General features: G+C 38.1%; 1 protein-coding gene across 1 annotated transcript; it reads right to left on the bottom strand.

Moving 5' to 3' along the window:
• Positions 1 to 20996: 20996 nt before the first annotated feature.
• On the bottom strand, positions 20997 to 29233 carry LOC144348107 (uncharacterized). Its single transcript, XM_085501825.1, has 12 exons — positions 28447 to 29233; positions 28168 to 28308; positions 27379 to 27528; positions 27111 to 27173; positions 26472 to 26639; positions 24926 to 25093; positions 24341 to 24590; positions 23191 to 23316; positions 22904 to 23065; positions 22138 to 22184; positions 21734 to 22027; positions 20997 to 21142 (listed from the first exon to the last, which is right to left on the bottom strand). Exons 1-12 carry the CDS (start codon positions 29231 to 29233, stop codon positions 21096 to 21098), a joined length of 2403 nt encoding a protein of 800 aa, XP_085357951.1. The 3' UTR covers positions 20997 to 21095.
• Between the last annotated feature and the right edge of the window lie 32430 nt (positions 29234 to 61663).

Consider the following 61663-nt stretch of genomic DNA (forward strand, 5'->3'; position numbering starts at 1 on the left):
TCATATCTTGGTGGACATACCAAACTGTTGCCAATCAATCACTCGTACCTCGGTGGACATACCAAACTGTGGCCAATCATTCACTCATACCTAAATGGACATACATCCACGTGGCCAATCACTTACTCATACCTAAGTGTACATACATCCACGTGGCCAATCACTTACTAATACCTAAGTGGACATACATCCATGTGGCCAATCACTTACTCATACCTAAGTGGACATACATCCATGTGGCCAATCACTTACTCATACCTAGGTGGACATACCAAACTGTGGCCAATCACTCACTCATACCTAGTTGGACATACCAAACTGTTGCCAATCATTCATTCATACCTAGGTGGACATAACAAACTGTTGCCAAACAGTCACTCATACCAAGTGGACATACCAAACTGTGGCCAATCACTTACTCAAACCTAAGTGGACATACATCCATGAGGCCAATCACTTACTCATACCTAAGTGGACATACATCCATGTGGCCAATCACTCACTCATACCTAGGTGGACATACATCCATGTGGCCAATCACTTTCTCATACCTAAGTGGACATACATCCATGTGGCCAATCACTTACTCATACCTAAGTGGACATACATCCATGTGGCCAATCACTTACTCATACCTAAGTGGACATATATCCATGTGGCCAATCACTTACTCATACCTAAGTGGACATACATCATGTGGTCAATCACTTACCAATACCTAGGTGGATATACATCCATGTGGCCAATCACTTAATCATACCTAATTGGACATACCAAACTGTTGCCAACCACTCACTCATACCTAGGTGGACATACCAAACTGTTGCCAATCACTTACTCATACATTAGTAGACATACCACCATGTGGCCAATCACTCACTCGTACCTAAGTCGACATTCCAAACTGGGCAAATTACTCATTCATTCCTAGTGGACATACCAATCTGAGGCCAATCACTCACTCATACCTTTTGGACATACCATCATGTGGCCAATCACTCACTCGTACCTAAGTCGACATTCCAAACTGGGCAAATTACTCACTCATTCCTAGTGGACATACCAATCTGAGGCCAATCACTCACCCATACCTAAGTGGACATACCAAACTGTGGCCAATCACTCACTCATACCTAGGTGGACATTCAAAACTGTTGCCAAACAATCAGTCATACCAAGTGGACATTCAAAACTGTGGCCAATCATTCACTCATACCGAGCTAGACATACCAAAATGTTGCCAGTCACTCTCTCATACTTAGTGGACATTCGAAACTATGGCCAATCACTCACTCATACCTAGTGGTCATACCAAACTGTTGCCAACCACTCACTCGTACCTAGGTGGATATACCAAACTGTGGCCAACCATTCACTCATACCTAAGTGGACATACATCCATGTGGCCAATCACTTACTCATACCTAAGTGGACATACATCCATGTGGTCAATCACTTACCAATACCTAGGTGGACATACATCCATGTGGCCAATCACTTAATCATACCTAAGTGGACATACCAAACTGTTGCCAACCACTCACTCATACCTAGGTGGACATACCAAACTGTTGCCAATCACTTACTCATACATTAGTAGACATACAACCATGTGGCCAATCACTCACTCATACCTAAGTCGACATTCCAAACTGGGCAAATTACTCATTCATTCCTAGTGGACATACCAATCTGAGGCCAATCACTCACTCATACCTTTTGGACATACCATCATGTGGCCAATCACTCACTCGTACCTAAGTCGACATTCCAAACTGGGCAAATTACTCACTCATTCCTGGTGGACATACCAATCTGAGGCCAATCACTCACCCATACCTAAGTGGACATACCAAACTGTGGTCAATCACTCACCCATACCTAAGTGGACATATCAATCTGAGGCCAATCACTCACTCATACCTTTTGGACATACCATAATGTGGCCAATCACTCACTCGTACCTAAGTCGACATTCCAAACTGGGCAAATTACTCACTCATTCCTAGTGGACATACCAATCTGAGGCCAATCACTCACCCATACCTAAGTGGACATACCAAACTGTGGCCAATCACTCACCCATACCTAAGTGGACATACCAAACTGTGGCCAATCACTCACTCATACCTAGGTGGACATTCAAACTGTTGCCAAACAATCAGTCATACCAAGTGGACATTCAAAACGGTGACCAATCATTCACTCATACCGAGGTAGACATACCAAAATGTTGCCAGTCACTCTCTCATACTTAGTGGACATTCGAAACTATGGCCAATCACTCACTCATACCCAGTGGTCATACCAAACTGTTGCCAACCACTCACTCGTACCTAGGTGGACATACCAAACTGTTGCCAATCACTTACTCATACCTAAGTGGACATACCACCATGTGGCCAATCACTTACTCATACCTAAGTGGACATACATCCATGTGGCCAATCACTTACTCATACCTAAGTGGACATACATCCATGTGGCCAATCACTTACTCATACCTAAGTGGACATACCACCATGTGGCCAATCACTTACTCATACCTAAGTGGACATACCAAACTGTGGCCAATCACTTACTCATACCTTTTGGACATACCATCATGTGGCCAATCACTCACTCGTACATAAGTCGACATTCCAAACTGGGCAAATTACTTACTCATTCCTAGTGGACATACCAATCTGAGGCCAATCACTCACCCATACCTAAGTGGACATACCAAACTGTGGCCAATCACTCACCCATACCTAAGTGGACATACCAAACTGTGGCCAATCACTCACTCATACCTAGGTGGACATTCAAAACTGTTGCCAAACACTCAGTCATACCAAGTGGACATTCAAAACTGTGGCCAATCATTCACTCATACCTTGTGGACATATCAAACTGTTGCTAACCACTCACTCGTACCTAGGTGGACATACCAAACTGTGGCCAATCATTCACTCATACCTATGTGGACATTCATCCATGTGGCCAATCACTTACTCATAACTAAGTGGACATACATCCATGTGGCCAATCACTTACTCATACCTAAGTGGACATACATCCACGTGGCCAATCACTTACTCATACCTAAGTGGACATACATCCATGTGGCCAATCACTTACTCATACCTAAGTGGACATACATCCATGTGACCAATCACTTACTCATACCTAAGTGGACATACATCCATGTGGCCAATCACTTACTCATACCTAAGTGGACATACATCCATGTGAACAATTACTTACTCATACCTAAGTGGACGTACATCCATGTGGCCAATCACTTACTCATACCTAAGTGGACATACATCCATGTGAACAATCACTTACTCATACCTGAGTGGACATACATCCATGTGGCCAATCACTTACTTATACCTAGGTGTACATACATCCATGTGGCCAATCACTTACTCATACTTAAGTGGACATACATCCATGTGGCCAATCACTTACTCATACCTAAGTGGACATACATCCATGTGGCCAATCACTTACTCATACTTAAGTGGACATACATCCATGTGGCCAATCACTTACTCATACCTAAGTGGACATACATCCATGTGGCCAATCACTTACTTATACCTAGGTGGACATACATCCATGTGGCCAATCACTTACTCACACATAAGTGGACATACATCCATGTGGTCAATCACTTACTCATACCTAAGTGGACATACATCCATGTGACAAATCACTTACTCATACCTAGGTGGACATACACCCATGTGGCCAATCACTTACTCACACCTAAGTGGACATACATCCATGTGGCCAATCACTTACTCATACCTAGGTGGACATACATCCATGTGGCCAATCACTTACTCATACCTAGGTGGACATACATCCATGTGGCCAATCACTTACTCATACCTAAGTGGACATACATCCATGTGGCCAATCACCTACTCATACCTAGGTGGACATACCACCATGTGGCCAATCACTCACTCATACCTAGGTGGACATACATCCATGTGGCCAATCACTTACTCATACCTAAGTGGACATACTACCATGTGGCCAATCACTCACTCGTACCTAAGTGGACATACATCCATGTGGCTAATCACTTACTCGCACCTAAGTGGACATACCACCATGTGGCCAATCACTCAATCACACCTATGTGGACATACATTCATATGGCCAATCACTTACTCGTACCTAGGTCGACATACATCCATGTGGCCAATCACTCACTCACACCTAGGTGGACATACATTCATGTGGCCAATCATTCACTCATACCTAGGTGGACATACATCCATGTGACCAATCACTCACTCATACCAAGGTGGACATACCAAACTGTGGCCAATCACTCACTCATACCTATTGGACATACCATCATGTGGCCAATCACTCACTCGTACCTAAGTGGACATTCCAATCTGGGCAAATTACTCACTCAATCCTAGTGGACATACCCAACTGTGGCCAATCACTCACCCATACCTAAGTGGACATGCCAAACTGTGGCCAATCACTCACCCGTACCTAAGAGGACATTCCAAACTGTGGCCAATCACTCATACGTAAGTGGACATACCACCACACGTTCAGTCAAAAATGTGTGTAAATTCACACTGCATCATATATCTAGGTAGAGAAGAAACCATATTTCCAGTTGATCACAGCAATGAGATTGTTTTAATTATGTTTATTTTGAATGGAAAAGAAAAACAAGCATGTGATTTTATATATTGAATGAACATCACATTCAAAACCTACTGAAATAAATTAATGCAATTTTTTTTCTTTCATTTTTTTTATTTTTCAGTGCAGTACTTGCACACAAGATTAGTAAATGTGCTACAGATACCTGAAGCCAACAAACCTGAGTATTCATTGTATTACAACAAACAAATGTATGATTTGATTATAGATTTTAGTTCCCAATTCAGAAAACATTACTTTTTACAAAATACTTCCCAATTCAGCCAACATTTTTGATAATTAATGCAGTTTCAATCACGGCACTTTGACATTTTGTGATATTTTTGCATAATTTGTTTGCGTTTGGCAAAAATAAATTGTTATCAAAACTACTGTACACATATTTTTTATTTTTTGGCTTAATAAGAAATTTTTACCACAATTCTTTGAAATGAAAATTTAACTCAACTCTTGAGTAAAATATTTTATAGACTTGTATGTGCATTGCATTAAATGTTATCATGACTACGTATTATGTGTTCAAGGAATCGTTGTCATGTCAACTAATTAGCAACCATTATGCATCAGTTTCTCTACAGTTTGAACCAGTTTGAAATGTCTCACTGTGTATATTCATAAGGCAGCTGAAACAAGCCACACCCTAAAACCCAGGTGTTGACAGGCATTCTGGTTAAGTCTCTCCAAATCTGTTTAGCAGAGTCAAAAATGCACACTGACGAGACAAACTCGTGGAATATCAAACCAGATTCACTTTTTGTGTGACAAATACCACCACATACAAATATATCACCGTTTATGTTACATATACCAGCATTACTTCTGGCAATTGGAATCTGTGGCAATGAAGAGTCTCTAGTGAACACACCTTGGTTTGGCTCGTTGGAGATGACAACTTTGCGATTACCTGGTATTTCTACTTCAATCCCATCTGGTGTTTCTATTGTAATACAAGGATTGCCACAGGTGTTCACAAATTGTTTTGTCGACACATGACCATCATCGGCAACTACAAATAACCAGGCATTGTCTTCTTTGATGACATTCCAGACAATAAAGTTCTCATCATCAAAATATATGGCATAGATTTGCCCATTTGCTGTGACAACCATGTGCTGTAATTGTACTCCCTCCATTTGTAATGGTGACTTCTGTAGCCATGACGAATTATACTCGTGTTGGGTTCCAGAATACTTCAACCATGTGTCAGTCAAGGGATCATACAGATAGTCTGTCCCAATGAGAGGTTTGGTTCTCTTTGTAAGAAAAAGTAACTGATTCCCTCTTTTTACAGCCTTATAACTCAATGGCCACTTTTCATCCCAATCCCTTAAGTGTATCCATCGGTTTTCGTCAAGTACATAACCAAATATGCAGTAGCTACAAGCAACGACTACTACATCAACCAATCTGCCTGGATGAGCCTTTAATGGTACACTACAAATGGTTCTGTCTGACAATACATTATATTTCATGGCTTGCCTGACGTACATTCGACAATCACGATTGCACCGAACCAGAGGTTCTTTCTTTATGCGACTGACTAAATATTGTTTGTTGACAGTCTCAAGATGCAACTTACTCATCAGCTTAGAGAGAGTGGCTTTTCTTTCTTTTTGTGAATGGCGAACCCATTTTACAAGAAATTCAAACAAATCTTCCTCTTTTCTGTCGGTCAGTCTACCATCTGATAATATATTATAGATCCTGTGTGCTGAAAGTTCCATCAAGAGAGCTTCATTTTGTTCGTCTTGCAATACCTTAGAAAATTGTCTCATTAATACACGGCTTGCTTTCTCGTGCACCCATTGACTAAGATTATAGAGGTCTGCCAAGTTTAGAGCCCACAAACAGTTGCTAGTAGTTAAGTGATCTATAATGTAGACCTCGCACACCTCCTTCAGTTCTGTCAATAATAAATGATCTGCGCCGCTAACTACAACATCTATGATATCCATGGTAAGTGTAACGTCGACTGTGTACATGTAGCTTAATATGGCCTCCATGCCTTCAGCTGAGGTGCACTGTAGTTCGACCTTACCCGTCTGAGACTCCTTCATATTACTGCGAAAAAGTGACTCGAAGTACGGACTGGATGCAGCTAGCACACACTTGTGTGCATTGAAATCATGTCCATCGACAACAATGGTCATGTCACATAACACCTTGTTCTTTCGCTGGTCATTGAGATGCGAAAGAACGCCGCTACTGACACGCAAGTATCTCTTCTCGTCATTCGCCATTTTGTTGTTTAAAAAATCAAGCTTGGCATATTACCACCACAAGTGGCGCTGTTCAGTACTGTGAAGTAGTGAAAAATTAACAGCGCCACCTATCCATTACCAGTGTACAAGAGAATATATAAGGGACAATCCATTTAAAATTTTCAACAAAATGATTTTCAGAAAAGTCACCATTCCCTCTCCCAAATATTTAAATATATAATTTATTCAGAAGTAGTGTAGATCACCGGTGCAATGTAGTCAATGAAAGGAAAAAAAAAACAGTTATGAGAATGCCATATAAAAAACATAGATAATAATTGTTGCCATTCAAAATACACAGTTCTATTTTTGGTTGGGAAAATTAGCATACATGTGTACATAAGATTGGTGCGCTTGAACTGTGAGATTTGATGAGTTGTGTATCTGACAGGAAGAAATGTCTGTTTTATCCGTTTAATGAAAACAGGCTAGAAATTTAGTCGGACCTAATCGCAAATCTTGTTTAAATAGGTTGTATGTACTATCAAATGAATTAACGGTATTACACCAGTCCTGGAAGTCGATGTCAAAACAGTGCTAACGAAAGATATCGTGAAAATCTGCTGACGTAACCCAGATTGTAATGTAATGTAACTTGGTTGTAATGTACCTCTCTGGTTGTACCAAATATCTGCAAAACTATAACTGAGTAGAATTTGTTTCAGGTTTTTCGCCTAACATAGTGTAGAATAGGTAAAATTGTGGCCATATTTCTCAGGGGGGTTGTATTAAAATCAGTGGACCACTTAACATTAATCATTATTTTTTCTCTGAGATTAAAGCGGGGGAGTCGTAACCTGCGCATGCGTCAGATGGTCATAACGTGTTATTGTTGACAAACAAGCGTTTACCCATAAGCCTTTGCGTTTTTAGCGTGTGTTGTTATCGTCGCTTGGGACTCAATTCTCGCGCGTGCGCAGGTGACGACCCTCCCGCTTTAAGCACTGACTACTCCTTATTTTCAACTCCATTATGTAGAGTGAACGTTTTTGACACACTGCAAACATTGTTTTTGGTACGATTTTCGATTTGATGGAAATCAGTGTATGATCTTTATGAGGATACATATTTTTGTTTTCAGTTAATTTTATTTAACCAAACAGTGGTTTGATTTTTGACAGATTTAAAATGGCTGACATTCACGTTTACGCGCCCTCTCTCTTATTGCTCAAAGTTGATAGTATTTGAAATCGTGTGTCTTAATTTACATGTCATGTTCATTGAACATTCTCATCACTATAGCCATTGCCCACACATCCAAATCCCAATCTATAGTGCGATTCGACAGTTACACCGATTAGAAACTTTGACTTGGGAAAGCATTTTAAACATTCGGTTGTTTAGAAACCGTTATCATGAATGAGTGAATATTATGGATTTACAGGAGGCAGCATGTACGAGTACGAACTTTAATATAAATTAAGTCATAAAGCTTGCGTTGTTCTAGCTTCTGAGTGGTCAAATGATCAAATTAGAGAATGATTCTTGATGAGGGAATTGTGTTGACCATGTCCGCCTGACATGTAGACGTGGTAGCGCCCTCACCGACCGAGTGGCATCAGATCTCTGTGTTGGGTTGAGGGTACGTACCGCGGAAGGCGCAACTCACGCGACCTTGTCAGGCTAGTGTATATGTAGCCAACACCACGGGACAACGTAGTGTTTCCTACGCTAACTTTTGCGTTATATATGTATTTCGTTATTTCTTACGGTTATTGTCTCTAGTTCGATTGGATCATATATTTAGTAGGAACATGGGGTAAAATTACCCCTTTAGTATGAACAAGAAGTCATAGGTATATACCCCATCCCAGAATGGAATCTACTACCGGTATCTGTCGACGTTTACTAATGACAATGTGGTACAGATATTTGTATTTCAATCCAAGTGTAATGGAAAAATTATACATACGATGAGGTATGAGTGGTAATATTTGTATTGTATTGTGATAGGACTGGGGGTCGAGTATTCATTGTTACCGCGGCCACAACTTCCCCCCATAGAAAACCACACTGTCGAAAAGTCCGGGTCGGACAAAGGCGGCGACGCGACATTTTGCATGGGAGGGGAGGGGTGTCTGCTCAACCCTCTATCTCTATACTGTTGGAACTGTGGCTCAACCTTGCGCCGAATGCCAGATCTTACTAGGGAGTCCGGGCATGCTCCCCCTTACAAAAATTGAAACATAGACCCGTTGAAACGCCAATTCCTGCATTTTGAGGAGCAAGTTTTGCTGACACAAAGATTTTCATCTTGATTTTGGAGGGGCAACTCCCCAAAATGTTTTTCGAAGAAACGACCGCCCCTCTGCGCCCCGTGCCGCCGCCACATCCGCTCATTTGCATACTGTTGGAACAAGCAACAGTTTTGGCATGCTCGGGTCGGTAAAAAGAGTTACATTTCAGCCCTGGTCACCAATATAAAACTCGCTATCAGAACAAAGAATTATGAAAGCATAACTTGATGAAATATGATAGAAAATCAAAACTCGCTTCCTTGGAAAATGTATGAGAGCACAGTCACTCTCCTAGTAGAGTGACTGTGATGAGAGCAAGCAGTGATTGTCTCCATATTTTTAATGGTGGTCAGACCTTTCTGAAACTGTAACCTAAAATACTCCCTATCCCCTTGTTTTCATTTGTCACAAATTGCATATATGACAAATTTATTTCGAATCAAATAGCTTGCGAAATCGAGTAAGTGCAATCATGGAGGTAACAACTTATTTACCTTACGGTGCAATAAACTGAGGACACAAAAGTAGAAGATGACCTGTGATGGCGCTTCATAGACTGAGTGTCGTCGAAGGTGTGAACAAGCGTTCTACCACAGTCCCTTTATCCCCGGTCTAGAAACGTCTAGCGTTCTTTTGTCTCGAACCGCGGTGCGGGTAAACAACCCGTTCACACCCGGGCCGAGGGAGTCAGGAAGTCAGACAGATTACAATACCGTCAAAATATTCAGTAAAATCGGAAAATTTACCGTCATGCAAAGCGATACCTCATTGTATGACTTCACTTTGACTTCAAATTCGGGCAACCACAACATAAACAAACATGTAAACAAAATTATCACTATGAAATTTGGATTTTTTTAACGGCGATGCGCATCAAAACCAGCTTACCAACTCATAACCATCCAGTTCCTACAATGTAAAGATTAATATCAGGAATTATGTTCATTTTCTAGTTTTAATAGGGAAATAACTTCGCGTGCCAACATGCTGACATCGCTAAACAAATCTTGTCAAAATGGCGTCGTTCATGTTAACGTGATCGACCGAAAAACCTGTGATATTTCTGATTCTTGGGGGTTCATAACAGTTCAAGTCAACTATACAGCAACTAATGACTTTATTCTACGCAAAAGTATATAACAATGCTTCAATGTTTGTATATAAATGATTTTTTAGCACAGAATTAAGGTAGCGAGAAGGGAAATTTTCACTTTTTTCTTGATTTTTCAAAAATTGATAAAACGGTTACTTTAGACCTTGATACATCACCCCAGGTTTACAAAAGATCGAAATTACGAAATAACGTTGCTCAAATTAGTGTTTTAAAACACTAGCAGAAAAGACTACAACTGCCGTTTCGTGGATATTTGCATAGTGTTTATCTTTGGAAGGAATTAAATGATAACATCTTATCTGTATACTCTGTTGTTGACGATTTTGATATAACGGGTGATAAGCTTCCAGTTGCAAACAATGCGTGTTTATCTAACGTTCATTGTCACCATTATTGTCAGTCGAGACTTTGTCGGAGAAACATGGTCATACAGTACTCATTTCGCCCAACCTTCCGCTTTTACATCGACCGCTTATCGCTTAATTTCCGACCACGCGGTCTTGTCGGACCGGAAACCGACCGCATTTTAATCGCGTTTTTTTTTTCGCTCGCTCGCTCATTGAAAACATTGACCGCTCGCCCAAACACTGAAAACTGGCACATGGGTGGTCGAAATGGTGGTTTTGATAGTAAAGTGTGAACATACAACTAGTATTAACTATTATTACATTCTGAACGACACTTCAAATCTAATAGCTGTATTACACTTGTATCGTGAAAGCAACTGAACTGGGACTTCTTGTTACGTGTTTTGGGTGCTTGTTCTAGATGTAATATTTTTATTTTTATTTTAATGAGACAGTTACGTGAAAAAAAGCCTATAGGTAACTCCTTTTGACAGAGCAGAGAAACGAGGAAATGTTAGTGATTAATTCCAAAAATAACGATATCGAATCCACATCGGTCCACGTCTGGTAAAATTTGACATTCAATTTTTAAAATTAAGTCACGATCATTGAATGAGCTCGGTCTATACCGTATACGTGCCGCAAAAGTGTTCCCACACAAAATATTTTCGACTAAAAACGGCCACATGCCCTGAAAAAATCGAACAGAGCTTGACATGTATGAATAATTTATTGGGCTTAAATGAAAAACGTGTCAAATTTAGTTATAGCCATAACTATTTGGTGGCCAGTCGATGAACAATTCAAAGTCCTTCAGGGCTGAATATCATCGACGCTACTCTGGTTTACTTTATTTCACAACTTGCAGAGAAAACTGATTCGCGTGAGCTCTAATGTATCTTAGCCTAGTATTTTCTTTTTGAACTAAGGTCAAATTCCATCAGTTTGTCAAAATATATGTTTTTCAGCGAATAATTTTGAAGCCTGTCACAGCACAAACAACTATGTGAATCGACGCCGGTGATTGGATTGTACGACGACCCTTCAATTAGCGTCAAATATGCTTTGTTACAACATCATTGATTGGCTGAGTCACCTGATCGGAGCACGAACTGGGTCACAGAACCATATTTGTCCGTATTATCAACAGGACTTTGCAAAATAACCACACCCACATTTTCAATCATTTTTAGCGCGGAAGTTGCCAACAAATGTAAAAAAAATCGTGAATTTCATGGATTCGAATAAAATAAAGCAAGCGATTGATAAGGATGATTATTAATATTTTCCCCGATGCTCTTCGAATTTTTATTTTTTTTATTTCAAGGTAAGAAATGGCTAGCTGAAGTTGCATCGTCTTCAATGCGGTTGTTTCACCGCGAACAACTCTAGCTCTGTTTTGGGCATGGTTTAGTTTTGCGATGTAAAATAAAATATATATTAGAATAATAATACTTGATTAATTATTTGGGGTTTCAGCCCACAAATTACGGACATGATCTCCATGAATTACGGTCAATGTTTGTCATTGTCATTTCAAAACGTCGCCATTTTCATTTACGATCTAAAAATCAACCATAAAATTCGCTCAATTTAACATTAATAAAATGCGGTGTGACAAATAACAAATCAGCCCACCAATTTTTAATGAAATGTTTCGATCATAAAATGTCAAAATCGAAGACAAATATTGGTTCCGCGCCGAGAAGTATGGTAAATAAAATAGAGTTCATTTCAATCACCCCGAAATCAAAAACGACAAATATCTGGGTAAAGGTATGAAAATTTGTTGCGAAAATGTGTCGCTGCTGGTAAAATAGATGAATTAAAGAACTACTCGCCGGCTAAAATATGACCTTATGCAGAATTCCTGATTAAAAAATTATGTGAAAAAGCACGAACTCTGGAATAAACAACTTAGTTGTAAAAAAAATACATAACACTGACGATGTCAAAAATAGTGGCCGGCTGCGTACTGATCGTATGATGCTTTGCCCATATTTATTTTACCACCGGACATCGGCGAACACCAACAGAAAAGATAGTATCGAGAGAAGAGCATGCCTCGACACTTTCTCTGTGATAATATTTCTTAGGAGTCCTTAGGAATTGTTGTTGTATGCACTCGAAATCTTGTTATAGTTAGGAAATAAGCCAATTAAGAGGCTTAAGTGGCCACTTGATAGGCGTCGTGGCTCCTTCCGTTAGTACTTTCCATGGTCCCCATTACCAGTACATGCGGTGTAGTGTGGTATCATCAGGCGCCACCTGACTCATTGTTGCCTAGTTTGAGTTTTTTTTATAATCAGTGGGAGTGATATAATGCGACGTACCGTAACATGGGACGATTTATTTATTATCAGTGGGACTGATATAATGCGACGTAACGTAACATGGGACGATTTATTCATTATCAGTGGGACTGATATAATGCAACGTGTACCGTAACATGGGACGATTTATTTTATTATCAGTGGGACTGATATAATGCGACGTACCGTAACATGGGACGACAATGTTCATAATATTGACCACTTAGTACGTACATGCGCGGTATCGTCAGTCAAGTACTCACTTGTTAACACCTTCTTTTAGCCGTGAATTTTTTTCTTTCAACAATGATCTGCCGCCAATCGACAGGCCATTGTTTGTAATTTAGCGTATAATCACGATTACTTTTTAGTACAAAAAGTCGAACATTTAACATGGCAACAGAGTGAGGCATCTTGCTACATTGTTACATTCCGATTTCTGCTCTTAATTTATTCACGCAATTCCCCATGGAAACACATTCAAACGAACCACACAAATGCGGACCCTGTGAGAACTAAAATGTATTTCTCAACAACCAGAAGCACAACGTGCAAAGAAACAGTTTATTTGTTTATTTACTGAAAGACCAATAAAACTATTTTGTCTGCCTTCTACATTCTTTTCCTCTGTTGATTATCGTTCTTAATTCATTACGTGACAAACCACAAATGTGTATTCGAACCCTGACTAAAACGGATCTACGTGCACAGTGTCATTCACTCGGGCCATATAGTGCTTAGCACAAAGGTGGCGGCGAGAAAATAAAAAAAAAACATCTGTTGCATTGTGTAAAATATGGCGTGAAATCGTGAAAATGCCCTGCAAAAGACGAAAAATGAGTTGTTAAACAAGATAGTCAAGCATTCGTTGTGCATTCAATATATTAACATTAGATATGAACACGTATCGAATATAATTTATACCAGGGCCGGATCGACCAAACTGTTTTGGGGCCGGAACGTCCAAACCAGGGCCGGAACGTCTTTTTTTTTACCAGGGCCGCAACAAACCAGGGCCGGATCCCTGGGAGTCTGGCGTCCTGGCATACGTGGAGGACAAATGCCGCAGATCGACTCAGTGAGCACAAAGAAACGGTTCTGTATCGCGTGAATTGTGAATTGTAGTACCATTTGTGTTACGTTCGCGCGTGGTCTGATATCGGAAACATAAGTTTATTGTTGAGCGCCAGCATGCGAAATAAGGTACATGTATTCAACAGCCAACTGTTGCGATGATTGGTTTTAATTTCATCAGTGATTGATACCATGAAAGGTAGAAAGGTCCTTCCACCTACCATGTTGATACTATAGGCCAGCGTCCTACTTACATTTACAGTCCATAGGTGTGCCATACCGGTAATTGGTGAACATTTTGATTAGAAAAATATTGTATAAACATTTAATAATATATCCTGTAGAGAGAAGTGAACTTTTTGGGGTCCTCAGCTTAGTAAAAGTAGTGCAACCGCAAGGGATTCCATAGTAGTAATTTGACACATTCAACTTTCTAAAGATAACACAATCTGGGGGTAATGTTGCCATATAAGAGTAATAATTTGTTAACTGTGTTTGCATGTCATTGACAGTTGCATTTTGAGAAAAAATAATTGAGAAGTTTGTACCTCTCTCCCACGTGGAGGATGTGTGACTTTATGGAAGCCAGGAAGGAAGGGACTGAATCTATGTTAACATAATAGACTCACATACAGTGCCTTGATTATTTGTTGTTGTTTTCTCAATAGAATAAAGTTTAATGGGAGTGTATGGCGCAAAAACGGTAACTCGGCTTTCGCCATTTACACTCCATAACATTTTATTTTATTGAGAAAACAGCAGCAAATAAACAAGTGACTGTGTGCAAGTCTATGTTTACGTCTCCACATGAAAATGTCCGTACGGCGACTTCAGACATGACAGACATGAGCGTAGTACATAATAGTATTTTGGCTTGCCGTGTAACAGATGGCGTACTTCCACTCTCAGACAACTGATAAGTTGTCTAAGATCCACCTAACTACTGTAACACAAAAGATAAGAACATGCAAAACGTTCACACGTTCACCTACTGACAAAGGAGTTGACTTGAGAGGGCTACACACACCGGTTTACGGCGTGAAACGCAAACATGTGGCGTACATCCACCCTACGAGCGTAAAACAAAAGATTAGCGTATGCACAAAGTTCACACGTCACAGCATCCGTTCACAATTGTGATGTCACTACAGCGCCACCACACGACGGCTAGTGTCCGAATACGTGGTATTTACTTGTAACACATATAAATAGTCGTACTCATTATCTGGGCACCCCATTCATTTTCAAGATCGTAATCACAGCGTGTCTACTCTCTAAGTCGAGTTACCCACAATTTTATTCGGCAACACCGTACCTCTCTTCAGTAAGTAAACTTTTTTCTCCAAATACTGAAAATATACGCCTGTACTATAAATGTAGTATATTTATTATTAGTAATGATCACATTTTCGTTTCTATTTGTTGTTAGATATGGAAGTCACTGTTGACGATGCCTGGTACATGCCGGTGCCGCCCGCACAGCCAAGTGAAGATATTGCATGGTCATTCACCCCACCGCCAACAGAGAAAACACTGACAACCACGAAGAGTATTGTACCGTCGCTTCCTTACGACGCCCTCAAAATATCACAATTAAAAATGCTGTGTCGTGAACGTTTCATACCGGTCACTGGAAGAAAAGCGGAATTGATAGGACATTTAGAGCTATTGGATCTGAGCGATGATGATCTGAAAGTCGAACTTGACAAGCATGGCCTGTTTATTGGTGGTTCCAAGCCCGGTATGGTCAGAAGACTAGTTCAAGCAAAAAGAAAAGAAAAACGACGCAGTGAGTATCTTCTCAAAACGCTGCTAAAAAATATACGCATTGAATCGCAATGTCCAGGAACATTTTTTTTTCATGTGATTGATAAATCTTCACAAACTTGTGTTGAATCTCATATTCATGTTGTTTTTTCAGGCTTGTCTATTAGTATTTCACCACATAATTGCCATAATTATATTCCAAGACAACTCATTAATCCATGGGACGTTGAAGTGCCCATGAAATGCGGTGGATGTGGAAAGCACGTACCCAACAGTGATAAGTTATCTCATCTTGACGGTTGCTGGTTCACTAGTGATGATTCACCGGATGTGCATTTATTTCATGCCAAAAGCCCAAATTGGGCTGGTAAGTATGTTTGATGCCTAAGCAAGAATTATTTCAACCATTCGCCTATAGCGTTAGGGATTATACGTGTAATATGCGTAAATATTTATTTTACAGGAAAGTTTGAGATATACATTTCAGTACCATTACATGGATCATTCAAAGATATCGACATGTCACTTCGTTTCACCTGGATGCAATGCTGCCTAAGTACGCATAGTCGTAACATGGAACTCTACACACATAGTAATTTTCAAAAGGTGAGTCTGGTTTCAACAATGGGTATTCAACCAGTGTATTTGGTCGTTTGAATTTTTCGACGACATAACCCCAACGTTTGCACCCGGCATTATTACTACCTGTTCGATATGGGACTCATAGCGACGTATACAACGCGTGCAAAATACATTGTTTATTTACATGAAATTCGCTTTAAACACTTGTAATCGTCACCAGCAGACGTAGCCTGACGAGGTCGCGTGAGTTGCGCCCTTCTCTTCCGTTCGGCTGGCCGGCCGGTGAGTACTCACGCCTACATATCAGACTCCAAAAATAGGCGCTGCCAAATCTATTCTCACGATTAATGATGACCACCGATAAATACATATACATAGTGTCAATAGCTGTAACTATCGATCTCCTATTTTTATTTTTAATGAAACATTTCTTATCTTAGTGTCAATTTGTGAAGACTGTCACCGAAATGTGGACACTGAAAGCATTGCATACACGCTATATTCAATTCAATTCAAGTTGAAAAAGACGGCCGCGGGGTTGCGTCCGGGTCTCTAAAGGGCGCCATCTATGTCAAATACGTCCGCATCTTGAGGAGCTAAGCGTCTCTCTGACGGCCTTTCAATGCAGAATCAATGTTTTATTTTCTGTGTCGTGAATGTCAATTGTCCACATCGCATTTCACGTGTCATTAACCTCAACTAGGATCAATTTACTTATGCAATTATGTCTGTATAAAATAGTAAATGTTTCTAGAAGATTTGATCAACTTAATTTTATATTTGAATAAACAAAAAACTGTTACAGCCATTTTAATAATGAGCATTAGCAAACTTACTGAGTGAATTGTTATTAGCAATTATCTCAGCTTCTTTTTAGTGCACATCCCAGAACTTTGACCTTTCGTTTTGAAATTTTCACAAATGATTGACAATGTGTTTATCTTCAAAACGTCGTCGGGGTATTGTTTTTGGTTGAACAGTGTTACAACAATCGTACAGACAACTAGCCTGGGTGTTAATATATGCATAAACTTGAAGTAGTGAAATTTGGGCTGCTGCCCTTCAAAATTGACAACTGGTAGACAGTTTTCAAGACGGCACTTTCTTCATAATAAACAGATGTACCCATATCTGCCCTTCAAAATTGACAACTGGTAGACAGTTTTCAAGACGGCACTTTCTTCATAATAAACAGATGTACCCATAAACCAATTTTGACAGGAAACAGAAGCATGGTTTAGGAGCTATTTTTTTTTTAAAATCACCTTTGACCAACAAAACAACACATTTTTGTGCATATTTCAAACTACAGTGACCATAAAAAAATACTAACACAATTTAAAAATTCATATAATAAGCTTTCCGAAAATCTATAGTTTTGTGGACAAGGGAGGTCATCTTGGTTTCCTAATTAACTAATTAAAATACCTGTCAGGTAAACTGCATCTTTACCTTAAGTACTAATTTATTCCTCTTTTCCAGGACCCCGCTATCATCATTAAATCGACAAAGGATGCACTCGAGTGTACACCTGGTTCCACTGAGAGACCCTTAGAGACTGAATTACATGGCTATCTACAAGATGACGATACTATAATGTACGACTATGGTTCCACTGATGATGAAAACGGAACGCCAGTTACTGTCGAACATTTAGGTATGTATTCGTAATGACGCATCTTTTGTATGCAAAACCTTTTATTGACCCTGGTAGTACAGAATCACGAAACCAAACACAGAAGAGTTTTCTAAAATAAAATAAGTTATTGGAAGCGAAACATAAAAATGCGCACATGCAAATGATCTTTAGTGGTTAGACACCTCGACATTGTCTTTGTCAAGTGAATGTACGTTAACCGCGGTGCCCAATACTGTTATTTCTCACAGTGCGCGCAATGAAGTGTGGTGGATAATCTACCAACGGCTAAATTATGTTTATAACATTTTCAGGAATCAAAGCCATGTTTAAACCACTTAAGAAGTGAGATTCTTTGAATATTTGTTTCAAGGCGTGGAATTTTCTTGACAAGAGGCATAGTTTTTAAGGAATTTGATCTTCCGCGCCACGATTTTCAGCCAAATTTGGTGTCTCACATACCCGTATTTAAACAAGTGATCCTCTCGGGCACACTGGTAATGAGGCAACATAGGAAAAATCCACATTGTCTGTCATGTATGCATTTTTAATTTGTCTTTCCACAGACACCCTAAAATGTAAATTTTCTCACTCTTAAAATCTGGGAAATATAATAGAACTTAAAAATCGAAGCAATCACATCCTATCACAAGACACCGCTGTACATGTGCTGCTGCAGGTTGATGAAGCGCGGATAGGGAGTCTCTTACTAACAGGTGTATGAAGCATGTATTTTATGAAACATAAAATGCCCAACTAAACTGAAACTTGTGACTGTCTAACTACGTCTCGATCGGAAGCCGGGTATGTGTATAGCTACCCATTTTGGCCATCATGTAAATTTTATATTATTACTTGATTAAATCCAGTTTACAGCATTCCTACAATCGCACCCTTGGTGACGGGCACTTCTATCTATGACGTCACTATGACGAGAGTGAAAGCAACGTCGCTCAAATCTCAGACCACTAATTTAGTGGTCTGAGCTCAAATCGATGCTTGGTTAGAATGCTAGAATACCGTAACTTCTCTAAAAACATAATCTTCATTGATTGACGACTACAGATCAAAACGATATCTGCGGAACAAAACGAAGTCGACGTTTTGACTAATCAACTTTTCGAACAGTTTTTCCATTAAAGAAGTGCTGTGTATTTGCATATTACAATGAAAACTGACTAACGAATGAGACAGACATAATATCACATTCATGATTTTTTGAATTCATAAATGACGGTGAAGTGTTAATTATTCTCACTCGTTTGCAGGTAAAAGACGTCTGAGACCACCCCATACCATATATGGACTGTTGAGCAGCAGGCACGTGATCATGAGAAATAATATGCCGGTGATCCCATGTATGAGGTGCTCTATGAAGTCATCGTTTGTTGTGGGTATTGGATGTGGCCAGCGATTCTTCTGTTCTCGTTTGTGTTGTGAATTTATCGGTCATCGCGCCGAGGAGCTGAAACCATTTCTCAACTCACCTAGATCGGGTAGCTGTGACTACCATGGTTTTGATTTCTCCTAATTTCTGAATCAGTCCTCTGCAGATATCCCTACCTACCAGTGTCCCCAGCAACACGCGTTTTCGTATACTTATTATAACTAACAATATGTTTTAGTTAGGAATAGTTTAAGTCGAAACTGATTATTTGTCGAAACACTTCTGTTAATTCTGTAATTTGACTGTTACAACTTTTAATAAATGTAATATAAGTATTCATACGTGAACTGAGTAGATATACTCCATTTGTTAGCTTATCAATATATTCGTAGCCCCAAGTTCATATCATTGAAAACGAAGCCGATTGCATATTCAATACTAATAACGATACAGACAAGGAACAGTCGGATTACAATAATTAGAAAACGCAATTTTGTTGTCGATGGTGCTAGTTTAGCATAAATAACAAATGAAACATGGAGGAATAAGACGACATGACACTGTTCATGTAATTCGCGCCCTCTGACGACGACACTACTTTTATAAGAGGCAATTGATTGAAAAAAAGCATTCACATAAGTAGTGCGTCTATATTTTAAACGAAGAACGACTACACAGAAAATAACGTTATCGAGTGGCATTACTTTCATTCATTTACATCGTGTTAATTTTTCACAGAATTTAACAAATTAAATTTCTGTAGTTTAACCATAAACATTGCATGCATCGTGCGGTGGCGCTCTCATATTGACATGACACATCAGCCGTTTGAGTTCACATATGAATGATGCACGCGTCATATTATAATTCACGCTAACTTTATTGTAAATTAACTATAACAGAATGATAGTTAGAGGGAAGTCTTCCAATAAAAGGATGTCATTGGAGGAGAGACGCGAGAGGATGGAAGGGAAAGTGGCATACTGATTTGACATGGAAATACATTTCACGAATGCTTTCAACACGCTAAATAAATAAATAACTTAAAAGTAAACTAGTTTTTTTAAGCAGAATAACATGCTTTGGTATCTATTGCAAAATACCAGTAAGCGATAATATAGAACAATTTGTACAGCTCATTCAGTGTAGCATCACAGCTCTCGTATTTTGTGTAAACAAACAAACAATGTTTTTTGGCATGGGTTATATTCGTCGTCTACGTACACCCACCGAACACGGCCCGGAGCGGTGTCTGCCAATTAAGCTATTATGACCATATTTCGCTTAGTCTGACATAGTCGAAATGAAATACATACTTTCTGTATTTCAGTATAGCATGTATCAACATTACACATTACAGTAAGCGCATCAATTATTCGCTGGTTTTTAATTTCGCTAATTTCGTTAAAATTCGCTAAAATAATTCCCCGTAAACAAAAATAATATAACTCATTGTTATCGTGCCATGCTCGTGAAAATTGATCAATACGTCAAAATAGGGAAATTAACTGCCAGTGAAAATAAAACTGTTTAACAATACGTCAAACAGTTATTAGCAACACTGGGAATAGAGAATCACACTTCATATCTGATAAGAAATGCTATTTATATTCAGTAAATATAACATCATATAGTGCTAAAGAGGAAACAAAGGAAAGAAATGACAACTACATGTAAACACAAAGATCAAACAATTTCTTCTTCAGATGATTCTAAATATTCACGCTGTGTTTCTGTAAAAAAGATAATTTTAAATTGTTGTAATAATATTGAGTTGTCTTGGCGACTTGGTGTACTAGAACATCATCAGTCTGTATTTCATAAAATTGTGGATGGCGAAATGTCGTCTGTTTTAGTTAAAATGTCGCACGGGTGCATTACAGGTGAATTGGCGTATATATTATATGTGAATTGCGCTTATTGTTGTTTAAGTGGAATGTAAATTATTTTATAGACGAGACCAAATTGTCGCCTGCACATATTATATGTAAATTGTCTTTTATTTGTAGTTCAGGAGAAATATCGTTTGCATACTGCATGTCGTCCGCATGCACTATAACTATTGAATTTTAGAGTGAAATGTCGTCTGCGTGTGCTGTGTGAATTGTCCTTTATTTGTATTTTAGGTGAAATATACAAGCATTTGTACTACAGGTTGAATGTCGTCTACATGCACTATGTGTATTGTCTTTTATTCAAGTTTGTATTTTAGTTGAAAAGTTGTTTGTACGTACTATAGGTGACACGTCTCCTGCAGAATTATATGTTAACTATCGTTAATTTGTGTTTACATGATTACATTATCGTCGCATAAACTTACTGACCATCAAAACAACTGCTACACCGACATCCACTGAAAAGAGGAAACGCTTCTTCCCGCGTAGAGCCATCCGGGCACATCAGCACCAACGTACCGAACATTCCATCTTCTCTCAGTATACCATTACAACATGGACAATCACTCATAAAATACGGGTATTCTGGAATCGGTTTTGTTGATGAATGGCATGCACCCAGACATATCTGTATCTCCACATTGTCACGAGAGCAACCGTTCTCCTTGGTAATATTGCGAGTTATCGTTGTCAGTGTACAGGGTTGTGGTGCTGACGTCATGCCTGTCATGTATAAGAAGACTAGTTCTCAGTACAATCCTTGCACATGCGCAAAACACGCCATTATGACGTACAATGTAAACTTACGTTATTAGTATTTAGACACTCCCTACCTGCACACTCGTATTCTATGCACACTTTAGTGTTATTTATACACCGACTAGAAAAACAAACAAAAAAGAACACTTTTTTTATTTGTAAATATAATCATATCCATCTGCATAGGTTATTTATTCGAGATATAAACGCCCGAAACTTATATTGGTCATGAACCAACATCGCCATATTAGAGTCGACTCTATGCAACCAGCAAACTAACGAACATACTGGTAAAATCCTCTCCGAATGGATTGTAAAGTTGACAATTCTTTCTATGAACTTTTATTTTTAGTTCCTTTAATATTGTTATGCTTTTATTTTTACTAATTCCCGATTTTCGCAAAATGATATGCAGGCCGATAAAAAGTATAACACCGTGACTAAATCGCCCGATAATTTACTATGAGGAAAAGTATGATATTGTCTTATTGTTAGTTCCCCTCCCCTAGGGCGCCATAGTGTTCAAAAGTGTGAACAGTTTTATACCCACGGGAGTGCCAAATTCGATGCAATAGTTTCTCAATAAAGATAGAGCCAAGTGTGAATGTGAATCGGTGTGGCACAATTAACGCCGCCATTTGCAAATATTTTAGCGCGTACGCATGCGCGGCAACGAATAGTCCGTTGAATCATTTCACAAATAACGTAACTCTGGGAATAGTTCATTGTGTGCAGGGTATTATAGTATACAGTCCAATGACCAATCGTATGGTTTGTTTTAATATATTCCAATGTCAATTCGTTGAATGCCGAGTAATAATGAATGTATAAAAACTATACCATTCATTGCAGTCATCTGCTGAAACTATTTGACCATCTTCGTATTCAACGTCATCTATGACACATACATCCGGGCACTCTGTTAAGAAACACGGCAACGTTTCTTCAGTTTCCCCTTCACAAAGTTTACCACCACCTGATACTGCTGGGTTACTGGGACACCTACAACAGGAAGACATATAATTATAGATACGGACAAGTACAAGAACACGCTTTGAAGAAAAAATAAAGCGAAATTTACTTCTTGCCCGGGACGTCTGGGCTCATTCTAACTACCTCATACTGACCTAAATCGCGTCCTTGTTCCGTTGTTACACGAAGTGCTGCAACCTGACCACACAGACCACGAACTCCATGTACAGTCTATAGAACAGTTACGTTCTTCACACTGCAGACGCCCATCGAGACAGGTACTGTAATAATACATAGACAATGCAACGTAACATTCTTATGTACTAGTATCATAGAGATGAACATATCGTGATCACTCTATATAACATATCGTAATACCTATAACATAGCTTAATCTCCACAACATATCGTAATGTATAAAGATATTGTGATCTCCATAACATATCCGAGTCGTAATCTATATACCATAATGTAATCTATGTACCATAACGTAATCTATATACAATAACGTAATCTATGTACCATAACGTAATCTATATACAATAATGTAATCTATGTACCATAACGTAATCTATATACAATAACGTAATCTATGTACCATGACGTAATCTATGTACCATAACGTAATATATATACAATAACGTAATCTATGTACCATAACGTAATCTATATACATTGTTTGTACCATAACAAAATATATGTACCATAACGTAATCTATATACATAACGTAATCTATATACTATAACGTAATTTTTTGAATATATTACACAAAAAGATATGTTATGTTTTGTATTAGCCATTATAGTTGTGTTAATATGGTCACAAGGTAATGGGATTGAGCGCAAATTGAATGCACAGTATTAACCAGTGGTAGTCTTTGCGCAATGTTACGCAAGTTACGTAGCAAGCAAGCTGCTATATTATTACAAGAGTGCACCGTTGTTCTGCCATACTAACATATGTCCTGACAAATGCTCGGCTACAACATGCATATGTTTACATAGCGAATAAAAACAAAACGCATAATTGTTTGGTAATTATAGAATGTTTGTTTGGGCAGGGATCACGTGACAAATGCATGAATGATTACTCTACACGTTGTTTAAGCCTTCTGCGAACGAGGATAATATTCCAAGTAAAGGAAAGAATTTATCAAACTATTACCGTTGTTTGGTAATTATAGAATGTTTGTTTGGGCAGGGATCACGTGACAAATGCATGAATGATTACTCTACACGTTGTTTAAGCCTTCTGCGAACGAGGATAATATTCCAAGTAAAGGAAAGAATTTATTAAACTATTACCATTGTCGACAATCATCTGCTAACTCCATTGGACCTGGTAGGTAAATATTATTATCTTTGTCAATACAATTACATTCGCTGATTGGTCGACATCCACCATAATCTTCCAAGTAACCTTCTGGACATCTACAACCACCCACACATTCATCATCGATATTGCAACCATAGCCTTCCTGTAGATCACTGCAACTCAGCGGACATCTTTGACTCACGCAACTGTCGTACACAAACGGTGTTGTACATACGCCATCTACGAATAACACACAAACATCGTTTGTTTATTTATCAGTTCCATAACTTAACCAATGCGTAAACTCGTGTTAGGTGCCAGACAGATATGCCGTACAAGGGTGATATTTTCGAGTTTACACATGCGTAATATTTGCGATTTTATTATTGGTTCCTCATATTTTACGATTTTGCTTGGCGTCGTGATATTTTGTGACTGACAATGTATATTCTTAATTATTTTTTGACACTCAAGATATTGTTTAATAGTCTCCAAATGAACAGTCATATAGTAATTTTCTAAAAAAAATCGAATTAAATTACACTCGAGCTCGTACAAATTACAGTTATTCTTACCACATGACTCTGTATTACAAAGTTTAATTTCAACCGGATCACCGTTACACGTAACGCCGCCGTTCTTTGGTAAGGGATTGGAACAGTTACGATAACGCAACGCTTTACCGCCATCACATGGCGAATCACATTCAGTCCAGCTGGACCAAGTAGACCAATCACCATCGACTGGAAATTAACAAAGCAAACGTTGGTAAATCAAGTAAAAGTATTCAGATTGCAGTTTAAGTCATCGAACTTATAGTATTAGCACAGACCCAAGGAACAGATTAAACGCCATCAATGCAGCAACACTGGCGACTGTATACTAGTATGTGACAAGTAAAACCAAAGACAGATTTTTCTAATGTCTTTGGTAAAAGTAAGAATATTTTAATTCAAACTAGAATTATTGTGTAAAAATACACGCAATGAGTCTAAAATGTTAATTCAATCAACTGAAAAGCATATCCTAATTGTTTTAGATGCAAAGCAAACCATTGCAAATAAGTATCATATTAGAATGGTTTGTATTGTATGTAGTTCCTGCTGTGTTAGTCGAAGCAACGGGACAGTTCAAGTTAACTCTTGTGGCGGTACCTTGCATGCGTGCAAATTGGTGTCTCAAATAAATGTACGACAGTCGGCGTTTATTTTATCACACCACGCACCTGAAAGTCGAAGCTTACCGTGTTTTAGTTCTATATGTATTAAATAATTAGCATAAACTGCGACATGTTGACGTGATAATATTAATTCTGAAATCATAGCAATATGAGTTTATGCAGTTTAGAGTAAAAACGCTGTAAACTATTCATACATGTAATACAAACATGTTTGGTTCCTGCAAGCAGAATACACTTTTGACATAGCTAACACAAGAACTGACACAATGGCGGATCCAGAGGAGGGGGGGGGGGCATGCCCCCCAAACGCATGACGATTCGTATCATCTGGATTACGCATAGCTTCTCTGCGATTTACGCTCCGTATATCTTAAGCGTAGCTTGGACCCCCCCAATACATTTTGCTGGATCCGCCACTGAACTGACACTACATTTTCTGTTAGGAATTATATTCTAATATTTCTGATAGTTTCAAATCATAGTTGAATGTGTTTGCATTATAAGATCATAAGAGGCACCATTATAATACCATTTCAGTAGCATTTCATTAAAGGACGATTTTCGTCAAGCCGCGCCCTGTTCGACCAGAGACTCACACCGCGACGTACGCAACGTATGTAAAATAAATTGTTTATTTACATGAAATTTGAATACGCGCCGCAAGACGACCATCGCCTTTTATAGAAAAGCGTATCGTGAATTGTTGCATGACATTCTGAGCCATTCCGTTCGCACCTCATAAATGGGAGTAAAGGACGCCGTTCATGATGTCGACGTTGTTGTGACCTGTGGCCGTCCGTCAATTTGTGATTTAGATGATGAACACCAAACACAACCGAACACAATATTTTTGAACTACAACAGGATAACTTCGTCGCTAGAAGGCCCGACGTATATTAAACGAGCCCCCCCCCCCCGAGTCTATATTCAACAATACATACCTTGACAACAGTTGTTATGACAAAGCCTCGTCTCCCGGACGTTTCCCTTTTGAATACAGTCATCATTAGCGGCGAATATTGATGTATAATTACGTGTACGTTCCTGTTCCCCAATCCCACATATTCTATTACATTCCGACCACGAACTCCACGAATCCCATGGACACTCTGCAATTAATTGATAATGAATAATATGTTGAACGTCCAACGTTACAATATATTGCGACCCACCCGCCTTAATAAAGCAGACTGGTTATGCCAGTTATAATAATTCCCGAGCAATGTAATGTCAGTGGGAATGAATTTATTAACTAGAAAAATAATATTACGAGGATACTGCAAATAATCCTTATTATTATACATCTTTTCCTCCCAGGAATACATCATGAAAATGCCGAAATCCAAAACGTTTAGAACAGATTTAGCGAACTTCTTTGTGTGGGGTTCGGTCAAACCTTGGGGCAGCCATGTTTGTTTTTATTATTATTAGAGGACGCTTACGCGCGCAATCGTTCCATATTTGGAATTCGCGTTTCCTCATATGGTGGATGAAAATACCCAGTGCAATACCGCAAAATTACAGCACGCTGCAACTTATGGCGTTACGGTGACAGATGTATAATAATAGCTGTTACTCACCAGTGATGGGTGGTATTGTTACGGTCGGTGCGATTGGTTGAGCATATGTCGCAGTGTTGGTACCTACCGAATTGACAGATATATGCAAGGAAATATTAATTACATTACTATAACATAACCATTAGAATGCCTGGAATGACATATGAACGTTACCAAAGTGCCAATAGCATATTGTTAAAGGTGAATATTATATAAATATATCTACATATCAGATACGTGATATACATATATTAGTAAACCGATTTATTTTAATATTTATGATACGTACCACAATTTAGTTCATCAAGGCCATTTTCACAATCCAGTTTACCGTCACAAACGGCACTACTATCAATGCACAGACCATTTACGCTACACTGGAATTGGTAGTAGTGGCAACTTGTTGGCATGTTTGACAGAGACACTCTCGGAGTTGTACCTTACAATTTGTAGAAAAATAAAACACATTATTGTTTTCTAAGGTGGCTTAAAACAAAACCTGTCTAATGATTAGTATTAATCAATAGTTCAAACACAATTCTGGTAATATACAGTTTTGGGAACTTAACCATATACCACCTGTTCGTCTAGGTTTGACTTTATTTACAGTTCAGTAAATTTCCGAATACGAGAGTGTGTACATTTTAGAGTGTTAGTATTGTTGGTTTGTTACGTAACATACAGTTGAATTTAGTGTAAACATATTTTGAAGATATTGATTGAAAACACTAATAATCGAAGTCAGGAAGTGGCAATTGTAAAATGTACTTGCGTACATACTGATTACTCTGAGCACAAAATCTACACTAAAATATATATGACCCAATACCCTTTTTGTAGTGTAAAGTGAAAATATCACCAACACCCAACACCATATATTTGTAACAGAACTCATAATTAAGAAAAAAATGAGCATAATGCAACTGCAACCAATATAGACAGTACATACAAAATCAAATCAGTGAATAGTATGGTAGACATATTAACTATTCCAACTGTTGGCAGTCTAATTCTATATAGCTCTAAATATAGACTACATACACAGTAACAACAAATAATGCTTCTGAAAGATACATACCACATCCCATCTCATCTGCCAAGTTGCCACAATCATCAATACCATTACAGAACACAGACATATTCATCCTTGATATAGTGAGACATACTCCATTCCCACAATCAAAGTTGCCTAAAGCACATTCAGTCGAGGACACACCAACTGTTGGGAACACAATTAAATATACAAGAAATTAACATCAACTGATTCACACAGGTTATACATCTATATACAATTTCCAACCTGGTAATAAATGTAGTTACGATTTAAACTTGATTCAATTCGATGAACACATTGTACCTGTTGTTGGCAATGAAACATTGCTTGGGGAAATCTGCAAAGTAGATGAAGCGCCATTTACATACGAATGTCGTGGAACGGTTCTCTCAGGTAACACAGTTGTTTCTGGTAACATGGCACTACTTGGGATCGTTGTTAACCGTTCATGAACTCCACTTCTTGGCATTGTTGTACTTGGAAAGACAGTAATACTAGGGATAATAGTTTGTAGTTCTTCAGGCTTAGATGGTGATATTATCTCTGTTGGTATTACTGTAATACCAGGTATTGAAGTCAGTGGTTCTAGTGCCTCAGTTGGAGATGTTGTCTCAATTGGTAACAAGGTACTACTTGGGATCGTTGTTGACAGTTCCTGAACTCCACTTCTTGGCATTGTTGTACTTGGAAAGACAGTAATACCAGGTATAATAGTTTGTACTTCTTCAGCCGCAGATGGTGATATTGTTTCAGTTGGTAATACTGTAATACCAGGTATTGAAGTCAGCGCCTCTTGTGCCTGAGTTGGAGATGTTGTCTCAATTGGTAACAAGGTACTACTTGGGATTGTTGTTGACAGTTCCTGAACTTCAGTTCTTGGCATTGTTGTACTTGGAAAGACAGTAATACCAGGTATAATAGTTTGTACTTCTTCAGCCGCAGATGGTAATATTGTTTCAGTTGGTAATACTGTAATAGCAGATATTGAAGTCAGTGGTTCTAGTGCCTCAGTTGGGGATGTTGTCTCAATTGGTAACAAGGTACTACTTTGGATCGTTGTTGACAGTTCCTGAACTCCAGTTCTTGGCATTGTTTTACTTGGAAAGACAGTAATACCAGGTATAATAGGTCGTACTTCTTCTGCCTCAGACGGTGATATTGTTTCAGTTGGTAATACTGTAATACCAGGTATTGAAGTCAGTGGTTCTAGTGCCTCAGTTGGGGATGTTGTCTCAATTGGTAACAAGGCACTACTTGGGATCGTTGTTGACAGTTCCTGAACTTCAGTTCTTGGCATTGTTTTACTTGGAAAGACAGTAATACCAGGTATAATAGGTCGTACTTCTTCAGCCTCAGACGGTGATATTGTTTCTGTTGGTAATACTGTAATATCAGGTATTGAAGTCAGTGGTTCTAGTGCCTCAGTTGGAGATGTTGTCTCAATTGGTAACAAGGTACTACTTGGGATCGTTGTTGACAGTTCCTGAACTTCAGTTCTTGGCATTGTTTTACTTGGAAAGACAGTAATACCAGGTATAATAGGTCGTACTTCTTCAGCCTCAGACGGTGATATTGTTTCTGTTGGTAATACTGTAATAGCAGATATTGAAGTCAGTGGTTCTAGTGCCTCAGTTGGGGATGTTGTCTCAATTGGTAACAAGGTACTACTTTGGATCGTTGTTGACAGTTCCTGAACTCCAGTTCTTGGCATTGTTTTACTTGGAAATACAGTAATACCAGGTATAATAGTTTGTACTTCTTCAGCCTCAGACAGTGATATTGTTTCTGTTGGTAATACTGTAATAGCAGATATTGAAGTCAGTGGTTCTAGTGCCTCAGTTGGGGATGTTGTCTCAATTGGTAACAAGGTACTACTTTGGATCGTTGTTGACAGTTCCTGAACTCCAGTTCTTGGCATTGTTTTACTTGGAAAGACAGTAATACCAGGTATAATAGGTCGTACTTCTTCTGCCTCAGACGGTGATATTGTTTCAGTTGGTAATACTGTAATACCAGGTATTGAAGTCAGTGGTTCTAGTGCCTCAGTTGTGGATGTTGTCTCAATTGGTAACAAGGTACTACTTGGGATCGTTGTTGACAGTTCCTGAACTTCAGTTCTTGGCATTGTTTTACTTGGAAAGACAGTAATACCAGGTATAATAGGTCGTACTTCTTCAGCCTCAGACGGTGATATTGTTTCTGTTGGTAATACTGTAATATCAGGTATTGAAGTCAGTGGTTCTAGTGCCTGAGTTGGAGATGTTGTCTCAATTGGTAACAAGGTACTACTTTGGATTGTTGTTGACAATTTCTGAACTCCAGTTCTTGGCATTGTTGTACTTGGAAAGACAGTAATACCAGGGATAATAGGTCGTACTTCTTCTGCCTCAGACGGTGATATTGTTTCAGTTGGTAATACTGTAATACCAGGTATTGAAGTCAGCGCCTCTTGTGCCTCAGTTGGAGATGTTGTCTCAATTGGTAACAAGGTACTACTTGGGATCGTTGTTGACAGTTCCTGAACTTCAGTTCTTGGCATTGTTTTACTTGGAAAGACAGTAATACCAGGTATAATAGGTCGTACTTCTTCAGCCTCAGACGGTGATATTGTTTCAGTTGGTAATACTGTAATATCAGGTATTGAAGTCAGTGGTTCTAGTGCCTCAGTTGGGGATGTTGTCTCAATTGGTAACAAGGTACTACTTTGGATCGTTGTTGACAGTTCCTGAACTCCAGTTCTTGGCATTGTTTTACTTGGAAATACAGTAATACCAGGTATAATAGTTTTTACTTCTTCAGCCTCAGACAGTGATATTGTTTCTGTTGGTAATACTGTAATACCAGGTATTGAAGTCAGTGGTTCTAGTGCCTCAGTTGGAGATGTTGCCTCAATTGGTAACAAGGTACTACTTTGGATCGTTGTTGACAGTTCCTGAACTCCAGTTCTTGGCATTGTTTTACTTGGAAAGACAATAATACCAGGTATAATAGTTTGTACTTCTTCAGCCTCAGACAGTGATATTGTTTCTGTTGGTAATACTGTAATACCAGGTATTGAAGTCAGTGGTTCTAGTGCCTCAGTTGGAGATGTTGCCTCAATTGGTAACAAGGTACTACTTGGGATCGTTGTTGACAGTTCCTGAACTCCAGTTCTTGGCATTGTTTTACTTGGAAATACAGTAATACCAGGTATAATAGTTTGTACTTCTTCTGCCTCAGACAGTGATATTGTTTCTGTTGGTAATACTGTAATACCAGGTATTGAAGTCAGTGGTTCTAGTGCCTCAGTTGGAGATGTTGCCTCAATTGGTAACAAGGTACTACTTGGGATCGTTGTTGACAGTTCCTGAACTCCAGTTCTTGGCATTGTTTTACTTGGAAATACAGTAATACCAGGTATAATAGTTTGTACTTCTTCAGCCTCAGACAGTGATATTGTTTCTGTTGGTAATACTGTAATACCAGGTATTGAAGTTAGTGGTTCTAGTGCCTCAGTTGGAGATGTTGCCTCAATTGGTAACAAGGTACTACTTGGGATCGTTGTTGACAGTTCCTGAACTCCAGTTCTTGGCATTGTTTTACTTGGAAATACAGTAATACCAGGTATAATAGTTTGTACTTCTTCAGCCTCAGACAGTGATATTGTTTCTGTTGGTAATACTGTAATACCAGGTATTGAAGTCAGTGGTTCTAGTGCCTCAGTTGGAGATGTTGCCTCAATTGGTAACAAGGTACTACTTTGGATCGTTGTTGACAATTTCTGAACCCCAGTTCTTGGCATTGTTTTACTTGGAAATACAGTAATACCAGGTATAATAGTTTGTACTTCTTCAGCCTCAGACAGTGATATTGTTTCTGTTGGTAATACTGTAATACCAGGTATTGAAGTCAGTGGTTCTAGTGCCTCAGTTGGAGATGTTGCCTCAATTGGTAACAAGGTACTACTTTGGATCGTTGTTGACAATTTCTGAACCCCAGTTCTTGGCATTGTTTTACTTGGAAAGACAATAATACCAGGTATATTAGTTTGTACTTCTTCAGCCTCAGACGGTGATATTGTTTCTGTTGGTAATACTGTAATACCAGATATTGAAGTCAGTGGTTCTAGTGCCTCAGTTGGAGATGTTGCCTCAATTGGTAACAAGGTACTACTTTGGATCGTTGTTGACAATTTCTGAACCCCAGTTCTTGGCATTGTTTTACTTGGAAAGACAATAATACCAGGTATATTAGTTTGTACTTCTTCAGCCTCAGACGGTGATATTGTTTCTGTTGGTAATACTGTAATACCAGATATTGAAGTCAGTGGTTCTAGTGCCTCAGTTGGAGATGTTGTCTCAATTGGTAACAAGGTACTACTTTGGATCGTTGTTGACAATTTCTGAACCCCAGTTCTTGGCATTGTTTTACTTGGAAATACAGTAATACCAGGTATAATAGTTTGTACTTCTTCAGCCTCAGACAGTGATATTGTTTCTGTTGGTAATACTGTAATACCAGGTATTGAAGTCAGTGGTTCTAGTGCCTCAGTTGGAGATGTTGCCTCAATTGGTAACAAGGTACTACTTTGGATCGTTGTTGACAATTTCTGAACTCCAGTTCTTGGCATTGTTTTACTTGGAAAGACAATAATACCAGGTATATTAGTTTGTACTTCTTCAGCCTCAGACGGTGATATTGTTTCTGTTGGTAATACTGTAATACCAGATATTGAAGTCAGTGGTTCTAGTGCCTCAGTTGGAGATGTTGCCTCAATTGGTAACAAGGTACTACTTGGGATCGTTGTTGACAGTTCCTGAACTCCAGTTCTTGGCATTGTTTTACTTGGAAATACAGTAATACCAGGTATAATAGTTTGTACTTCTTCAGCCTCAGACAGTGATATTGTTTCTGTTGGTAATACTGTAATACCAGGTATTGAAGTTAGTGGTTCTAGTGCCTCAGTTGGAGATGTTGCCTCAATTGGTAACAAGGTACTACTTTGGATCGTTGTTGACAATTTCTGAACCCCAGTTCTTGGCATTGTTTTACTTGGAAAGACAATAATACCAGGTATATTAGTTTGTACTTCTTCAGCCTCAGACGGTAATATTGTTTCTGTTGGTAATACTGTAATACCAGGTATTGAAGTCAGTGGTTCTAATGCCTCAGTTGGAGATGTTGCCTCAATTGGTAACAAGGTACTACTTGGGATCTTTGTTGACAGTTTCTGAACTCCAGTTCTTGGCATTGTTGTACTTGGAAATACAGTAATACTAGGGATAATAGGTTGTACTTCTTCAGGCTTAGATGGTGATATTATCTCTGTTGGTAATACTGTAATATCAGATATTGAAGTCACCGCCTCTTGTGCCACAGTTCGAGATGTTGCCTCAATTGGTAACAAGGTACTACCTTGGATTGTTGTTGACAGTTCCTGAACTCCAGTTCTTGGCATTGTTTTACTTGGAAAGACAGTAATACCATGTATATTAGTTTGTACTTCTTCAGCCTCAGACGGTGATATTGTTTCTGTTGGTATTACTGTAATACCAGGTATTGAAGTCAGTGGTTCTAGTGCCTGAGTTGGGGATGTTGTCTCAATTGGTAACAAGGTACTACTTGGGATTGTTGTTGACAGTTCCTGAACTCCAGTTCTTGGCATTGTTGAACTTGGAAAGACAGTAATACCAGGTATATTAGTTTGTAGTTCTTCAGCCTCAGACGGTGATATTGTTTCTGTTTGTGATACTGTAATAGCAGACATTGAAGTCAGTGCTTCTTGTGCCTCAGTTGGAGATGTTGTCTCATTTGGTAACACAGTACTACTTGGGATCGTTGTTGACAGTTTCTGAACTCCAGTTCTTGGCATTGTTGTACTTGGAAATACAGTAATACTAGGGATAATAGGTTGTACTTCTTCAGCCTTAGATGGTGATATTATCTCTGTTGGTAATACTGTAATATCAGATATTGAAGTCACCGCCTCTTGTGCCACAGTTCGAGATGTTGCCTCAATTGGTAACAAGGTACTACCTTGGATTGTTGTTGACAGTTCCTGAACTCCAGTTCTTGGCATTGTTTTACTTGGAAAGACAGTAATACCATGTATATTAGTTTGTACTTCTTCAGCCTCAGACGGTGATATTGTTTCTGTTGGTATTACTGTAATACCAGGTATTGAAGTCAGTGGTTCTAGTGCCTCAGTTGGGGATGTTGTCTCAATTGGTAACAAGGTACTACTTGGGATTGTTGTTGACAGTTCCTGAACTCCAGGTCTTGGCATTGTTGTACTTGGAAAGACAGTAATACCAGGTATAATAGTTTGTACTTCGTCAGCCTCAGATGGTGATATTGTTTCTGTTGGTAATACTGTAATAGCAGGTATTGAAGTCAGTAGTTCTAGTGCCTCAGTTGGAGATGTTGTCTCAATTGGTAACAAGGTACTACTTGGGATCTTTGTTGACAGTTCCTGAACTTCAGTTCTTGGCATTGTTGTACTTGGAAATACAGTAATACCAGGTATAATAGTTTGTACTTCTTCAGCCTCAGACGGTGATATTGTTTCTGTTGGTATTACTGTAATACCAGGTATTGAAGTCAGTGGTTCTAGTGCCTCAGTTGGGGGTGTTGTCTCAATTGGTAACAAGGTACTACTTCGGATCTTTGTTGACAGTTTCTGAACTCCAGTTCTTGGCATTGTTGTACTTGGAAATACAGTAATACTAGGGATAATAGGTTGTACTTCTTCAGGCTTAGATGGTGATATTATCTCTGTTGGTAATACTGTAATATCAGATATTGAAGTCAGTGGTTCTAGTGCCTCAGTTGGAGATGTTGTCTCAATTGGCAACAAGGTACTACCTTGGATTGTTGTTGACAGTTCCTGAACTCCAGTTCTTGGCATTGTTTTACTTGGAAAGACAGTAATACCATGTATATTAGTTTGTACTTCTTCAGCCTCAGACGGTGATATTGTTTCTGTTGGTAATACTGTAATACCAGGTATTGAAGTCAGTGGTTCCAGTGCCTCAGTTGGAGATGTTGTCTCAATTGGTAACAAGGTACTACTTGGGATTGTTGTTGACAGTTCCTGAACTTCAGTTCTTGGCATTGTTGTACTTGGAAAGACAGTAATACTAGGGATAATAGGTTGTACTTCTTCAGGCTTAGATGGTGATATTATCTCTGTTGGTAATACTGTAATATCAGATATTGAAGTCAGTGGTTCTAGTGCCTCAGTTGGAGATGTTGTTTCAATTGGTAACAAGGTACTACTTGGGATCGTTGTTGACAGTTCCTGAACTCCAATTATTGGCATTGTTTTACTTGGTACTGTTGTTATTTGCCCATGTGTCTTTGTTGGTGATGTCATTTCTATTGGTAATAATGCAACACCGTGCTCAGTAATTTTCAGCTCATGGTCTTTAGTTCTTGATAATTGTGTACTAGGAAACACTGCCGTGCCAGGCATAATAGTTTGTGCTTCTTCAGCTTCCGTTGGTGAAACTGTTTGTGCAGTAATATTGAGTATTATAGTGAATGGGCCCTGTGTCTCTGTTGCTGTTGTCGTCTTCACTGGAAACAAACTAGTTCCAGGAATGGTTGCTTCCAGTTTCTGAAATTCAGTAGTAGGTATAGTTGTACTTGTATACACAGTGGTGCCAGTTATCATCGTTTTCTGTGTCTGAACTTCTATTGGTAATAATGTTTCTGTGGGTAATACTGTGATTCCAGGTATTGTAGTTATTGCCCCCGTTGTCTCCGTTGGCGATGTCATTTCTATTGGTAACAGACTAGAGCCAGGAATGGTTGTTTCTAATTTTTGAAATTCAGTTTTCGGTATTGTTGTACTAGGATATACAGTAATTCCAGGTATTATCGTTTTTTGTGTCTGAACTTCTGTTGGTAATAATGTTTCTGTAGGTAATACTGTGATTCCAGGTATTGTAGTTAAGTGTTTGTGTGTCTCTGCTTGTGATGTCGTTTTCACTGGTAAAAGACTAGAGCCTGGTACAGTTGTTTCCAATTTCTGAAATTCAGTTTTCGCTGTTGTTGTACTAGGATACAAAGTAGTACCAGGTATATTACCTTCTTCTCTCTGAACTTCTGTTGGTAATAATGTTTCTGTAGGTAATACTGTGATTCCAGGTATTGTAGTTAAGTGTTTGCGTGTCTCTGCTTGTGATGTCGTTTTCACTGGTAATAGACTAGAGCCTGGTACGGTTGTTTCCAATTTCTGAAATTCAGTTTTCGTTGTTGTTGTGCTAGGATACAAAGTAGAACCAGGTATATTACTTTCTTCTCTGTGAACCTCTGTTTGTAATAATGTTTCTGTAGGTAATACTGTGATTCTAGGTATTATAGTTAAGTGTTCCTGTGTCTGTGTTGGCGATGTCGTCTTCTCTGGTAACAAACTAGTTCCAGCAATTGTTGTTTCCAGTTTCTGAAATTCAGTTTTCGATATTGTTGTACTAGGATACACAGTGGTGCCAGGTATTATTGTTTTTTGTGTCTGAACTTCTGCTGGTAATAATGTTTCTGTAGGTAATACTGTGAGTTCAGGTATTGTAGTTAAGGGTCCCTGTGTCTCTGTTGGTGATGTCGTCTTCACTGGTAACACACTAGTTCCAAGAATGGTTGTTTCCAGTTTCTGAAATTCAGTTTTTGATATTGTTGCACTAGGATATACATTAATTCCAGGTATTATCGTTTTTTGTGTCTGAACTTCTGTTGGTAATAATGTTTCTGTAGGTAATACTGTGATTCCAGGTATTGTAGTTAAGGGTCCCTGTGTCTCTGTTGGTGATGTCGTCTTCACTGGTAACATAGTAGTTCCTGGAATTGTTGTTTCCAGTTTCTGAAATTCAGTTTTCGGTATTGTTGTACTAGGATATACAGTAATTCCAGGTATTATCTTTTTTTGTGTCTGAACTTCTGTTGGTAATAATGTTTCTGTAGGTAATACTGTGATTCCAGGTATTGTAGTTAAGTGTTTCTGTGTCTCTGCTTGTGATGTCGTTTTCACTGGTAATAGACTAGAGCCTGGTACGGTTGTTTCCAATTTCTGAAATTCAGTTTTCGTTGTTGTTGTACTAGGATACAAAGTAGTACCAGGTATATTACCTTCTTCTCTCTGAACTTCTGTTGGTAATAATGTTTCTGTAGGTAATACTGTGATTCCAGGTATTGTAGTTAGGTGTCCCTGTGTCTCTGCTTGTGATGTCGTTTTCACTGGTAACAAACTAGTTCCGGCAATTGTTGTTTCCAGTTTCTGAAATTCAGTTTTCGATATTGTTGTACTAGGATATACAGTAATTCCAGGTATTATCGTTTTTTGTGTCTGAACTTCTGTTAGTATTAATGTTTCTGTAGGTAATACTGTGATTCCAGGTATTGTAGTTAAGGGTCCCTGTGTCTCTGTTGGTGATGTTGTCTTCACTGGTAACAAACTAGTTCCAGGAATGATTGTTTCCAGTTTCTGAATTTCAGTTTTCGGTATTGTTGTACTAGGATATACAGTAATTCCAGGTATTATCGTTTTTTGTGTCTGAACTTCTGTTGGTAATAATGTTTCTGTAGGTAATACTGTGAGTTCAGGTATTGTAGTTAAGGGTCCCTGTGTCTCTGTTGGTGATGTCGTCTTCACTGGTAACAAACTAGTTCCAGGAATGATTGTTTCCAGTTTCTGAAATTCAGTTTTCGGTATTGTTGTACTAAGATATACAGTAGTGCCAGGTATTATCGTTTTTTGTGTCTGAACTTCTGTTGGTAATAATGTTTCTGTAGGTAATACTGTGATTCCAGGTATTGTAGTTAAGGGTCCATGTGTCTCTGCTTGTGATGTCGTTTTCACTGGTAACAAACTAGTTCCGGCAATTGTTGTTTCCAATTTCTGAAATTCAGTTTTCGCTGTTGTTGTACTAGGATACAAAGTAGTACCAGGTATATTACCTTCTTCTCTCTGAACTTCTGTTGGTAATAATGTTTCTGTAGGTAATACTGTGATTCCAGGTATTGTAGTTAGGTGTCCCTGTGTCTCTGCTTGTGATGTCGTTTTCACTGGTAACAAACTAGTTCCGGCAATTGTTGTTTCCAGTTTCTGAAATTCAGTTTTCGATATTGTTGTACTAGGATATACAGTAATTCCAGGTATTATCGTTTTTTGTGTCTGAACTTCTGTTAGTATTAATGTTTCTGTAGGTAATACTGTGATTCCAGGTATTGTAGTTAGGTGTCCCTGTGTCTGTGTTGGCGATGTCGTCTTCTCTGGTAACAAACTAGTTCCAGCAATTGTTGTTTCCAGTTTCTGAAATTCAGTTTTCGATATTGTTGTACTAGGATACACAGTGGTGCCAGGTATTATTGTTTTTTGTGTCTGAACTTCTGCTGGTAATAATGTTTCTGTAGGTAATACTGTGAGTTCAGGTATTGTAGTTAAGGGTCCCTGTGTCTCTGTTGGTGATGTCGTCTTCACTGGTAACACACTAGTTCCAAGAATGGTTGTTTCCAGTTTCTGAAATTCAGTTTTTGATATTGTTGCACTAGGATATACATTAATTCCAGGTATTATCGTTTTTTGTGTCTGAACTTCTGTTGGTAATAATGTTTCTGTAGGTAATACTGTGATTCCAGGTATTGTAGTTAAGGGTCCCTGTGTCTCTGTTGGTGATGTCGTCTTCACTGGTAACATAGTAGTTCCTGGAATTGTTGTTTCCAGTTTCTGAAATTCAGTTTTCGGTATTGTTGTACTAGGATATACAGTAATTCCAGGTATTATCTTTTTTTGTGTCTGAACTTCTGTTGGTAATAATGTTTCTGTAGGTAATACTGTGATTCCAGGTATTGTAGTTAAGTGTTTCTGTGTCTCTGCTTGTGATGTCGTTTTCACTGGTAATAGACTAGAGCCTGGTACGGTTGTTTCCAATTTCTGAAATTCAGTTTTCGTTGTTGTTGTACTAGGATACAAAGTAGTACCAGGTATATTACCTTCTTCTCTCTGAACTTCTGTTGGTAATAATGTTTCTGTAGGTAATACTGTGATTCCAGGTATTGTAGTTAGGTGTCCCTGTGTCTCTGCTTGTGATGTCGTTTTCACTGGTAACAAACTAGTTCCGGCAATTGTTGTTTCCAGTTTCTGAAATTCAGTTTTCGATATTGTTGTACTAGGATATACAGTAATTCCAGGTATTATCGTTTTTTGTGTCTGAACTTCTGTTAGTATTAATGTTTCTGTAGGTAATACTGTGATTCCAGGTATTGTAGTTAAGGGTCCCTGTGTCTCTGTTGGTGATGTTGTCTTCACTGGTAACAAACTAGTTCCAGGAATGATTGTTTCCAGTTTCTGAATTTCAGTTTTCGGTATTGTTGTACTAGGATATACAGTAATTCCAGGTATTATCGTTTTTTGTGTCTGAACTTCTGTTGGTAATAATGTTTCTGTAGGTAATACTGTGAGTTCAGGTATTGTAGTTAAGGGTCCCTGTGTCTCTGTTGGTGATGTCGTCTTCACTGGTAACAAACTAGTTCCAGGAATGATTGTTTCCAGTTTCTGAAATTCAGTTTTCGGTATTGTTGTACTAAGATATACAGTAGTGCCAGGTATTATCGTTTTTTGTGTCTGAACTTCTGTTGGTAATAATGTTTCTGTAGGTAATACTGTGATTCCAGGTATTGTAGTTAAGGGTCCATGTGTCTCTGCTTGTGATGTCGTTTTCACTGGTAACAAACTAGTTCCGGCAATTGTTGTTTCCAATTTCTGAAATTCAGTTTTCGCTGTTGTTGTACTAGGATACAAAGTAGTACCAGGTATATTACCTTCTTCTCTCTGAACTTCTGTTGGTAATAATGTTTCTGTAGGTAATACTGTGATTCCAGGTATTGTAGTTAGGTGTCCCTGTGTCTCTGCTTGTGATGTCGTTTTCACTGGTAACAAACTAGTTCCGGCAATTGTTGTTTCCAGTTTCTGAAATTCAGTTTTCGATATTGTTGTACTAGGATATACAGTAATTCCAGGTATTATCGTTTTTTGTGTCTGAACTTCTGTTAGTATTAATGTTTCTGTAGGTAATACTGTGACTCCAGGTATTGTAGTTAGGTGTCCCTGTGTCTCTGTTGGTGATGTCGTCTTCACTGGTAACAAACTAGTTCCAGGAATGATTGTTTCCAGTTTCTGAATTTCGGTTTTCGGTATTGTTGTACTAGGATATACAGTAATTCCAGGTATTATCGTTTTTTGTGTCTGAACTTCTGTTGGTAATAATGTTTCTGTAGGTAATAATGTGATTCCAGGTATTGTAGTTAAGGGTCCCTGTGTCTCTGCTTGTGATGTCGTTTTCACTGGTAACAAACTAGTTCCGGCAATTGTTGTTTCCAGGTTCTGAAATTCAGTTTTCGATATTGTTGCACTAGGATATACAGTAGTGCCAGGTATTATCGTTTTTTGTGTCTGAACTTCTGTTAGTATTAATGTTTCTGTAGGTAATACTGTGATTCCAGGTATTGTAGTTAAGGATCCCTGTGTCTCTGTTGGTGATGTCGTCTTCACTGGTAACAAACTAGTTCCAGGAATGATTGTTTCCAGTTTCTGAATTTCAGTTTTCGGTATTGTTGTACTAGGATATACAGTAATTCCAGGTATTATCGTTTTTTGTGTCTGAACTTCTGTTGGTATTAATGTTTCTGTAGGTAATACTGTGATTCCAGGTATTGTAGTTATCAGACCCTGTGTCTGTGTTGGTAATGTCGTTTTCACTGGTAACAAACTAGTGCCAGGAATGGTTGTTTCAAGTTTCTGAAATTTAGTGTTCGGTATTGTTGTTGATGGCATTTGTATTGGTAAAAATCCAGTAGCAGGTATAGTCATTTCCAGCTCATTAGATATTGATTTTGTTGATGTTGGGAACAAGGCTGTGCCGGGTATCATTGTTCGTTCTTCTTCTGCTTCAGTTCGTGAAATTGTGTTTGTAAGCATTACTGTAGGTACTGTGGTTGATGATGCCTTTTCTGTGGGAAATAAAGTTGTGCCTGTGATAAATTGTCCACTCGGTAACACAGCAATACCAGGCACAGTAGCTTCTGTTTTCTGCGACATACTCGACCCAGGTATAAACATTTCTACTATTGAGGTTGCAGTTGGTGGAAATGTTCCAGCAGGCAATTGAGTTACACTGAGCACAGTGGGTAATAGTTTCTCAGTCTCGGGGAATTTTGTCTCTGGTACACCTGCTGTTGCTGTTGTTGGTACCCGACTAGTAGCATGTTCACCTAATTCTGTGACTGGGATCCCACTGGTGGCATGAACACCTATTTCAGTGGCAATAATTCTACTAGTTGCATATACACGTGTTCCTGCTGCTGGGACCCCAGTTATGGTATGTGCACCTCTTTCTGTCACTGGAATCCCACTTGTACTATGTGCTCCTGTTTCTGGTTCACCTGTTGCTGTTGTCGGTATCCCACTATTGGCAGGTTGACCTATTTCTGTGACTGCGATCCCACTATGTGCACCAATCTTTGTTGCCGGGATCCCACTTGTGGCGTGTATACCCGTAGCTGTTGCAGGGATCCTACCAGTGGCATGTATACCTGTCGCTGTTGTTGGAATCCCACCAGTGGCATGTACACCTGTTGCTGTTGCTGGGATTGCACTAGTGGCATGTACACCTGTTGCTGTTGCTGGAATCCCACTAGTGGCATGTACACCAATCTCTGTTGCTGGGATTGCACTAGTGGCATGTACACCTATTGCTGTTGCTGGAATCCCACTAGTGGCATGTACACCTGTTGCTGTTGCTGGAATCCCACTAGTGTCATGTACACCTGTTGCTGTTGCTGGAATCCCACTAGTGGCATGTACACCTGTTGCTGTTGCTGGGACCCCATTAGTGGCATGTATACCTGTTGCTGTTGCTGGGATCCCACCAGTGACATGTACACCTGTTGCTGTTGCTGGGATTCCACTTGTGGCTTTGACCCCTATTCCTAATGAAGAGGCCCCACCCCTCTCCACAGCAGGAATTGTGCTAGTTGTAGGTACACCTATATCTGTTTTAGGAATCATTGTTGTTGCAATTGCATTTATCCCAGTAGCTGGGATACCAGTATTCATATAATTACTAGCAGTTTCTAAACCAAACTTCGAGGTCTGCATACCACTGGCAGCTGCTATAAATGATTCTGTTACAAAAGTTGCCTGAGATATAGGTGCATTCAATTCTGTTGCTGGGGTATCAACTACAACTGGAGTTCGTAGTTCTGTTGATGGGATATTTTCCGTTGTTGGATATATCATATTTATAGGAGTTTGTAATGCCGATGTTTGAATTATACCAGTAACGGGAAACATTTGCTCTGTTGTTGGTATTTCAGTGTATATTGGTGTTCTCAATGGAGTCCCTATACTTCCACCTGTCATTGGGATATTGGCCGATGACATCATTTGTGTGGCAGGATATACACTTGTCACATACATCTCAACATCTTCAGGAATACCACTTGTTGCCGGAACACCTGGATAGAGCAAAACAATCATTGAAATATTTAATATTAAGTTTCAGTTCGATTATCATAAACACTGTCATCCTGAATATACACAAAGGTCAAACACACGCTATGTGACGAACACTTTGTCTTAACTGAACACTGACTTACCTGTGTTCAACGTCCCAGGTTGCTGGAAGGAAACACTTGTTTGGGGATATATCATCGTTGGTGCTACTGTACCTGGTAGCTGGCTACCTAACGATGATATAATCTCTGTAGTGGGTCTGTTCTCGGACACATTCTCTGTTATAGGGGCACGGTCTGTGATCTTCATACTGATTTCTGCTGTAGGGAAATGACTGGCGATTGGTGCCCCTGTTTGTGATACAGATAAAAGTATGTTTAAAACAAAATGTTTAGGAAAGAAGTGTGTCTGTTTGGTGTACTACAGTCTGTGACAATGTAGTAAGATGAAATTTATTTTGTCTCCGTAAATGACATATCGACATTTGTTGTGTAAACACGAGCTATATGAGACAACGTGCATATAGTTTCCTATAATATATTTGATGTATAACTCATGTATGAATACTATGTTTTATTGTATACCTGCTTCTGTCGTCTTAAGGTAGAGATGCAGTTTACCAGACAGGTATGTTAATTAGTTAATTAGGAAACCAAGATGACCTCCCTTGTCCACAAAACTATATATTTTCGGAAAGCTTATTGCATGAATTTTAAAATTTTGCTATTATTTTAATTGTATGGACACTGTAGTTTGAAATATGCACAAAAATGTGTTGTTTTTTTGGTCAAAGGTGATTTTAAAAAAAAAATAGCTCTTAAACCATGCTTCTGTTTCCTGTCAAAATTGGTTTATGGGTACATCTGTTTATTATGAAGAAAGTGCCGTCTTGAAAACTGTCTACCAGTTGTCAATTGTGAAGGACAGCAGTTCAAATTTCACTACTTCAAGTTTATGCATAAATTAACACCCAGGCTAGTTGTCTGTACGATTGTTGTAACACTGTTCAACCAAAAACAATGTCCCGACGGCGTTTTGAAAATAAACACATTGTCAATCATTTGTGGAAATTTTAAAACGAAAGGTCAAAGCGTATACTATACACTATAGGAGCTATTTTTTTTAAAGTTCTGGGATGTGCGCTAAAATGAAGCTGAGATAATTGCTAATTTGCATAACAATTCACTGAGTAAGAAGTTTGCTAATGCTCATAACTAAAATGGCTGTAACAGTTCCAAATTCAAATGTATTATCGTTTTGTTAAAAGTTAAATATAGTGCAAATCATGGAGATCCCGTCATTTCTTTTTTCACCATGTCTTTTTTATTATTTATGTGCAGCCTTGCTAAATCTTGCTAGGCATTCAAAAAAGAGAATGTTTGCACCTGTTATCTATATTTTAAAATCGTTTTTTGAGTATGTTCCACTATACACAATTCTATAGAATTTTAACAGTCTAAAGCCAAGACTGTTTTGATAATAAAAAGCAAAAACAAAATCACTCCCAAGTGCCCACGAACCTGCATCTCTACCTTAATTGTCGATGAAATAAGTATAGAAGTTGATTCCGACGATGTTACTGTAGACGCTTCACCCAGCGTTGGTGTAATTAAACACACTAAACCTTCAGACAAACGACAACACAAAAAAACACGACGGTCAAAATACCCATCCAACATTACGTCCTGTTCCTCAAATCATATATCCCAAATATGTTATATTTGGAAATAATACATTGGAAAAACAAATGCCATATAAAGTACTGTGTGGTTCGAATTGGCGATGACGGCACCAAATCGCCTAGCTTCCATTATACCATCGTGCCTCCCCGCAAACGGGAACCTATTTCATGGTGAGAATCCGGCAATCCGACACAGCGACCAATTGAATGTACACATCATACCATATGGTGGTTCAGATCCTCCTAGTCCGGTAGTGCAATGAGAGACGGCAAATGACCAACAGCATATACAAGGTATATTAATACTAAGTAAGAGAAGCTCTATTTGTTGGCTGATAGCATTCAAGGTAAATAAGGAAATTGTTGATGTTGAATTTGGATGCTACACTATATTATATACTATACACTATGAATATCATTGACTCTCCCGTGTCGGAACTCACCAGTAGTGTATGTGGTGTCAGGTGATTGAGTCGACAGGTGTGATACAGGAACCATGGCAACACAGCCGTACTCATCTGATCCATCAGAGCAATCGGCTTCTCCATCACATCGTTCATCCACATCAATACACTCCTCTTTGTTATCACACTGATACTGGTCTGTGTAACATCCAATTGGCGATATGCTAGAGGGAGCCTGACTTGTACCTGTGGAGTACAGTGAAAGAAAAGTCGATAATAAATATTCTTAAGATATATCTATGCATCAGTATGTATTAGTGTCATTGTGCAATTTAGTAAATCGCGATGATTGTTCACAGTTGACGCCTTCCCCCATTGGACTTAGCTGCGCAGAAACACAGTCGTGTTGTTGGGGAAGGGTTGATCTTAAATATGGTTAACGTCAATATCACGTACTTTACGAGAAGATGGCGGTCTAATTTGTTGCTTTTCCTTAATTAGTAAATTTTCCACTAGAAGTTGGAACTGGTTTGTTGTTCCAACTTGAACCATAAGCTGGTAACCCACTTATCTTAGATTTACCACAAGCTGCTCGCATATTATATCATTAATTACAGTAATGCTATTACATACCACAGTGTTTCTCGTCTGAACGATCCCCACAATCATTGACACCATTACAAACAACACTTACACTCCCACCGGGAACACATTTACCATTGTCACAAGTGAATTGGGTGACATCGCATGCTGTGGAATAAAGTCGAATTACTCAATGAATATATTCATTTACAAAGCCATATACAATTCGATAGTCGTTATATAGATTGTCTATTTATTCACATGATAAATATATCGATGATATATCATGATAAATATAAGTTTTCCTTTATAATATCACTATGCCATTATTGTCTTAATACACATTATATTATTTTAATATTAAAATACGTATTATCACACTCACGGTATGCAGTTGTTGGCAACATGTTTTCAGGTAATGTTGTTTGTGGAACTGTAGTCGAACCTGTTTGTGTGTATGGTGAATGAATACATTATATTAAACACCATTCTTGTTATTTATTTTTGATATATCATTGTAACACTATTTCATTTGTGGTCGATTGACAAACACTAACTAATCTTACATGCGTATTCATCTTCTTCCAGTGAACAGTCCGGTACCCCATCACACACCATCGATTCACTGATACATACGCCATCATCACAAGTGAAATCTTTGCAAGCTATGACGTAATGGTAATATATTGTAATTGTTATTATGATTTCAAACACATTCTCATAATAATATTTCTGTGTTTTACAAAAATGATATATGCAATATTACCAATCTTATAAATCAAGATGACGATCACTATACTACACTAACTTACGGCAGTTGATTTCGTCAGAACCATCGTCACAATCGTCTTCTCCATCACATACGCGTTGCTCAGCAACGCACCAACTACAGTCATTGCAAGTGAATGTACCTTCACAAGTACAATCTGGAAGGAATGCAAGGTGTATAATCGATATGACTAATTTCAAATTTGAACACTACAATAAAAATGTGTGAAATTCTTTCCTTTTTATGGAGGAAAATACAGAATTATTAACAAGTAAAATTATATGCATGTCTTTGACTCTTACTGCATTTGTGTTCATCGCTCAGGTCTCCACAGTTATCATGTCCATCACAGTACTGGTGAATTGGTATGCATACACCACCACTCGGACACTGGTACTCACGCACAGAACATGGCGGCTCTAGAAACATATATATACACATATATAAAGTAAGTCGATGATAAAATATTTTCTGAACCGATAGATTTAAAGCACTGATAAAGTACATATCAATCAAAACCATAATAAAAACTAACGATATTAAAACGAACACTTTGGGGAACATACAATTAGTATGTTATGGTGAAGTACTCACTATAATGAATCACATTATACATTGAATTTGTTTTGAGCGTGGGACAGTCAATGTGTACATTATATCAGAATATTTACTATAAAAGTGTTCACTATAGCAACGTATGTATTTATACAAATTACGCTTGTCACAATGAACGAGACTTACGGTTAAGTAACATATATACATGTGTTAGTTGATAATACACAGCGATAGTAGGACAGTGCCAATGCGTGCGGTGTACGCGGAAATAGATTTCGATATGCTGTTAACAGCTTTATTATCATAAATCCTTGTTAACACAACTTAGAGAGAAAAGGATTTCAATCTCAAAATTAAGACTTCGAGAATGTAAGTTGGAATTTTGAAAGAATGTCCATACTTACTGTAGGTTGTTGGTAAAACTGATGTCATTTCAGGTAGTGTTGTTTGTGGAACTGTAGTCAAACCTGTTAGTGTGTATAATGAATTATATTAAACACCATTCTTGTTATTTAATATTGATATAATTGTAATAATATTTATTTTGTGGTCGATTAGCGAACATGATCTTCTTACATGCGTATTCATCTTCTTCTAGTGAACAGTCCGGTACCCCATCACACACCATCGATTCACTGATACATACGCCATCATCACAAGTGAAATCTTTGCAAGCTATGACGTAATGGTAATATATTGTAATTGTTATTATGATTTCAAACACATTTTCACAATAATATTTCTGTGTTTTACAAAAATCATTTATGCAGTAATACCAATCTTATAAATCAAGTTGACGATCACTATACTACACTAACTTACGGCAGTTGATTTCGTCAGAACCATCGTCACAATCGTCTTCTCCATCACATACGCGTTGCTCGGCAACGCACCAACTACAGTCATGGCAAGTGAATTTATCTTCACAAGTACAATCTGGAAATGATAAGGTATATAAATTGATGTGAATGATTTTAAGATTGACTCAATGTGTGTGCTATGGTACAGAACGACAGATTTAGCTAATGGTCTGAAAGGATCTCTGATGAAAGCTCACGGGGTCATTGCATTGTGTGTCCTGTGATATTGTAGGTAGGGAGAAAGTAATTGAAGACAACCATTAACAAATATATTATGGAACAATAAACTGTGCTAAGGAAATTTCTTTGATTCGATAAATAGTTATTCTTACTGCAGTTGTGTTCATCGGTCATGTCTCCACAGTTATCGTGTCCATCACAGAATTGGTGAATTGGTATGCACACACCACTCCGACACTGGTACTCACGCACAGAACATAGCGGACCTGAAAAAAGAAATACGAATATGACTTCTGAAAAAAACAGTTACTGATTCAATAGATTTAATGCTCTGATACATGTAAACTTGAATAATACCGCAATATAATAATAACAAAAAACGCATTTCATACTGAGCGAGACTTGCTGTAAATGACATGCAAATGTCGGTCTATAATGAAAACTGAATACACACAATGTATTATAATAAATCAGTAACAAACTATCAACTTTCTATCACACGGACACCCATTATGCCATACTGCTGGTAATCTCGAAATGTTAACTTTTAATATCAAAATTACAACTTCGAGATTGAGAGTAGGCGTTTCGTGATACAATATACAGATTAGAAATTGAAAGGCATAATGGAGAGATTGTAAAAATAATGTTATTATATACTCACTGTATGTTGTTGGTAAAACTGATGTCATTTCGAGTAATGTTGTTTGTGGAACTGTAGTCGAACCTGTTAGTGTGTATGATGATTGAATACATTATATTAAACACCATTCTTGTTATTTATTGTTGATATATCATTGTAATAATATTTCATTCGTGAGTAGCAAACACTAACTAATCTTACATGCGTATTCATCTTCTTCCAGTGAACAGTCCGGTACCCCATCACACACCATCGTTTCACTGATACATACGCCATCATCACAAGTGAAGTCTTTGCAAGCTATGACGTAATGATAATATATTAGAATGGTTATTATGATTTCAGACTCATTTTCATAATAATAGTTCTGTGTTTTACAAAATTGATATATGCAACATTACCAATCTTATAAATCAAGATGACGATCACTATACTACACTAACTTACGGCAGTTGATTTCGTCAGAACCATCGTCACAATCGTCTTCTCCATCACATACGCGTTGCTCAGCAACGCACCAACTACAGTCATTGCAAGTGAATTTACCTTCGCAAGTGCAATCTGGAAATGATGAGGTATATAATTGGTGTGAATAATTTCAATTTTGACTCAATGTGTGCGATATGTTCCTGGCAATAAGGTGCAGGACGATAGATTCAGCTAATGGTCCGAGCGAATCTCTGATGGAAGCTCTCGGTGTCATTGCATTGTGTGTCTTGTGATATTGTAGGTAGGAAGGGAGTAATTGGAGACAATCATTCACCAAATGTATAATGGGACAATAAACTGTGCTAAGCAAATTAAACAATTCTTTGATTCGATAAATAGTTATTCTTACTGCAGTTGTGTTCATCGGTCATATCTCCACAGTTATCGTGTCTATCACAGTATTGGTGAATTGGTATACACACACCACTCCGACATCGGTATTCACGCACAGAACATGGCGGCACTGAATAAAGATACAAATATGACTTCTATAAAAAAACGATTCGATAGGTTTAATACTCTGGTAAAATACACATCAACAAAACCACACTATATTAATAAAAAAATGCCTTTCACCCAGAGCGATACATGCTGTTACGTAAATGACGCGAAAGTGTCGGTCTATAATGGGAACTGAATACACACAACGTATTATAATGTACCAGTAACATACTTCATTGTTGCAATATACAGAAACCCAGATTGAATGTTCGTACTCACTGTATGTTGTTGGTAAAACTGAGGTCGTTTGGGGTAATGGTGTTTGTGGAACTGTAGTTGAACCTGTTGGTGTTTATAATAAATGTATGCATTATATTAATCAACATGCTTCTTATTTATTGTAATTCGAAATTTTGAGATTTATTGTCATAATTTCGTGATTGAGGAAGAATTTCCATACTTACTGTATGCAGTTGTTTGCAAGATTGATGTCATTTCAGGTAATGTTGTTTGTGGAACTATAGTCGAACCTGTTAATGTGTATGATGAATGAATACATTATATTAATCACATGCTTATTTATATATCATTGTAATCATATTTCATTTGTGGTCGATTAGCAAACACTGATCTTACATGCGTATTCATCTTCTTCCAGTGAACAGTCCGGTACCCCATCACACACCATCGATTCACTGATACATACGCCATCATCACAAGTGAAATCTTTGCAAGCTATGACGTAATGGTAATATGGTTATTTTGAATTGAAGTACACAGCAATAATATAACTGTATATCACAGAGACGATATACGAACCGAAATATACTTCACTAACTTACGGCAGTTGGTTTCGTCAGAGCCATCGACACAATCGTCTTCTCCATCACATACGCGTTCCTCGGCAACGCACCAAATACAGTCATGGCAAGTGAATTTACCTTCACAAGTACAATCTGGAATAGAAGTGATGTATAACGAACGATTTGGTATGAATTATATTCAACTTTGCGGCAATTTATATAACATTACCTGGTGATAGAGTACATCCAATGGTCCGAGAGGAAATACCATGCAAGCTGAATTTGCCATTGCATTGTTTGACGGTGATAGGAAGCTAATTACGTTACTTGATTACAATATAAACGAACACATTATGTGCACGAATTAAAATTATTATTCTTACTGCAGTTTTGTTCATCGGTCATATCTCCACAGTTATCGCGCCCGTCGCAGTACTGGTGAATCGGTATGCATACACCACTCCGACACTGGTACTCACGCACAGAACATGGTGGCCCTGAAAACAAAGGACGCAAACACCTCATTGTATAAATTAGCTCTTCTAGATTGAGTTCACTGACAAACAACTATACGTCTTATAGATGTCACAAATGTATTTTGTTACGTAACTGATATACAAGTGTCATTATATATGTCAATTGATAATGTATTAATAACTATAATTGACTAAAAATGTTTAATGCTGAGATTATTTATATTTATGTTTTGACGACATACAAATATTTATGTGGCCACGATTAGAATAAAGTTAGGTTTAACGCTTATTTTGATATTCAAGACATACATCGGCAATTTACAAAACCAAAAACAATATCATTTGTACTTCGTGCTTGACACTAGGCCCTAGTGTACCGATAACATCGTGCCAACCAAAATAATCACTCTTCGTACACGCGGTTTGCGTACATGACAACGCATCATTTCAAAGACAAGTAAATAAATTAATCAACACTTATGTGAATTTTACATTTCACACATGACTGTTTATCGAATATGATACATCAACACAATACAAATAATCAGTTTTGTCGTATATGGTTTCCACATTTGAAATACATACGTGTGGGACAGTCATCTTCATCTGAGTAATCGCCATCACCACAGTCAGGATGCGAGTCACATCGGAAGTCTAATGCGATACATGCTCCACTGTTACAGCTGAACTCAGTATCAGCACAGGACGGAAAAGCTGCATCAATAGGAAAGTACAAATATCAACACACCCAACATATTCAAATAAACCTTATTCGCAAATGGCCGCTAAAATCTCTTTGATCGCGAGAAGGAAACGTGTTTTTGCCTCCTAAATAGTGTTCTATTTGCTGTTTTAAATACCACGGTTACAGAAGTCGGCGGAGCAGTGGACGCCATGGCGGCAGAGAATGGAACGCTATTAGTATTAGCGGGGACGAGGGTGGGGCAAAGCAAGCCGCGTGGCTTTCTCACCTTTAACGAGATCTCGGTAGACAACATTTGTGAATAATGTCTATTCATTAACATTCATGAAATTCTTTACACATGGCTTACTATAAATGTTGATATATAACAGCATAATTGAGAATACTCACGACATCCGTGTTCATCACTATTATCAGTACAGTCTGGTATTCCGTCACACCGGAAGTCATCCTGAATACAGTCGCCATTTTCACATATATATTCGTATGCATCGCATGTATAAACTAATTGAATATTAAGAACAATGTAAACGTTAACTACGATATATATATATATATATATATATATATATATATCACATCGTAACATCATTTTAATGTAGTATGACGTCACACACAGTCTGGCAACAGTTTGTCCAAGTTTGTTTATTTTTCTGGGAAATAAAAATACACTGTACAATACGTCACTGCCGTGAACAGTAAATTTGGGGTGCATTTCGGCTGGTCGTTATCATGTTGATGATTTTTATAGACACTAAAACACTTCTAACTTCTAATCTACTGAACTCACAATTAATAACATCTTTACTAATAGCATGACATCACTGAACTCACAACGGCAACACTGAGCTCACCATGACAACACTGAGCTCACCATGACAAAACTGAACTCACCATGACAACACTCAACTAACCACGGCAACACTGAGCTCACCATGACAACACTGAGCTCACTATGACAAAACTGAACTCACCATGACAACACTGAACTAACCACGGCAACACTGAGCTCACCGCGGCAACACTGAGCTCACCACTGTAACACTGAACTCACTATGACAACACTGAACTCACCGCGGCAACACTGAACTCGCCACGGCAACACTGAGCTCACCGCGGCAACACTGAGCTCACCACTGCAACACTGAACGCACTATGGCAACACTGAACTCACCGCGGCAACACTGAACTCACCACGGCAACACTGAGCTCACCGCGGCAACACTGAGCTAACCACTGCAACACTGAACTCACTATGGCAATACTGAACTCACCATGACAACACTGAGCTCACCACTGCAACACTGAACTCACTATGGCAACACTGAACTCACTATGGCAACACTGAACTCACCACGGCAACACTGAGCTCACCGCGGCAACACTGAGCTCACCACTGCAACACTGAACTCACTATGGCAATATTGAACTCACCATGACAACACTGAACTCACCACGGCAACACTGAACTCACTATGGCTACACTGACAACATTGAATTCATCATGACAACAACTCACCACAATCAGTTTCATCTGATCCGTCGCCACAGTCGTCTTCCCCTTCGCACACCCATCCAGTGGGAACACATCGCTCATTGTCACAGGTGAACTCGTTATGGCCGCATATAGCCTCTTCCACTATGACAATAGGGAGAAGAGACAATATTTAAGTGGGGAGGAGGTAAACGGATCTATTTTCTGGTTGCGATATTTAGGCAATGTAATATTCACACTAAATTAAACCAAATACCTGGATAGAAGCACAACAAGCAAATAAAGACAGACAAACATGTATTATTCATATGATATATATATATATATATATATATTTATATATCTACATAACCAACAGCACTTGATTCAATATATTTTAAATAATTCAACTAACTTACTGACACAGGCATCACCAACGCATTCAAAACTCCCCTTATGGCAGGTGCTGAAATGAACATTGAAAATAAACATTTGAAATGTTTCAGACGTATTTGTTTATATTTATCACAAGACGAAAATGCTGAGTATATCGGAAGGTAAAAGCATTGTACTGAGGGAGAAAAACGAGCATTATATCCTACCAATTCCTACAGTTTATGATAATGAAAGAGCCTGCTGGGTAATCTATGTCATCATATTCACATGGACAGTCTCGTGTGGATATGCACATCTTATTCGTACCTGAGAAGTACAATGTTATAATAGATCAATAGCAGACCCGAATCCATCACAATCATAAAATATGAGATTATTACGAGGATACCTCAAAGTATGTACGAAGACAGTACACCGGGAGTATCGATCGACGCGCAGCAGAGGTCAATGCGGCGGTGTACTGCCTGAGTGCATACTTTGAGGTATTTTCGTAATAACCTTATTATTATACATCTTTCCTTCCAAGGATAAATCATGGGAATGCCGAAATCCAAAAAGCTTAGAACAGAATCAGTCCGGTCAAACCCTGATGGCAGCCATGTTTGTTTTATTACGCTTACGCGTGTAATCATTCCATATTCGGAATTCGCATTTCCTTATATGGTAGGATGAAAATACCCGTAAAATACCGCAAAATTACGGCACGTTGTAACTTGTGGCGTTACGGTGACAGATGTATAATAATATAATATATGAGTACTATATTGTTTGTAAAATTTTGGAATCTGTTATCTGTTGCTTACCATCCATCAACATGCCGTCTGGACAGAAACATCCCTCGACACAGGTACTACAGTAGTCTGGTGGTTCATACTCAATAGTTCCACAAGTGACTTGACACACCGAACCACAAGACCGGTACTCCATATTCGCCTCACATGTCACAGCTGTACGAATACACAAGAAGTAACATAAGTAAAGTATGGTGTCGTGTTCACTGAGTATACGGTTTTATCTCATCACTTTATAGAGTTGGACGTGCAATGAATATTACAATATTTGTGTGACATTTAAATAGGTAATTTGAAAATACGATTAAATATATTAATGTAAACTATAAACGTTTAGTCCCATTAAATAAATGACAACCCTAAATAAAAACCTATGTAATTAAATATTAGTATGTACCAGAATCTCATACGCATTTCATTAGTTCGTTTGAATTATTTTTTTTGTATAAAATATGTATATGAACATAGCGTATCGAACAACAATATCACACATCTATTGTATCTATAATTTACGTGTACATGGTGAAGTTTTACTTACAACAGAAATCTTCTGATCTCCATTTAATATATACACCATGGTTACTACATTCCTCTGCATACGCGGCTATGGAGGTGCATACAGATTCACAGACTTCGTCTTCAATACAACTATTGAAAATACCATACTTCAGTAAATGTACAAGCAACTGAGATGTATGTTACTATTATAATAATTATATTCATACATATATCACCCACAACTACAACAAAAAACCAGAACAACAATAACCAGCTTTACGGAATTACTCACTTGCATGATTCGTATTCGCACCACTTACTGTATACCTTCCAATCCACACTGTGGTGACAGGCAGCAAATGGCCCATCAACATTGGTCATTATGGAGCAACTCTTCTGGGACAAGGACTTTCTTTCTGGTTTTAACTGAAACATGTGACGAGAGAATGAACCGTCAAACAGTTGTATGGCATGGTGACATGATTTGAATCAGTAACTTCGATTCAAAGTGTTGTATGATCATACTTTATGAAAGCTCTCCCCCCCAATCTACATGTACACCATTTAGCTGTGAATTATTCAGTTTTAAATTGTTGTGATGTAATATTCTTAGCATATAATTAACATACGTAAAACATATGTGAAATGGTGTGTGGTATTTTATCGTTCAATCCTGAACAAGTCCATGACAAAACATCAACTCATACATTTTATTTTGGGCAATTCCCGATGCTGGGAAATAGGGTATCACGTCGACATTATGCAAAATGGCAGTTGTCTCTTTAGTGGTTGACTTGGACTCAGGCGTACTGATATCAATCGACGCCAAGTGATCGGTTTGGAAAAGCCTTTTTTTTAGTCTCCAAAATAGTTCTAGCACAAAACTGATAATTATTATTATAATTAACTAATATGTGTCTGTTTTACGGTTTATTGTTGAAAAATAAATAAGCCGTATACATATTATTGTTCTAAATTGAAAAGTTCTAAATAGTTTTTGTTGCTACGAGACAATTATTTTATATTGAGGGAAAAACGGGTATTTTCAGAAAACAACTTTTCATAAATGTTGTAGTACATAAAAAAGCAATTTTCTAAGTGTAAAATATATTGTCTTAATCTATATTATATATATTTTTAATATAGGATAAATCCGCCGTCGAATTTGGCTCTCTCAAAACAACAATAATGTTGTTGCATTCAGCACGGTGAGTAACAAGAGCGTGTCGATGTTTTGATTGTTGATTATTTATTTCGTCATATTAAACCCAGTTTTAAATTACATAATAATATATCTTATCTGATTGCAACAGCAAAATTGGACAGTAAGAATAAACTCCGCTGATTGTACAGATAGGCAAGGCAATGCAACTCAATGCTATACTCACCTGACACGGATTTAGCATGCTATATACATCCGGGCATTCTTCGCTTAGCTTCCATGAATTAGCGAAGGCATAACTTAGGCTTTCCACTATGCCGGATTGTGCCATGTAGTCATTCTTTACATTACCATCAAAGTTACCACAAAGGCCGCTTACTTTACCCATATATTCAGGCTCTAACTTCACATACACTCGAGTACCTGTAAATATACGTGCTTGTGTGAATCACCACAACTATTTCAAAGAAAGTGGGTTAGTGTCAATTTATACATTTCTTATCAGGTATGTTAAATACTAGTACGAGTACACCATACACCTTTTCTATCAACAGCGCCCTCTGGCGCTGAAGCGTAAATGTGTGATAACATCGCAGGTGGCGCCATCTTGAATTCCGCTCAACTCACGCGTGAACTAATAACCCGACTCCCGCTGTTCACGCACTTCGACGTTCTATGAATATGTCAGTTCTATTTTTAGTAAATCGATAAACTACTCGGCTGTGTTCTTTCGCCAGGCATTGCCTGCTACATACTATTTGAAGACGACTACACAACCGAACGGTGGCAATTAGTTGCCGACTAATTTACGTTCTAAGCCTCGCTTTCGGGCCCAGGAATGATACGATACGTACGATTCGCCGCCGATACGTCCCATCAATATGAAAGCGAGGCTTGAAACGCGAATAGTCCAGCAATGGCCGCAGCGTGGCAAAAGCGCATTGCGTTGCTTACATCCGCATATGCGAGAGAATCGCTTAGCCGCTAGAAATGTACTGTTATTACCTTCATCCCATAACACACGTACACCAATATTTGTATTGACAATAACGAATAAGCCAGCTTTCACGATTTGCAAAGTCTCATATTCTACTGGAACCGTCACAGCTACACCATTTAACGTCACTCCACTTCCTCTCACCAACTGAACGGTCACTTCGCCACCGATTTGTATGACGACAGATTTGGTGCACGTGACCGCATCCACACCACAGGGCACGTTCTCCGTGGAGACTGTGAACGCCCCTGACATTTCTCTCACAAGTATATAGTTGCATGGCCCGGGAAATGTGTAGAATCTTCCATCAAACGTGTGATAATAATCCTCTCCGTAAGTTAAGCAGGTACCTGGAATGACGCACATTGCGTTATTTTTGTATTAGTGTGGGCAGCAATCCAGGAACACAATACACGAACACTTATTCTTAATTTAAAAATTATATAGTTTTAAATGCAATTCCAATGAGCGAAATTTAATATGCAAATACCTTACCTTCGCAGTGCATTCTTGTACAACCCCAGTGTTTACCTTGGCATACACTGAAATATGAGAAATATAATCGTCAGATTATAATATATGCAATTTGATATCATCTGCGTCTTTGTAAATATCGATAATCTTACCTTGGGTGTATTTTGTTATTGACTATACATAATCATGTTCTTATGTGTCCTGGTAATATCATTTGAATCCCTGACTACCTCGGCACAGATGTCAGTTCGATCATGTGACGGGGTACTATATGTGACAAGCCACATAACAATGTTTTAAACTATAAACTAAAACATATAACTTACCAGTGATTACACTCATTATGTATAGTGAAACCCTTTTCGTATCTATGTCCATTGTGATAGCATGGACACTCCGCCTTGTCGACACAGTAATCACCCTGTAGTTATTACATATGAATGAATAAATAAATACGAAATAAGTAATACGTACGCATGCGCATTCCGGTATTCATTAATTTGTCAAATAATGCTTCAACCTACAAATAAATTATTATAAAATCCGCAACTACATTGGCAGCGATTCGTAGATGCATTCACTTTTAGATAATTTGACTTTATCATTAGAATATTTCACAGAAACCGTCATTTAAAACACCCAGAAAACTGACAATGACCTCGGTTTATTTGGATTTTTTTTTATATTTGGATATGTTTTAAAACTATGATGAGTGGCCATACTCATTTACATGGCCTTCTCAACTCGTATGCATTGATAAATGGCTGATATATATGTGTATGATATTAAAAAAAACACATAAATGTACAATTTTTGTATTACATTACAGGAGTTAAATACGGAATCGACTCCTCGGGCAAAGTCACAATTTCTCGTAGATAACTCTAGTTAGCGGGATTCAACATCTTAAAAATCGTGATTATACGATTTTTAGAAATGTTATTATTGTATTCTGTACATGAAAAGACAACGTACGTCGAATACAAGATCGCCAGGACAGTCACATCCTGGACCTGTTGATAGTCCACAGTCTTGATGGTCGTCAATGCTGTTACAAGTCATGGGACACGGTGATGCAAACAGCGTGAATTCCTGGTTATTAGGACAGATTGGGTTCGTACAGTCTGTCATATCGCCGTCACAATCCCATACACCATGATTACACGTACTGTAAACATAAACATACATAGGTAGGTTACTACTGCAATGCGTGTCATGGTATGGACTAACATGGCATCATGATTTTATAAGCAATTTTTGTTATAAAAAAATATACAGTATTATTATTGTTTTATAAATTCCCTTCAGAGGTTAGTTATAGTAATAATTTGTACGAGTACCTCTTATATTGTAAATTATTTATTAATATAGAAAACCTATCCATAAACTAAAACAATCAACAAGTTATACTAATTTTATTATGTCGTAACAATATAATGAAATTGTGAGCCACCGAAATATTTGCAAGAATATGTAAAGGTGAAGATTTGTATCTTAATAGTACCTTTTCATTATTGTCCATATGTCTCATTATTTTGCGAGGTGACACCTGGTGAAACAATCGTATACTGACTGACATTTTGTCGTTTTGGGATTTAGAAACATTGTTTCAAGAAATACACACTGGCTTTCATTTTAACATATTCCATGTTAAGATAAATATTAATGGTTTTAATGATTAAAACAAGTTCAAGTTCATAATACAGGAAATACTATGTGTCTATTTTACTCTTACCATGTTTGACACCCTCTCTGAATGATATCTCCCACGTGGTACACACTGTGTTTGTCTATACAACTACAGTTCAAAGGGTTAACACACCGCCCTCTATGGTCCAGCACGAATCCATCGGCACATACACAGCCAGATACACACTCGGCATCATCGCATTCACTACTGTTTTGATAGGCCAAGTCTTGACACGTCAGACGACAAGGAGAAGCACACTCAGCATATACACGACCACTGTGGCAGTTATGTCCTGAAAGTTACATATTGTGTTAAATATTAACGTTATTGTGTGTTATGATGAAAACATTGTTTTAAAATCACAATTTATTTATACTTGAGATGCTCTAATCAAGCTTTCTTTGTAGTGTTAAAAATAGTTTTCTTGCTCCCTCACAACACACTGGTTATCGACATTTTCTTCCAATTTTCCACTTTTTCTGCTAACTACTCGTAGATGAATTTGTACAGAAAAACACCCTATAATAAATATGTTCAGTGGGTTCGTACAACATACACAGATAGTTACATGGATATTAGCATGTATTAGTGACGTATTCATAACAATGTTTTTCAAAGAGAAGAAAGATACCAAAAGAAGCAGATTGGCCTTTCTGCATTTCATAATTGTTGGTACTTTAATCGGGAGGGTCGTCACCTGCGCACGCGCGGGAATTGAATCCCAAGCGACGATAACAACATACGCTAAAAACGCAAAGGCTCGTGGGTAGACGCTTGTTTGTAAACAATGATACGATATGACCATCTGAGGCATGCGCAGGTGACGACTCCTTTGCTTTTAGTAATAGACCAATAAGTTGGTGATATAGTATACAGTAAATATTCATAATTAACAAGATACACACCAATATTATGTTAAAACTCGAAGAAAATATTTCCGCCGTCATAGATATTCTGGACGTATTGCATGTAGTTTACAGAAACGAGCATCAAATGGGAACAAGAACGAGATCAAAGAATTCCTTCTTATAATCGAAACTTACCACAAGTTTCATTGATTTGATTGATACCACTATTTCTCCAGTCCACGATAATCCCAGCCAGTGCGCATTCACGGGCATATGCAGATATAATGGAACACAACACTCTGATTTGATCATATGCGCCACAAACGTCTTGCAGACAATCCTCAAAGAAATCTTCCACAGCAACTGCCCCGTGGCATTTCTCAAATGCAGTGGATTTCATGAAACTACACGAATCATAGGCATATGAAACCAGATTGGTGTTAATATTACACATATCAATTTCAGACTCTTCGTCGATATCACGACACGACTGGTCGACCTTGAACGTGTTTGCAAATGCAGTTACACTATCTTCGACATCCCCAGCCCTGGTTAGGTAGTCATTATACTGCTTGAAGTCGAAGGTTCCACACAAACCTCTTACCTATATAATATAATAGTAACTTTATTGACATTGTTCATTTTGAATAGAACATAGAACAAAACAAAAATAAATATACTGATAACACTGGTTTAGAAAATGGCACTTTCGTTAATATAAACTGCCAGTTCTATATGTATTTTGCCCATAATATATATAAACTTTGATTCATTGTCTAACATATTGAAATGATGATTTGAGGTTTGTGCTGATTGAAATAGCCTCGATTTTGCTTCTGTCTGTTGTGGACATTCAATCAGAAAGTGAAATTCATGAGTAATACAAAATAACTCCACACTTGAGACATCGGCCTTGTATTATAAAGGTCGAGACTGTGATGTTTGGATTTGATTGCATGCCTTTGGTACGAATAAATTTCTGGGTTTCAAAGGAAATACATGTATATTCGACTTACAAGTCGTATTACTGTAATTGTTTGTTTTGCGGCTGCCAACAAATGAACGTGGTGCAAAAAGATATTACTGGAAATCGTATCATATCATATCATATCATATCATATCATATCATATCATATCATATCATATCATATCATATCATATCATATCATATCATATCATATCATATCATATCATATCACATCACATCACATCACATCACATCACATCATATCATATCATATCATATCATATCATATCATATCATATCATATCATATCATTGCCAGTATTCACCTTGGTTATCCACGCTGGTGACAACCTTATATACAAACGCATGTGGTTATCCCATAATAGTGTAACACCTGTTGACTCCACCACAGTGAAGATAGACGAAGCATGCTTTACACTGGCATCTTCATTTCGGTAAGGTAAGTGTACTCTGTATCCATTCATAACAACTTCGCCATCCCGACTCAGAGATACCGTAGTGCTATGTATTGTAATGCTAACTTGTGATAAACAAGCAACACTCCCCCTGCTTCCACAGTCTTCTGTTGTTGCCTTGATTGTGATGTTATCATCTGTAAATTCCTACCGATATACATGTATTCAGTAATAAATTGTTAGAAGATGATGATGTATGCAGATATAGGGCAGAGATCACTGAGAGGAAAATATGCATTCATTAATTCACAGTCCCTCAACACCTGTGATTAATTATATGAAAATATTTTGGCATGATTTGCATGTGTTGGAAAATGTTGATATGTTAAACGTGGCGTCTTCTCTGTATAGAAAAGTCAAAGTGATGCAACACTTGGATGTGTGGCCTATTCATAGCAGTAGCGTAACATTACGTGACCAGAAATTGCTTCCTTTACATGTTTCATTTTGTTGAATAGAGTATTTTTATTTTATTTGAATATGTTTTTTTTTACCTTACTGTATCCACAGCAGATTACAGTTGCGTAATAAACTATTATTATTATTATTATTATTATTATTATTATTATTATTATTATTATTATTATTATTATTATTATTATTATTATTATTATTATTATTATTATAATTATGTATTGTCGGTTATCATTGTATGATTATACTAACCTCAACCA

Source organism: Saccoglossus kowalevskii, chromosome 7 (assembly GCF_978046115.1).
Source record: "Saccoglossus kowalevskii chromosome 7, keSacKowa6.1, whole genome shotgun sequence".
NCBI classification, from domain to species: domain Eukaryota; kingdom Metazoa; phylum Hemichordata; class Enteropneusta; family Harrimaniidae; genus Saccoglossus; species Saccoglossus kowalevskii.

Bases quoted from the DNA above. Each gene is read 5' to 3' on its own strand.
- LOC144348107 (XM_085501825.1), bottom strand. From the start codon at position 29,233: ATGCCAAGAACTGGAGTTCAGGAACTGTCAACAACGATCCAAAGTAGT. The intron at 28,309-28,446 runs GTACAATGTGTT...TGTTCCCAACAG, and splicing joins TGTTTCATTGCCAACAACAG to TTGGTGTGTCCTCGACTGAA. The intron at 27,174-27,378 runs GTACGTATCATA...TCAATTCGGTAG, and splicing joins CCTTGATGAACTAAATTGTG to GTACCAACACTGCGACATAT.